Raw genomic sequence first — 72,089 nt, 5'->3', positions numbered from 1 at the left:
TCAAAATACTTTATTGAATAAGTAATAAATTTTTTTTGTATAGTAAAATGATGTAGTTAAATATGAGAAAATACGACATAAATACATAACTTTAAATAAGTTTAATTCATTCGCTTATCATATATGTTCAAATTTCAAGTTCATTGACATTCTGCACTCATTTCGACTCATTTCATGTGTCAAACAATAATTAACTTCCTGCAACTCAATCGCAGGTTAAGTTATAGTAATAGCAAAAAAAATCGAAAAGAAAAATTTCTATATATCTTTACGTTCAGAGGTGTCTGAACGTTTGGGCACACTTTAGAAAAAATGGATTTATGTGTGTGTGTGTGTGCGGATACAAATTTTCGTCGACGATTTTGGGAACACGTTTCAGCTGATTTCAATTATTCAAAAAAACATTCGATTGCTGTTGATAAAGAGACGTGCTGATTAGTTTTTGACATAGAAAGGTCTAGCCGCTTCAAAAATACGGGGCAAAAAGTGCCACAAACGGTAACTCATCTTTTAAGAGAACGAAGTGTCCGATTTTAATAATGATGAACCACTGATTAAATTTTCATGAGGACAGGTCTAGCGGTTTTGGAGATCTAGTGAAAAAAGTAAAAAAAATGTCATTGGTCGGTCAAAATTGATCATTAGACATATGCACATAAAATTGTCAGATATTTTACAGAGATTTCAACAATAATTATAAATTTTGTTTATGGGGCGTCCATTAATTACGTGAGCGGGTTTTTAAGGATTTTTAGACTCCCCTCCCCTTTGGTCATATTTGGTGATATTCAAAATTACCACCCCTCCTATCAAATATTACGCGTATTTTTTGTTACGTGAAAAATCTGTGAATTTTTAATTTTTTTTTTTTTCAAAATGTTTAAACTTTTTAATAAAAAATAGTAAAAAAAATAATTCACGTGATATATTTTTTTCAATAAAATTAATCTTTAAAAAAAAAAATCGTACTGGAAGTTTCAGCAATTTGCCTTAAAGCACGGTGCCATGCGTCCCACCAGTTTTATTTCTAATGTTACCACCCTTTTCCATCATTTTTATATTTATTCAGTTTAGATTCACCACTGTATATGCATTGACACACTCTAAAATGTGCGTGTGTAAATTTGGTGTCGATATATATTTTGATGAGTTATGTTGATTCGCGCACTAATACGTAAAAATACTAAAGCAGTAAAATATACTAAAGCAATTGTGAAAACCCTTTATTTAATCATACGTTTCGGTCTTCAACGAAACCGTCTTTCAGTGAAACAACTAAAAGATTTTATAACGAATGTAGAAAAAAAAATGATATTATGTAACGCAAAATTGCCAACAAATCAAATAGTTTTGAATGATTAAATTAATAATAGCTCGATTTAATACTGTATATTTTTTTAATATTGTATACACTATTATAGTAAATTACACTAATATAAGACAACTATTATTAATTAAATATACTATAGTATATTTTTGTGTAAATAATTTTTTGTAAGTATTTATCTGAAAGTCTAATAATTTTATATATTTTTTTTTACTTTAGTTATAAAATGTTTCAGTTGTTCCACTGAATAACGGTCTCGATGAAGAAAGAAGCATATGGTTAAATAACGTTTTATCACAATTGCTTTAGTTATTTATACTTGGTGTTACTGCCCGAATCAACATAACTCATCAATGTTCAAATATATATCTTATATATAAAATTGTTCTTATAACTTCTAACCATTCATACCCCATTCTTCTGTAATGGGGTATGAATGGTTAATCTTCCTAAACGATTTTCCGGATTTTCATAACTCTGCCTGAAGTTTGTTAAGGGAATTTTCTAGGATTTTGTGATTCATAGAACTATAGTTAGATTGTAGTAATAAATAGAAAAAGTTACAAAAAAACGTTTATCATTGATTGATATTGAAAATATTAGAGGCATTGTTTGACATTAAAAACATATAAAGACTGTTATTTGCCAAACATTTCCATTCACTTATAGTCTAAGACAATATTAAAATATAATAAATTCATGATTATAAATAAGAAAAATGTAATGTCTACATTATTGTTGCCGAAAATCAGCTGAGATGTGCCAAAAATTAAAATAATATAATAAGATAAAGTCAGAACATGCGCCTGACAGGTGATGCAGTCTGCGCATGCGTCTCACGGTTGTTCAGTGAAATGTCAGTGATTGCGCCTCAAACATAAGATTCAATTTGACAGATTAGTATTTTTTTAACTAAACGTTAAAGAAAAATTAAAAGCGTTGTTTGCTAATATCTTTAAAACTATACATTTTAACGAAAATAATGTTAACATTAAATAATCTTAATAAATCGATGTTTTATAGTGATCTAGGAACAATATTAATCTAGACATTAAAATGGGGTTTTATAGTGCTCAAAATAAGCTTTTATAATGAGTACGGCTGCGTGTAAAATGAGTGAGCTATCATGCAAATAAAAGACGCATACAATGTTTTTTTTTCATTAAAATCAAATAGTTTATGAGTGTCATTTCCACCAAAATTAAAAATAATCGTATTCCATCTAGAATTAACTTGGTTTGAGAGATCTTGATGGATTCTAGAAAATACCACGACCTTAGTACAAACGATTGTCAAAAAATTCATGATTTCACAAAAAAAAATCCATTAAAAAACAACCAAAATCTCATTATTATATCTCTGAAAGAATAAAAGATACGTAAAAAATTCAAGGTCTTTTTCTGATAAATTATTGCTTTTTATTATTTTTCTGTTACACTAAAATTTATAGAGTTATGATGGTTTAAAGAGTGCCGTTTCAAAATAAGAGAAGTAACGGTAAAATTTATGATAGAGAAAGTTCTAGCTTATTCAATTACCTTTCAAATAGTATATTACAAATTCTGATAAAATCAGAAGAAGTTATAATCCAATTAATGTAAGAGTTGGTGACGGAGTGCAAATTGCCTTCATTTCTGAAACTAAGATTCATTCCATTTACTGCACTAATTTTCTTGATCGAAGGTTGAATAGATCACATGTGAATAGGACATATTAATTCACTTCAAATATGAACTTAAGTAATAATTTATATTCAATTATTAGTGAGGAAAATGTAATTTATATTTTTTTTGTATATTGAAAATAATTTGATTTCTAATTTTAATTCTAGCTAATTATTAGAAATATTAGACAAGATTTTTCATTCTAACTTTCCTTCAGCGAAAATCATTAAGAAGTTTTTGTTTATTTACTTTTCATGTAAACTTATATAAAGATCATCGTCCAATTTATAAACTTTGTATTTTGTCTATAAAATGCGAATAATGAGAGCAACAGTATTTATAATATATATGTATATATATATATATATATATATATATATATATATATAAATATATATATATATATATATATATATATATATATATATTAATAATTACATCTGAACAATTTCATTATGACCATCCCATGAACTTCAATGTTATTCTTTTATATATAAAAATTTAATTTAATTGTAATTTTTTAATATTGAAAATACTAAAAGCCAGCTAAAATATGGTACAAAATTATAAAAATTATAGGCAATAATTATTGAAGCAATCATTTTGGGTAGAGAAATCCAAAGTGATATTGTACTTTTACCGCGCATGCTTTATATTAATTCTATCTAAATTTGTTATACTTTTCAAAAGATTTAAATTTTCAACGCATATATTTTGACAATGTGACAATAAATACATCACAAAGGCAGACGATAATTTTTTGTGTGATAAATTTGGAAAATCAATGTTTCAGTGGTGAATAAACAAAAAATCATTCATTTATACATCCACATCTACAGGTATGACTAAAAATATTGCATAACCCTTAAATGCATTAAAATAAATTGAGCTATTGGAAATAAATTTGTTCTATAAATCTCAGCGTATAATTTTTAATATACAATTTTATTGAACATATTTTAATATTTGTTAAAGGGATAATTAAAGTGTTAAAGGTGGAAATTGAGAATCATCATTTTATTTGAAGTAGTTCCACATTTAACATCTTTCATATATTGGTGTAAATAGTAATTCAAAAAACAATAATTGTTATTTTTAACTGAACGGTTAATATTAGTATAAGATATTAAAAAAAAGTAGACGTCGACAACGTCTGTCGGGGCATATATATATATATATATATATATATATATATATATATATCTTATATATAAAAATGAAGCTCTCTTTCAAATGTCTTAGTAAAACTCGATAACGGCTAAACCGATTTGACCAGTCTTAGTCTTGAAAATTCGTGCCAATCCAGAGAAAGTCCAAAAGGTGAGAAATTATTTCAAATCCGCGTAGAAACTTTACATTTTTAATTTGAAAATTTTTGGTAAACAGCACTTGATTCAAAATGGCTTCCCACACAATATTATTCAAATGACAGATGTATCGCCTACTCATATGTCAAATGGTTTTGCCAAGTTAAAACAGATTATGTGTTATTTTTTTAACACTTGATGGCAGTATGTTTTCAATAGCTCTTTTCATACTTACATAATTTAATTGAAACAAATACATATATATGCAAACTATATAAAATTATGATAGTATAATGATATTTCCAGTATAGGTGTAGACAATTTGTATCTTTATGTAAAAATCAATGTATGTATTTAAGTCAAATAAAGCAAATTTTCAAATTAAAATTAATTTTTTTGGTTATTCTTTTAATTTTAAAATTTAATTATTTATTTATTTTTAAATGCTAATAAGAATGCTTATTTTGATTTTATATGCAGTTTTTATTTAAATCTCAAGTGTTTGCTCATCTCCTTTTTGTATTCTTGAAAGAATTAAAAGCTTGAAATAATACTATTCTTATTGATTAAGGCTTGCTTATGAAAGAATAAATAAGTAATTTTGTTTCAAACGCTGTGCTGTGCAAGTAGTTATTGGTTTAATGTGAATAATGTGTTACCAAAACATTTTATGAATTATATTATTATTGCATATAGGTTATTCAAATTGAGATCCTAAATTTGGAATTCATCGAAGGGGACACCATAGACATTTCTGTCTAATCACTTATTGCAAGCTATAATAGACAGCGATATGAATAAGAAAATTTGATTATAACACAGATAGTAATTTTAGAAATCATATTCATAACAATCTCAATTACAAAATATTATTATTGCATTTAGGTTATTCAAATTGAGATCCTAAATTTGGAATTCATCGAAGGGGACACCATAGACATTTCTGTCTAGTCACTTATTGCAAGCTATAATAGACAGCGATATCAATAAGAATTGGATTATAACACAGATAGTAATTTCAGATATCATATTCATAAAGATCTTCGGAAACAAAGTTGTTTGAAAATTGCTTATAAAGCTCACATTATGTTATTTTACATCCACATAAAAACTGTTTTAATGAGATGTTAAAAGAAAGGAGCAAAAGATACCATGAAAAACTACCAGGTCACCCAAACATTTATTTAAAAGAGTTAAGCGAGGAATATACGACACGCAGATTGGAAAAAAAAATGGCCATACGACCTCAAATAAATGTCAAAAATAAAAAAATAAATGAGAGATATCTCATAGGAGATAATCTCTAATATGCATTAACACCAACATCACATTGTCTTAAAAATGTATTTAATTTTGATTGACAATAAAAGTATGCAAAAAAAAACATTATGTTATTTTACATCCACATAAAAACAGTTTAAATAGATATGAAAGTAATCATTTCGAATATATACAGTATAATCTATTTACAATACAAATTTTTCATTACAATACTATAATGAGTTTGGTAGTTATATGGTCCATGACATTTATATTTTTAGAGTTTGACAAATGTCACAGTTCACAAAAGAATGGAAAGTATCAGGAGTACGAACTTGCATTATATTACATGATTTCACCATCCAAATAGGCTTTCTAATGCATAGAAAGAAGTTTTTCCAGCATTCCAATTTGCAATGAAAAAATTAAAATAGTTAAACATGTCCCACATGATAATAATATAATTTTTACAGAATTTTTCTTATATTGTTTAGATACTAATGCTGTTATTCATCGGGTCTTTTCCCAATTACTTCCCGAGCATACTATATAGTGGTCATGGTGATAACAAAGATACCACTAATTTGGATACACAATTGTAGAAAAGTAAAATCAAAATAAACACATTGAAGTTTATCACAATATGTACTCATGTTGAAAATCTACATATGTTCAAGCAAATTCATAAAGAAGAAATGTCCATTTTATATAGCTATATAACAATCGGGGTAAAACGTTAAAATGGCTGTACGAATTGGGCCAGTCTTAGTTGCATAATTTTATATTCATTAGTATTTATAAAACATTTTTTAGATTATATAATTATTTTATTTAGATTATTTAAAATAAAAACCTAAATTTGGAATCGATCAAAGGGGACATTTTGTCGAATAACTTATTCCCAGATATAACAGACCACTACTTAAATAAGAAGATTCGGTTGATAATATAACTTTGGAACACACATCTGTAAAGATGTGAATGCACATAATTACAAGTTCTCTGGAATAAAATATTTTGAAAATTGATTAAAATACTCGCATTCAATTAAATGTATGGACAGTTTGGATACTAGAACAAGTATAGCAGAAAAATGAGTACAATTCTGAAGAAATTCCTGAGTGAGATTCAACAGTTTTCTTTATATAACCACTTTAAAAACTTACGTCTGTGTGGGGCAAAAATTACCAACTGAACATTGACCACGGCTAAAGATTAGAAAATACTTGGATTGAATTATACCATATTTCTATAGAAAGTGTATAAAACTTTCAGTTTGATTGTATTAACAAAATATGGTCAAACGAATATTGTTATTATGAATTATATAATTTATTATTATACAAGTAGACTCTGGAGTTTGTTGTGTTTATAATACCTCATTGTCTGTACCATTCAAACTGTACTTCCTTACACTCCTAAAATAAAGTATTCTTTTTTTTTATTCTTTACTTTACTTGCTTAGAAATACCCAACTTAGCAAAACAACGTTTGCCGGGTCAGCTAGTATATATATATATATATATATATATATATATATAAAATATATCTTATATATAAAATTCTTCTGTAACTATGTATGAATGATTAATCCTCCTAAACTATAATTCGGATTTTTATGAATCTTTCTGAAGTTTGTTCGGGAAATTTTCTAGAATTTTTAGATTCATAGAAATATAGTTAGATTGTAGAAATAAATGGAAAAAATTACAAAAAAAAAACGATTATAATTATTTGACACTGAAAATATTTAAGGCATATTTTGACATTAAAACAAATGAAGACTGTCATTTGCCAAACATTTCTATTCACTTATAGGCTAAGGCAATATTAAAATATAATAAATTCATGATTATAAATAAGGAAAATGTAATGTATGTCTACATTATTATTGCCGTAAAGTAGCTGAGATGTGCCTAAAATTGAAATAATATAAGATGCAAATAATATAACATGCGTGTGACAAGTGATGCAGTCTGCGCATGCGTCTGACGCGCACGGCGAATCGTGTTCTCAACGTGCGCGTGGTTTGCTTTTGCTTGCAATAATTTTGTCTGCGCCCTTTGCGAACTGATTCGCCGTACGAATTCAAGCAATGGAGACGAACCATAAGTGATTGAGCTCCAACATATTCAATTTGCAGTCGGTTTGCCTTACTATACTAAGTCACAATACAAAAATAAAAATGTTTAGAAGTTTTATTGTGTCAAAAATTCATAGGTTTGGCATTGGGTACGGAATATTTACTCAATGGAGCGCTTTGGGTCTGAACTTTTTTTACTGTTTTCCAATTCGTTTAGAATTAGGTTCATCTTACTCTTAAGTTCAGAAGTGAAAACAATTTAGACTCCTGCGCCACTTCCCGGGGGGATGACATTTTTTTTTAGTGGTGTAATTTTACTTTTTACAAAATAACGTTTGGTATCGATAAAAAAACTAATTATAAGAGAAAAATGTTTAATAATGTTTTTCAAAAAAGAAAATATTTTTCAAGTTACTAACTGAAAATTTGTTTCTTTTTTTGCGTTTTTCATCATTTTTTGCTCATATCTTCAAAAATATACATTTTAACGAAAATCATGTAATGAACAAAATTATATGAATTAGAATCTTAATAAATCGCTATTTTATAGTGTTTTAGGAACATTATTAAGCTAGATATAAAAATGGGTTTTTATAGTGCTCAAAATAAGCTTTAAAATGAGTACTAAACTATCATGAAAATAAAAGACGCATGCAATGCTTTTTTTCCACCAGAATTAAAAATAATCGTACTTCATCTAGAATTAACTTGGTTTAAGAGATCTTGATGGATTCTAGAAAATACCACAACTTTAGAACGATTTTTAAAAAACTCATGATTTTATGAAAAAAAAACATTAAAAAAAAAAACAACCAATTTCTCATTATAATATCTCTAAAAAAATACGTATAAAAGTATATATATATATATATATATATATATATATATATCATAAATAACAGACGCAGTTACATTTTTAACAAACAAAACGACCTCTCAGACCATAAAAACCGCTTAGACTTGGAGTCATATACTGGTGTCCTTTGCCTACCGTACGTAAAATATTTATATTTCTCGTGGAAAAAACTATTTCAACAGTGTGGCATTCTGTTGGTATGTAATTGTGATGCAACCCTTAGTTCAATTTTTACGCAAATTAAATCTAAGTTCAATTTTGACCGCCTCAGGAATTTGGTATATCAGATTAATTGCTTTAATTGCGAACTCTTTTATATTGGAGAAACTAGCCAAAACCTGAGTAAACGCCTTCATCAACACAAAAATAACTCAAAAAATACTAAGCAATTTAAAACGATGTTAACTGAGCATATTAAAAATTTAAATCATAATATCGATTTTTTCAACCCTAAAATTTTACATTTTGAAGAGAATACAATTAAAAGAAGATTCGCTGAGGGGTTGTTTTTGCAATTACAGAGTCATAAACAAACGCTTCGACAATACGGCCCTGAACAAAACGAACACGTGGTTTCTTAATAGCGTATCAAAATTTCTTAAAAAATAACAAAATCTCATCGCTTTTTAAATTTTCCAATAAATATCAACACATGCTAAAAACTGCTTTGAGAAAAATGTGACATTTCTATCCTAAACCCCGAAGAGTAAATACATAGTTTCGACAACTTGTTAAGTTATCATGGTTATTAGTGTGTTTTACCAATTGTGATGTTTGTGTTAAAAAATATATATCTTATCAATGTGCACATACTCATACCATGGATTAATAATGGTTTCATATGCTATATTAGGATACCAAATTGTAAGTGTTTTATTTTTATTATTATTATTATTACTGTTTTCCATGAAATTTCCTTTCATATAATTTATTTATTTTCAATTTTTATAGTTAATTTGATTAACACTGAATGATGGCTAAGATGCTAGCCGAAACGTATGGATTTTAAATAAATAAACTTAAAAACAAACTCTCATACTATTTTTATTGATGTTACGCCCAAATATTAAACTCAAATTAAACATATATATATCAACATCAAATTCAAGACTATTCAAATATATATATATATACTAGATGGCCCGACAGACGTTGTCCTGTACTCACCTCTACGTTTTTTAATATCCTATACTAATATTTATACCGTTCAGTTAAAAATAATCATTATTTTTTTTCGAGTTACTATTTACACCAATATATGAGAGATGTTAAATGTAGTACTGTTTCAAATAAAATGATTATTCTCAATTCCCCCAGTTAACACTTTAATTATCTATTTAACAAATATTAAAATATATTCAATAAAATTATATATTAAAAATTATACACTGCGATCTATAGAACAAATTTATTTCGAATAGCTCAATTTATTTTATTGAATTTAAGGGTTATACAATATTTTCAGACATATGTCTGGAAGGTATATAGGTATATCTACAGGTATATACCTGTAGATGTGGATGTTTAAATGAATGATTTTTTGTTTATTCACGGCTAAAACATTATTTTCCAAATTTATCACTATGTATTTGTTGTCATAGCATAGATACACGTGTTGAAAATTGAAATCTTTCAAAAAGTATAACAAATTCAGAAAGAATTAATATATAGCGTGCGGTCAAGTTACAATATCACCTTGGATTTTTCTACCCTTTCTGCTTCAATAATGTTGTCTACAATTTTTATAATTTCGTACCATATTTTAACTGGCTTTTAGTATTTTAATATCTAAATTGCATTTTTCACACTAATAATTCAATATACGTTATTACTTGCGTTCATATTTGAAGTGAATTAATTTGTCAAATTTTGTTCACATGTACTCTATCCAACCTACTATCAACAAAATTATTGCAGTAAATGAAGAGGAAAAAAGCGTATGCCCAGCTAATCTAAATCTTAAGTTCAGAAGTGAAAACAATTTGCAAATTCGTCACCACCCCCCGCATTAATTGGATTATAACTCTTTTAATTCTGATTTTATCATAACTTGTAATATACTATTTTAAAGGTGATTAAATGAGCTACAACTTTCTTTATCATAAATTTTACCGTAACTTCTCTTATTTTGAAACGGCGAAGGGTTAAAGGGCTCGAAAAACACTCCGGTTGGACAGCCGCGCACTCTTTAAACAATTAGAACTCTATCAATATTTGTGTAACAAAAAAATGATAAAAACCAATAATTAGTCTGAAAAATATCTTGAATTTTTATATATATATACTTTTATACGTATTCTTTCAGAGATATTATAATGAGAAATTGGTTGTTTTATTAAATGGATTTCTTTATAAAGTCATGAGTTTTTTTTTAAATCAATTGTACTAATGTTATGGTATTTTCTAGAATCCATCAAGATCTCTCAAACCAAGTTAATTCTAGATGGAAAACGATTATTTTTAATTTTGGTGGTAATGGCACTCATAAACTATTTGATTTAAATGAAAAAAAAAATTTATGCGTCTTTTAATTGCATGATAGCTCACTCAATTTACACGCAGAAGTACTTCTTTTGAAGCTTATTATGAGAACTATAAAAACCCATTTTCATAATTAACTTAATATTGTTCCTAGAACACTGTAAAATAGCGATTTATTAAATTTTTTATTGATATAATTTTGTTCATTACATGATTTTCGTTAAAATGTATATTTTTGAAGATATTAGCAAAAAACGATGAAAAACGCAAAAAAGAAACAAATTTTCAGTAGCCAGTAACTTGAAAAGTATTTGCTTTTTTGAAAAACATTATTAAACATTTTTCTCTTATAATTAGTTTTTTTATCGATACCCAACGTTATTTTGAAAAAAGTAAAATTACACCACTGAAAAGAAATGTCATCCACCCGAGAAGTGGTAAAGGAGTCTAAATCGTTTTCACTTCTGAAGAGTAAGATAAACCTAGTTCCAAAATTCCAAACGAAATGGAAAACAGTAAAAAAAAAGTTCAGACCGAAAGCGCTCCATTGAGTAAATAATCCGTACCCAATGACAAACATATGAATTTTTGACCCAATGAAACTTTTAAATAATTTTTTTTGTATTGTGACTTAGTATAGTAAGGCAAAACAACTGCAAATTGAATATTTTTGAGCGCAATCACTTATGGCTCGTTTCCTTTGCACGAATTCGTACGGCGAATCTGTTCGCAAAGTGCGCAAACAAAATTTTTGCAAGCAAAAGCAAACAACGCGCAGTTGAGAACATGATTCGCCGTGCGCGTCAGATGCATGCGCAGAATGTCAAACGCATGTTATATTATTTGCATCTTATATTAATTTAATTTTTGGCACATCTCAGCTGCTTTTCGGCAATAATAATGTAGACATTACATTTTCCTTATTTATAATTATGAATTTATTATATTTTAATATTGCAAGAGAATAGAAATGTTTGGCAAATGACAGTTGTCATTTGTTTTTAATGTCAAACCATGCCTTAAATATTTTAAATGTCAAACAATGATAATCGGTTTTTTGTATTTTTTTCCATTTATTTCTACAATCTAACTATATTTCTGTGAATCAAAACATTCTAGAAAATTTCCCGAACAAACTTCAGGAAGATTCATGAAAATCCGAATTATAGTTTAGGAGTATTAATGAAACTTACATTGTTACAGAAGAATTTTATATATAAGATATATATTTATATATATATATATATATATATATATATATATATATATATATATATATATATATATATATATATATATATAATATATATATATATATATATATAAAATATATATCTTATATATAAAATTCTTCTGTAACAATAAAAAACAAGAAATAAAAAAAATTTCTTTTTTAAAAACTTTTCTTGTTTTTCATTTTGTATTATTTTTGGATTCTTGTTCGAAGAATCCAAAAATAATACAAAATGAAAAACAAGAAAAGTTTTTAAAAAAGAAATTTTTTTTATTTCTTGTTTTTTATTTTGTATTATTTTTGGATTCTTGTTCGAAACTCTACAATATATATATATATATATATATATATATATGTATATATATATGAAAATTCGAGGTATTTTTCTGACTTATTATTGTTGTTTAATATTTATCCGTTACACAAATATTTATAGAGATATCATTAATTAAGAAGTGCGCGGCTGTCCAACCAGAGGTTTTTCGAGCTCTGTAACCCTTTGCCGTTTCACAATAAGAGAAGTTACGGTGAAATTTATGATAGAGAAAGTTGTAGCTCATTTAATCACCTTTAAAATAGTGTATTATCAGTTCTGATAAAATCAGAATTAAAAGAGTGATAATCCAATTAATGCGGTGGATGGTGACGGAGTGCAAATTGTTTTCACTTCTGAAATTAAGATAAAGATTAGTCTATCTCCAAAATATCAAGTAATTGAAGCACAGTAAAAAAATTCACAGAGCAATAATTTTGTTGATCGTAGGTCGAATAGAACACATGTGAACATGATTTTACAAATTAATTCACATCAAATGTGAACTTAAGTAACAATGTATATTGAATTATTAGTGAGAAAAATGTTATTTAGATATTTAAATACTAGAAGCCAGTTAAAATATGGTACGAAATTATAAAAATTATAGGCAACATTATTGAAGTAATTATTTTGGGTAGAAAAATCCAAGGTGATATTGTACTTTTACCGCGCATGGTATATTTTATTTTTTTCTGAATTTGTTATACTTTCTAAAAGATTTCAATTTTCAACACGTGTATCTATGCTATGAAAATAAACACATCACAAAGGCAGATGATGATTTTTGTGTGATAAATTTGGAAAATCAATGTTTTAGTCGTGAATAAACAAAAATCATACATTTATACATCCACATCTACAGGTATGACTAAAAATACTATATAACCTTTAAATGCAATAAAATAAATTGAGCTATTGGAAATAAATTTGGATAATAAGATTGATAATTAAAGTGTTAACTGTGGGAATTGAGAATAATCATCTTATTTGAAACAGTCCTACATTCAACATCACTCATATATTGGTGTAAATAGTAATTCAAAAACGAATAATGATTATTTTTAACTATTAGTATTAGGATATTAAAAAACGTAGATGTATATATATATATATATATATATATATATATATATATATATATTGTTGTGCATCCCTACTATAATTTAATAATTAATTTAGTATTACGTTGGACATCAATAAATTTTAGTATAATCTGTCGCAAGTATATTTGACTTCATTGAAATATTATATTTCGTTCTCAAGTAATTTACTTATACAAATGCATCTAGTTAATTCAGCATTATTTTACATGTGAACAATCCTTCTGGAAAGATCTTTGTAAATATGTTTAGTTTAAGTAAGCAATTTAATTTAATATAATTGATTAAAATATTTAAACAGGGCAGTCTGCTGCCGGCCGCCGAGCCGGCAACTTCTTCAGATGTAATCTCCAAACCTTTAAAACCCTTAAAAGTATATAAATCATATTCTCAATAATTCGCTAGTCTTCTGTAAACGTCAATGTAATTTAGAATATTTTATGTAAATTTAATGTAATAAACGTAAATGGCAAATCATGTGTAAAATGTGTTTAATTGTTAGATGCCTAACATACAACCGAGCGAACAATTTATTTTTCTAACATTTGGTGATAGCGGTGTTTTTCTACCATATTTTTGAATTATTGATACTTGCAAAAGCGGCGTTTCGAAAAAAAAACTGCCAAGAGTATAAAAAATGGCTGAAAAACAAAGATAGACGATTGTGAAATTCTAGCCTCAGAAGGAAAGCCTTACCCAATTGGACAGAAAATTGTCGTACGGTTCCAGGAACAGAAGTGGGTATCAAAGTTAAAAAAATTGAAGTGAAATATTAAAGATAAATTATTGAGGTTGAAATATAAAAAAAATGAATTATTGACGTGTGAATATTAAAGATAAGAATCAAGGAATGTAGAACTCAAGAATATTTAGTTCATTTTTGAGTAAATTTTTCAAGTATCCAATTATCAAAGAAATCAAGAATGAAAAAAATCAAGAATCGAATAAATCGAGAATCCAAGAATAGAAGAATTCAAGAATCAAAAATTAAAAATATTCAAGAGTTCCAAATATTCACGATCCAGAAATTTTGAAGATCAAGAATATTCCAGTATCTAGAAACTACAGCGTTCGAGAAGACGACTTCGAGAAGACTAGTTTAGTTAGGTTCAAAAATAAAAAAATAAAAGAAATAAGAAGAAATTGAAAAAAAAGTTTAAGAATCCACAAAAAAGTGTAACAAGTTCAAATATGTAAGTGTTTAAGTGTTAAATAAAAATAGTTGCAACAACAAAAAATGGAAAACTGAAAAAAAAATCTAATAAAAAGTAAAATGTGAAAAATTAAGAGTGGAAAAAATCTTGAAAGAGTTATTGTATTGGTATCTTTATGAAAATCAATTAAATGTTGTGATTTTATATATAAAAAAAATGTAAAAATCATAAAATTTTAAAAGTTCTAATTTTTTCAATAAAGTAAATAAAAATAATTTATTTATTAAATTTATTTGAAAAACTAATAGAACTTTTAATATTTTTTACAAGAAGCATTTAAAATTTCATGGACTGAAATTTATATTATAAATTAATGTTCTTGTCAATATTGTATTTTTTCAGTAGTTTTAATATTTTTTTTATAAATTAATTATACAAGATTGTTGAATTATTGAACAATGTACTATTAATTTAGTTGATAATTTATTTACATTGCATAAATTTACATAATATATATATATATATATATATATATATATATAATTTAATAATATACAAATAGTGGAAACTCACAATGCATGGTGTATAAACCACGTGTCCTTTGATCATAAATGCTGCTGATGTTATATCTTGAAAAGTAATTTTTACAGGTTTATCTTCGCGGCAATGAGGATCACAAAACTCTTCCAACGTTTGTTCTTTATTTGAATTTCCATTCATATTGATTCTAAATGGAGATTCAATCCTTGGCAAAAATGTTAATTGAAATGCACTTATATAACGAATGATGTATCATCTATACTGAATTTAACGTTCTCAGTGTTTCTCGCTAAGATTGTGAACTTTTTCATATTGGAAGCAGATAAGATTTGACATGTGTTTAAAAAATAATCAGTATCTCAAGTCAAAAGGTCGATGCCGAAAATTATTGTTTTTGTGAATTGTTATTCTATTGCGCATGCTGCATGTGAGCGTTTACGCTATCTATCCAAAGCATTATCATTTTTTCACACATAGTAATTTATTTGTAAAATTCCGTAGGGTAAGTTATAGTAATCGCAATATATATATATATATATATATATATATATATATATATACCTTACAATACCTTCTGAACAATTTGGTATACCTTAGACAAATTTGATAAATATTTGTATGTGTGAATACAAACTTTTGTCGACGATTTAAGACTGATCAAGACAACATTATATTCGTATCGACAAAGATATGTGCTGATTAGTTTTGATAAATTCGCAAGAACGGATCTAGCTCTTCCACAGATTTGAACAAAAAGTACAAAAAATTGGCGTTATTATTAGAAAACGAAGCATCCAATTTGAATGATTTGAGAAGCATTCCTAGTGATAATTAGACGTACTGGTTAACTTACCGATTTTTTTTTTACTGTGTTTCGAATTGCATGAAATTTTGGAATTAGGTTCATCTTAACCTCAAGTTCAAAAGTGAAAACAATTCGGGTTCCGCCACCACCCCCCCGGGGGTGTTTCGACTCATTAATAAATAAGTGGACATTGAGCCGTTTTATCGCTAGACAACGTTTTTGATATTAAAGGATATAATTAAAAAATATTTTTTAATACATTTACCTTGCAATAAAATCATTTGCAACCATGTGAAAAACCTAAAACTCTTCAAACAACCTCTAAATTGAAAAAAAAATCTTAAAAATAAATTTTGGTATGATATAATAAGAATTACGAATAAAGTATATAATATTTCATGTCTTATTATCAAATTTTTAACTCTTTTTAGACCCTTGAAAACAATCCCTGGATAAAACATTGTTTGAAAAAATTATTTTGAAATTGAAAGAAAATTAAGAAATTCAAAAAGATATGAATGTTATTTCAATGTTTCGAGAATAATTACCATATCCCTAATTTGTTCAACTCTTAAAACTACCCTTAAATAAAAACAGTTAATACAACACTAGTACCCAGTATAATTTTGTCTAAACTCGTATATTTGTTATTCTTGTTACTGCAATTATTAAACTTTTATTTGACTATATTATATATTAATTTATTTACCACGTGGACTTTTTAGCCATAAGATACTTTACTATAAGAATAAATCGCCTGCCAAAATTCTGTACCATAAAGATAGCTACATGTCATGACCAACATAATAATACAAAATTTTGTGGTTAACCCTAATATATATATATATATATATATATATATATATATATATATATATATATATATATATATATATATATATATATATATATATTAGGGAGGGCCAAATCATTATAGAAGTAAAATTAAGCGATATGGGCACATTTTTATATTTATATTGGTGTTATTTAAATGAATTTTGACTGCAAAACCATATATTGCAAATAACTTTTTAGCCAGCGAAATTTTCAATAAAATACTGTTTCTAATAAGTAAATGTATTAATTTAGGCATGTGAATAATTCAAATTGTGAGTTTTATTTTTATTAACATTTTGTGCGGGGGTTTTTAAATCGGGTTTAGTTTGTTGTTATTTATTTCCATCAGAGTGCGCTAGTATTTTTTTATTATAATTCTAGAAATTTCGAAAATAATATATTAATGTGACAATTCTGCATAAATATTCATTCAGTTCGTCCCTAGGGCGTCAAGTATCATATTCATACAGGAGTGAATCTTCCGACAATTATGGAAGTTATCAGGTATTATTTTTATTTGGCGGAAAAATCAAAAAAACAAAATAAAATGTTTTCATATAAAACATTTACTCCAAATGTGGTAACGAAATTGATTCAGACGTGGGAAAAAATTGATATTCCAATTATGGAGAAACGAAGTATCGCTAGAAAATTGAACCGATTGATTGATAAATATAAAAGTACAAATAAAAGCAAGTCTACCCAAGCATCATTTTAGGAGTTTGTAGAATCCACGAAAGAATTATTTTATATTGGAAAATGCAAATGCGATTTGCGAAGAATACTGTGTTCTTGTGGACTGATTCCAGAACATTTACAAGCGTTTATGTTGGATCAACATAATGAGAGGAAATCTACGATACCAGAATATATTTTAAAAATTGAAGATGAAGTATCAGCATCTACAATAACTAGCAATATTACTCCAGGTGAGACATACACTCCAGATGTTGGTTTTGATTTTAAAAGCAGTTCGGAAAGTTCACAAAATACTTCTCATATAAAAAGTGGTCCATATAGTCGAAGATATAAGGCTCCAAGCTATGCCTTAATGTGCGACAGATTTGCAATTTCTAATAGAGTTGGTTCTGGCGTGGTGACAGCAATCCTGCAGGACCTGGGCGTAACGGTTATTGGGGCAATCCTGTCATTATGGATAAAAAAAGCGTTCGTGAGAGGCAGAAAAATAGGCAAGCTTTACGCCGATAAAGGAATAGCTCACGATTCTTTGATAGGCATATGTTGCGATGGTGAACCAGCAAATACAGGCGTAATAATGGGATTTTACGTCGATTTGAAATTCAGTTAAACAGGCCACTGCATTGGTTTGTGTGTCTTCTCCACATTAACGAACTTCCACTTTGCCATTTATTTAACTATTTGGAAAAACCATTGACCACTGGACCACGAACAAAACTGAAATATTAAGCAGCAAATTGAAACATGCGAAAATATACCGGTGAGTTATAACATATTTACTATTTTTTAATACCCTATGATTAAATTCAATATAATTATTTTTTTCCTATATACTTCCAGCCGGTAAAAGACTTTGAAACAATCCCACTTGAGAATTTGGCTGATATAAGTCCTGGTGAATCGACAACTGACTCAAGTTATTTAATAAAAATAGCTAAAGCAGTTGCTTCTGGAGAAGTATCGACAGACTTAGCTAACATGAAACCAGGGCCAATAGCACATTCCCGTTGGCTCACGAAGGCTAGTAGGTTACTTCGGTTATATGTAACTACTAATAAGCCATCCAAAAATTTGAAAATTCTGGCAAACTACGTAATGAAAGTATATATTCCAATATACTTTAACATTAAATATTACAACTCTGTGGTGTATGGTAGCATATTATTTTATAAATTTATTAGCTGGACGCAATATTTAGACTCGAATTTAAGACAAATTGTGAACAATGTTGCTAAAGAAAACGCATACTATGCTCACTCGGAAAATATTTTATTAGCAATGTTGTTTGATAATAAAAAGGAAATACGAGATTCAGCTACCGTAAAAATGTTGTATTTAAACCATGTCATGTAAATAAATAATAGAATAAATATATGTCATTCCTAAAAACCCAAAAACAATATTTTTCTACAAAAGTAGTTTGACCTGTTTCGATGCAAGATTCTAGGTTAGGCTTACTCGTTAATGTCCCCTAAAAGTTTACTTGATGTAGTCTGAGGTACCCGTAAGTTACTGATTTCAAAAAGCCGGAATATGTTTTTAACCTGTTTCGATGCAAGATTCTAGGTTAGGCTCACTCGCTAATATCCCCTAAAAGTTTACTTGATGTAGTCTGAAGTACCCGTAAGTTACTGATTTCAAAAAGCCGGAAAATGCTTTTAACTTGTTTTGATGCAACATTCTAGGTTAGGCTTACTCACTAATGTCCCCTAAAAGTTTACTTTAGGTAGTCTGAGGTACCCGTAAGTTACTGATTTCAAAAAGCCGGAAAATGTTTTTAACCTGTTTCGATGAAAGATTCTAGGTTAGGCTTACTCGCTAATGTCTCCTAAAAGTTTACTTGACGTAGTCTGAGGTACCCGTAAGTTACTGATTTCAAAAAGCCGGAAAATGTTTTTAACCAGTTTCGATGCAAGATTCTAGGTTAGGCTTACTCGCTAATGTCCCCTAAAAGTTTACTTGATGTAGTCTCAGGTACCCGTAAGTTACTGATTTCAAAAAGCCGGAAAATGTTTTTAACCTGTTTTGATGCAAGATTCTAGGTTAGGCTTACTCGCTAATGTCCCCTAAAAGTTTACTTGATGTAGTCTGTGGTACCCGTAAGTTACTGATTTCAAAAGGCCGGAAAATGTTTTTAACCTGTTTCGATGCAAGATTCTAGGTTAGGCTTACTCGCTAATGTCCCCTAAAAGTTTACTTGATGTAGTTTGAAATTATATATAAATACTGAATATTTTGTTAAAAAAGAAATTAAAATACTGAATATTTTATTATAAAAGAATCGAAATATTTATAGGTTGGAAGTTACTAATTATTTAGAGTATATTACAAAAATTAAATAAAAATAGCAACTTGCACGTATTTTGCACATTGACAACTTACACGTATTTTGCACATTGACAACTTACACGTATTTTGCAAATTGACAACTTGCACGCATTCTGAAAATTGACAACTTGCACGTATTTTACACATTGACAACTTGCACGCATTTTGCATTATAGATAACTTATACGTACTGTGCTTATTAGAAACTTGTACGCATTTCCAAGAAATTTAGCAAAAAACATTCTCCCTATTTAGAATTTAATGAATTATATCATATATTTATATTAAAAAAATATGAAAAGTTTTTCTTAAAAACATATATTTTGTAAACTTACAAAATATTTATAACTATTCTCTTGACATTATGGTTATTGAAAGAAATAATGAGTATTTCTACTATTGGAATTTGTCGATAAGTTTTTATTTACGTGCTGACTCACGCACGTTGTACAAAATAGCTAGGTAGATACCGAAGAAGTGTCACATGTACAGCATGTACAAGTTTTCGACTGTCAAGCCTACTGATTGTGGCATGCTGCAATGCGACGGCTTAAGGCTTATGCTCTAATAACGTGGGGTGACGTCAAGCCAACATGACGAATCCCCAAGCCAAGGGCTGAGTCTCAACGGATCGCAGCGTGGTAACTGCTCTGCCGAGTACAACAGGCCGCCAGGTACCTAAGTCGTTTACAAACGATTCCGAGTCTCTACATCAAACTAGTGACCCATGATCGACCGCTATAGGCAAGACAGATATAACGGACGAATATCGCCACTGTCCAGCGCCTCATTCGGCTAAAAATGGCTCGTGCGATAAACGGCGTGTGTTGAATACCTAATAAATCACATTGTATTGAGCCTTTCGACTCACGAGACTCCTAGAGATATCGTTGCTTACTTTGTCTAGAAAGAATACGGCCTTAGAGGCGTTCAGGCATAATCCCACGGATGATAGCTTCGCACCACCGGCCGCTCGACCGAGTGCGTGAACCAAATGTCCGAACCTGCGGTTCCTCTCGTACTGAGCAGGATTACTATCGCAACGACGATTCATCAGTAGGGTGAAACTAACCTGTCTTACGACGGTGTAAACCCAGCTCACGTTCCCTATCTGTGGGTGAACAATCCAACGCTTGGCGAATTCTGCTTTGCAATGATAGGAAGAGCCGACATCGAAAGATCAAAAAGCAACGTCGCTATGAACGCTTGGCTGCCACAAGCCAGTTATCCCTGTGGTAACTTTTCTGACACCTCTTGCTGAAAACTCTTCAAGCCAAAAGGATCAATATGCCATGCTTTCGCAGTCCCTGTGCACACTGAACAACGGGATCAAGCCAGCATTTGCCCTTTTGCTCTACGCGAGGTTTCTGTCCTCGCTGAGCTGGCCTTAGGACACCTGCGTTATTATTTGACAGATGTACCGTCCCAGTCAAACTCCCCGCCTAGCAGTTTCCTCAAATCGGATCACGCTAGAGTATTGTTGGCGATCGGCGCAATGCCTCACACCACTCTTATGCGCTTGGCTCTAGAAAACCGTGACAGTCGGAACGCAAGTTTTCGATGCACGCTTTCCGCCCAATCGAGTAAGTAAAGAAACGATGAAAGTAGTGGTATTACCGACGATATTACTATCTCCCACTTATGCTACACCTTTCATGTCTCCTTACAATGCCAGACTAGAGTCAAGCTCAACAGGGTCTTCTTTTCCCGCTAATTTTTCCAAGCCCGTTCCCTTGGCAGTGGTTTTGCTAGAAAGTAGATAGGGACAGTGGGAATCTTGTTTGGCTATAAAACTGTCCCAAAGTGAGACACTTCCTGGTATGATATTGACCAGTCGCGATTAAGACGCTTGATTTCCTCGTGGCAAGAGTACAGTGTCAAGACATCGGCACCCTAACTGCCACGATTCAATTAAGCGTCTATAGTAACGCAGGATTAACAAGATTCACCTTTGCACTATCACCTTCAATAAATTTAAAGAAACCCGTAGCTCCAACACAAACGGGTACGCTTTGGAAGTTCACCGCCCAGCAGTTAAAATTAAATATCGCTTTAGAAAAAATCATATTCATTGTTACTTGCATGGTAACTATTGGTACCTTGCACTAGCCGTCTAAAAACCTATTGCTCATTTCTATTGATGTTCTTAATGCAACCAGTACTGATGTTAAGCCAGTGTGTTTGGGGTGTTTGGAAAGAAGGGATAAGTTTGATAGGGTTTGGGGGGTAGGGAACCACGGGATCCCACAACTATTGGGAGAACCCGACAGTGTGTTGCTCCGGTGATATTGAGTACCTCTGGGTAGAGGCACTCATATTTAAGGATTTTTTCCATATTCGCTTTTCCGAGAGATTTTCCCTGCTCAAGTCTGACTGTAACGTCGACGATATATGATTCCTCAGCATCCCATAAGATGAGGTCGGGCTTTAACCTTTTTCCATCGACTGTAAATGATGATTCAATCATGTAACGCCCAGCAGGGTGTTTATCGATAAATTCATTTCGAAATGAAGACACGATTTTGTTGTGTCTATGAATTCTCTGCGGCTTTACGAAGGTACACTGGCCTAGTACATGTCCAAGGGTCTCATTGGCAGAATGGCATCGTCGGCATGTTATGTCGCTCATTGGTGTTGCGCGAGCAAGTGCTGCTCGACAACCAAATGTGTTGCTGCGGAGTCGAAGAGCATCGATATAGCGAGAATTATCTTTGAGAAGATGGGGCTTCCAGAGCCTGGAGTTTCCAATAGTGTCCTTTCGGAATATTGTAGCTCGCATGCCCTGGGACGCGCAACTCGCCCATCTTCGGAACTCGTCCTCGACAGCTCTTTGCTTCGCTCTCTCAATGGCCTTTATATTGAGCGGGCTTCTAATAGTTGCGCGATGTGCCATTTCAGCAATTCTATTGCTTACATTGCTCTGCTCCCATAGTGCCTCTAATACTGGGTCTTCAGAATCTCGACATCTAGCCATTATTTTTGGGAAAGAGTAAAACTAAGAATAATAGGAATAATAATTAAGGAATAATAATTAATAGGAAATAATTAATAATAATAAATAGGTATAATAATTAAGAGAGTCATAGTTACTCCCGCCGTTTACCCGCGCTTGCTTGAAATTTTTCACGTTGACATTCAGAGCACTGGGCAGAAATCACATTGCGTCAACACCCGCTAGGGCCATCGCAATGCTTTGCTTCAATTAGACAGTCGGATTTTCCTAGTCCGTGCCAGTTCTGAGCTGATCGTTTAATGGCGGCCGAAGAGTACGACTGACCGACCGAAGCCGGCACAGAAACCTCGCAGCAAGAAAGATCTGCGGGGGCCTAGACACGGGACCGAGCTCGGATCTAAGTCAATTTCACCTCGCCCAAGCCCGGCACATCGGCCTACGCCCGCTTTCCAACCAAGCCCGGCAAGCCCGGATCCTCAGAGCCAATCCTTATCCCGAAGTTACGGATCCAATTTGCCGACTTACCTTACCTACATTTATCTATTGACTAGAGGCTCTTTACCTTGGAGACCTGCTGCGGATATGGGTACGAACCGGCGCGACACCTACCGTGGCCCTCTCCTTGGTGGGCAAAAAATTGGCCCACCCTAATATATATATATATATATATATATATATATATATATATATATATATATATATATATATACCCATGTAGAAATTAATATCGGTACAATATATTACCAATATCGGTTTTCTGTGGCCGTGATTACCTATATTGCAAAAATATCGGCGAACGTCGGTTCTGTGATGATGTCAACTAATCGACCAGGCCAACGTCAGCCGATATTGAGGCAATAATCTCTATAAATGGCCTTGTCCAATATTGGTCTCAAACTAAAATAGAAATATTGATGCAATATTTTTTATCATCGGCTGATAAATATTGTCCTCAAATAGAAGAATAAATATTGATGCAATATTTTTTTATCATCGACTGATAAATATTGTCCTCAAACTAAAATAGAAATATTGATGCAATATTTTTTTATCATAGGCTGATAAATATTGTCCTCAAACTAAAATAGAAATATTGATGCAATATTTGTTTATCATGGGCTGATAAATATTGTCCTCAAACTAAAATATAAATATTGATGCAATATTTTTTATCATCTGCTGATAAATATTGTCCTCAAACTAAAATATAAATATTGATGCAATATTTCTTATCATCGGCTGATAAATATTGTTCTCAAACTAAAATATAAATATTGATGCAATATTTTTTTATTATCGGCTAATAAATATTGTCCTTCTCTAGAAAAATAAATATGATGTAATATTTTTTATCATCAATATTGTAAGTAAATATTGTACTCAAATTTAAAATATTGATGAAACATTTTTTATAATTCACTATTAAATATTGTTATTATTATTTAATTAATTTCTCGAAAAAGAAGTTTGTTTTGTGAAAAAATCTGATTTGCTAATTAAATATTTTGTCGAAGTGGAATGAGATCAAAGATCTATATATTCACATATATCCTATGCTACAATCTAAACGGTAAAGGATACTTAAAAGGTTTATTCAGACGAAAAATGCAGAATAAAATTACGAATAAAATGATATATAATTCGACATGTGTATTCATATAATTTTTTCGAAATTTTCCAATTTTTTTAAAATTTTGGCACTGCAACTCGCCTATAGGCCAAACCGTTTAAAATACCAAGTTCTGATATGTGGAAGAAAAACTAAGAATTTTGAGACGATTCTAACGATGTATAATACTTCATACGGTTTCTTTATGAAAATCTCAAATGTTGAGAATAGTATAAAAATTCAGTTTTCCTTTCATTATAAAAAAGTTATAAATGTTACAGGGTAATTTGTTTTAAATACTGTCCGATATATATAAAACTAATTGAAAATTTTAATTTTATTTACTCATGCAATTATAAAATAAAAAAATAATAATAAAGGGACTGGGATTTGAACCCCAAAATCAAAATTAAAACGCTGTGATGTTAACCACTACACCACCAAGATATATAATGGTATTGTAGCAACTCACTATCTTGTATTGCAGGTATAGGATTCTAGAACTTTCTAGGCACTGCTATGCATGAGCATGACTCATGATGCCACAAGTAACGCCGTGCGTGTCAAAATCACGGCGTCCTTAAGGCAAAATTCTTAATTATAGTATGTTTTAAGATACTAGTTTTGCTGGAAATAATCGAATAATATTTTCAATTATGTGTAATGTGTAATAGTGTTATAGTGTACATTGTTTTCTAATGTGTGTAATGTGCATTGGTGCGAAATATATACCACAAACAAGTTTGGTTAACAATTGTTTAGTAAGCATTGTCTCTGAAAAATATACAATATTTCATTTCTTTGTTGTTACTTTGGATTAAAATACAAAGGTTTGAAAGTTCAACTTAATTTTACGTCATCTGATTTGATTTGGGATGGATAGATTAAGTAATAAGTTATGTATATCTAACATAACCTTAGTTTTAATAGACGAATTCTTTTTACTATTGGTGAGTATAATACTTAATTATGCGTTTATGCATTGTAACTAATAGCTATTTATTTTTAGAATAATTACTGCTAACTACATTATTATTAGTATCTCTAATAAATAATCGGAAACTAGCTATTCGAAATGTCAAAATTTGCAAGTTTTCAATAAAAATGGTAAGAAATGCAAGATAATTTTATTTTTCTCACTAAGGATTTTTATATTGATCAGGAGTTTAAACACATTGAGAAATCAGTTGTACATATTACGTGAAATATAATAAAATATAACATAACAAAATATAACATAACCTAATCTTTTTGAGTGAAGACATACCTGCACTTTCATATTTATAAAAGGTAAGACAATACTTGTTATAATATAATTATATGACTCTGCATTTAAAACATATTCTTATTTATTTTCAGGTAATATTGTTGTAAGCGCAGAAAATAGAGAAACTGGTTTGCTTAGTAGTAAAATGTTATCGAAAAGTTTTTCATCAAAAGTTTGTAACTAAATAAGTTGTAGAAAGGAAAGATATAAATTTTGACAGAATAGTCATAATGTTTGATTATAATAAATGCAATGTGGAATGTCAATAAATCTGTACATTTGCATAGCAAGATTCTAGACTATGATATGAAGTCATTATTTTTTAAGGTAAAAGTAGAGTCAAGTACATTTTACAATCTCATTTTAACGCTTTCATAAATTATTTATATTGATAATATATAATGATATATTATAAATTTATTAACAAGGAATACGAGGTTTCAGATGACAATACAAACTTGGACAAAAATATTTTGGGGTTATGATTGAAAAAGTTTTCCAGTCACTGTTCTAGACGATAAGATAAAAGTTATCACTTCTAAACGGAAGAGTAAAGTCAATCCTATTTTACAATCTCATTTCAATGCTTAGGAAAGTTAATTTGCCTTTTTTACTGTTATTCGATTATAATTTACTTGATATATATCAAGCAATTTAAACATAATACAACGAGCACAAAACAAATTCCTGCGGCAAATATTAAACGCTCCTCACTACACGGCAACATGGATTCTCCACAAAGACCACGGGTATATATCAATGTTTGCCTGTAATTATAAGAATAGAATTGACGCACATCCAAACCAACTAGCATGCAACTTATACCAGGAAGGCCAGCCGACCAGGCTCAAAAGGAAAATACCTCGAGATTTATTATAGTTTATTTTTATATATATATATTTTTTCTCTTTATTTATCTTTAGTTTTTTCTTTTTATATATTAACTATAGTAGATACACCACTGGGCGTATCTACTAATTTGTAAACAACCAATTGTAAACACTTGTCAGCATTCTCTGCTAAATATAATTATTTTTATAGATTGCAGAATGAAAATAAAATAAAAAAAAAAAAAAAATAATTTACTTGATATATATCAAATGTAAGGTAGGTTTCCCAATGACTGTTCTAGACGATGAAATAAATATTTCATAATGGATAATAAATATATTAACAACAAATAAAATATTTTCAGATGCTGTGAAATGTTTTATCGAGTGATGATGTTATAAATAGGAAAGTTTATATGCTTTTGTTCTTGTTATAAAAAAAAATTTACTTGATATGTATTAATAAATATCTATTAAAAAAATAATCAATATTTATGACACTTTTGTGTTTTATAAATAATCATATTTTTAATGCAGTTATATATTTGTATCATCGTTTATATTTAATAAATGAATTTCCACAAAAACATTCTTAATAAATTTACGTATATGTTCATTTCAGAAATAAATAAATAAATTTCAGGTGTTTTATTGTTAAATAAATGACCTTGATTCATGCGTTATATTATTTCAACTTCAAATCTTCAAATATTTGTGTAATATTTCAACATCAGTTATAAGTTTCAGAATAATTCAATAATTAATAATTCTAAATGTTCACCAGCTCTCTGTCTAATGGTATATTACCTACCAACATTCAACAATTTGTAGGCAACATTGGTTCCAAATGGCCAGATATATAGACCAATATAGACCAATGTTGGTTTACCTATATGGCCTCAATATAAAAAATGTTCAATTTTTATGACCAACCGATATTGGTTTCAAATTTGACCAATGTAGATTGTATATTGCTTGTAGATTCAGACCATATTAATTTCTACATGGGTATACATATATATATATATATATATATATATATATATATTATATATATATATCCTCCTCCTCACGATTCGATATTTCTCTAAAGAAAACATATAAAGTATTATACATCATTAGAAAGGTCTCAAAATTCTTAGTTCTTTTTCCATATATCACAAGTTCGATTTTTGCACGGTGTGGCCTACAGGCGAGTTGCTGTCGTGAAAATTCGGGAAAATCGGAAAATCTTGAGAAAATTATATGAACACACCTAACCATTTATATACCATTTTATTCGTAATTGTATTCTGCATCTTTCGTACGAACAAAGTTTTTTTGTATCTTTTACCGTTCAAGAGAAAATCGAGGAAAACTAGTGTGAACATTTATTGTAAAATTAGAAAATTTAAACAAATAATAAAAAAAAATAATTTAACTATATATAAATTCGTATTATTTTCATTGAGATCTATAAAAAACAATAAATACATATTTTTATACAAAACTTAAAAAAAAAACAAAAAACACCTAAAAACTCAATAATTAACTATAATTCATATTATCCATACATATAAAACTGTTTGAACATCTAACAAAAATTTTGAAAAAAAAATTTCTATCATAAGGGTTCACAGTTCGAAATTTTTCCAGACTTTTGTCTTGACGATTCACACCGTAACCCGGAGCGACGCCTCGCCGCAGGTCAAAATCAAGTCGCTTGGGACTCAGTCGAATACTTACGCTGTGGCCGCGACCCTTATATAGGGGGATAGGTCGTGTCGAGTGCGATGCGAGCAAGCTTAGGCTAAAGTACGCTATGTTGTTCAGGCGGGTACGGATATCATTCCCCGGTGTAGTTTTTACATCATATTTGATACTTTTAGTCTGTCAATGATATATTAGCGTAACTTTTAATAATGTTGTGAGCCATATCTAGACTTATATACCTCGTAATATTCGGATGCTGGTTTGCGGCTATAGATAAGTGGTGGAAGGATCGTTCGTTTTTAAACGTTCGATCAGAGGTAGTTGAAATTATTTGGGTCTGCGGACCGCGAATATGAAATCTATATATTTTAATAATATAGGATTTTACAAATTGACTACAATCAAATATATGCAAAGTGTGGCAGAACTAGCAAAGTTTCTCGCACCGAGAATCATTCGTTTTATGAACGTTTGACCGGTGCGAGTTGAAATTATTTGGGTATGCGGACCGCAAATATAAAATCTGTATATTTTAATAATATAGGATTTTACAAATTGACTACGGTCAAATATATGTGAAGTGTGGCAGAACTAACAAAGCTTCTCGCACCGAGGATATTCGTTTTATGAACGTTCGATCGGTGCGAGTTGAAATTATTTGGGTCTGCGGACCGCAAATATAAAATCTATATATTTTAATAATATAGGATTTTACAAATTGACTATGGTCAAATATATGTGAAGTGTGGCAGAACTAGCAAAGCTTCTCGCACCGAGGATCATTCGTTTTATGAACGTTCGATCGGTGCGAGTTGAAATTATTTGGGTCTGCGGACCGCAAATATGAAATCTTGTGATTACTTGACAAATTATTGCTGTAATCAAGTGCGCTCCTATAGTATAATATACTGTGGGCAAAAGCCTCTGGCAATGATCATTCGTTTCATTAACGTTTGACCGGAGCTAGTCGCAAAATATTGCGCAGTGTTCAAAGCAGCGTGACGCGGTTTACAACCGTTTAGCGCTCGTATGCATTGTGTGAGAGCACTGCCATGTATATCTGCTCGGTATCGCCAGACGCATGAGCGAATGACGAAGTTCGTTGTGAAAACGGCGTTCTTGTTGAATATTATACTTTAAACGCATAGCTCAATCAATTCTTTGGGCGCTAGATGGAAGTCTAGTGTTTTAAAGTCGATTGTAGTAAACGCTTGCGTTAGTATTCTATATACTCTGCACATTTTATTCAAATTGTGCGAATTTGAACATTCGCTTCATTTTTACACTTTACGGTGTACTAATTGTAACCATAATAATCATACTAGTTTCAGAATTGCCCGAGTTATCTTAAACGATTTCGAGGGAATCACGATCGAAACATGTATAAATATATATAAAATCACCCTGAACGGTGAATCACTTGGCTCGTGGGTCGATGAAGAACGCAGCTAATTGCGCGTCGACATGTGAACTGCCGGATACATGAACATTGACATTTCGAACGCACATTGCGGTCCTCGGATACTGTTCCCGGACTACCTCTGGCTAAGAGTCGTATAACATTTCGCGAGGAGTTTCGCGTATATGCGTGCTATTAAATAATTCACTCAACGTGTGAGCCAGTCCACTTTGCAACATCGGACATTTCCGTTCGTTGACGTTCTGTCGGATTACGGCGGGTTGTGTGTCCTAGAGATTTTATATTCTCGCGACCCTCAAGGTTGCAAGCACGGACAATTATTGGCCGTCGGACCTAGGCCGGCATCGATGCCGTCTCGAGCTGTTAGCTACCGTGTTCTCGGACGGACTCTATTACCGGTCAGCGATGCTATTGCTTTGGGTACTTTCAGGACCCGTCTTGAAACACGGACCAAGGAGTCTAGCATGTGCGCGAGTCATTGGAAAATACAAAACCATGTAACACAGCACTGCCATGTATATCTACTCGGTATCGCCAGATGCATGAGCGAATGACGAAGTTCGTTGTGAAAACGGCGTTCTTGTTGAATATTATACTTTAAACGCATAGCTCAATCAATTCTTTGGGCGCTAGATGGAAGTCTAGTGTTTTAAAGTCGATTGTAGTAAACGCTTGCGTTAGTATTCTATATACTCTGCACATTTTATTCAAATTGTGCGAATTTGAACATTCGCTTCATTTTTACACTTTACGGTGTACTAATTGTAACCATAATAATCATACTAGTTTCAGAATTGCCCGAGTTATCTTAAACGATTTCGAGGGAATCACGATCGAAACATGTATAAATATATATAAAATCACCCTGAACGGTGGATCACTTGGCTCGTGGGTCGATGAAGAACGCAGCTAATTGCGCGTCGACATGTGAACTGCCGGATACATGAACATTGACATTTCGAACGCACATTGCGGTCCTCGGATACTGTTCCCGGACTACCTCTGGCTAAGAGTCGTATAACATTTCGCGAGGAGTTTCGCGTATATGCGTGCTATTAAATAATTCACTCAACGTGTGAGCCAGTCCACTTTGCAACATCGGACATTTCCGTTCGTTGACGTTCTGTCGGATTACGGCGGGTTGTGTGTCCTAGAGATTTTATATTCTCGCGACCCTCAAGGTTGCAAGCACGGACAATTATTGGCCGTCGGACCTAGTCCGGCATCGATGCCGTCTCGAGCTGTTAGCTACCGTGTTCTCGGACGGACTCTATTACCGGTCAGCGATGCTATTGCTTTGGGTACTTTCAGGACCCGTCTTGAAACACGGACCAAGGAGTCTAGCATGTGCGCGAGTCATTGGAAAATACAAAACCTAAAGGCGCAATGAACGTAAAAGTTTGCTTAAGTAAACTGAGGGATGACAGACCGCATCTACGGATGCGTGCTTGCAATCCCGGGGCGTCTCACTTTCATTGCAAGAAGAGACGCACTCAGAGCGCACACGCTAGGACCCAAAAGATTGTGAACTATGCCCGGTCAGGTCGAAGTCAGGGGAAACTCTGATGGAGGACCGTAGCGATTCTGACGTGCAAATCGATCGTCGGAACTGGGTATAGGGGCAAAAGACTAATCGAACCATCTAGTAGCTGGTTCCCTCCAAAGTTTCCCTCAGGATAGCTGGCATTCGATGAGCTAGTCTCATCCGGTAAAGCAAATGATTAGAGGCCTTGGGGCCGAAACGACCTCAACCTATTCTCAAACTTTAAATGGGTGAGATCTCTGGCTTGCTTGACTAGTGAAGCCAGAGATTTGGATCAGAGTGCCTAGTGGGCCACTTTTGGTAAGCAGAACTGGCGCTGTGGGATGAACCAAACGCCGAGTTAAGGCGCCTAAACGACGCTAATGAGATACCATGAAAGGCGTTGGTTGCTTAAGACAGCAGGACGGTGGCCATGGAAGTTGGAATCCGCTAAGGAGTGTGTAACAACTCACCTGCCAGTCTTAGTCTTGAAAAATTCGTGCTAATCAGCAGGTTGTCGGAAAGGTAAGATAATATTTCAAAATCGCGTAGAAACTATACATTTTTAATTTGAAAATTTTTGTTGAAGCGTAATGTAAATAAAACAATGGACGGTGGCTAATACTTGAAATGTCAAACGTTTTTGACAGATGATGTTCGATTATGTTTAATAGGTTGTTTTACGTGAATATTATTTCATTATGATTAAATTGTAGCAAGTAGTTTTGTTTGTAGTTTTATTTACATACAAAAACGTTAGTAAACGGGCCGAAGGTGTTACTAGAAACTCAAAATATCAACTTTTTTGAAATGTTAATATAAAAATGCACTTTTTGGCATATTTTTCTCAAACACGAAGCTCTGAAATATCTCATTTGTATCATTATTTACTCATTGGTATTTATAAAACATTTTCTAGGATATATTATTTTTTATTTATGTTATTTCAATTCAGAACCTAAATTTGGTATCGATCAAAGGGACATTCTGTCGAATAACATTTTCCCAGTTATAATTTCCCAGAATTTAACGAAGAATAGATAGTAATATACGAAGGTCCGGGGTTAGAAAGGTCCACTACCGATGTGTCAAAAATCAGTAAAGTTAAGCATTGTTTAACAGCAATATTTGGAAGTAGAGGAAAAAAGATGTATAGCCAGCTACAACCTTGATTTGAAAACGATAATCTTTAAAATGGGGGAGATAAACGGTAATTTTTGAAAATCCATAATAATAGTATTTTTTTTCCCTTGGTAGTTTTAGCATTAGTTAAAAATGTAATTATTTTGTAAAATACTTCTAAAATTATATTAAGGCTTTAAACCTTTTGCCACCTGCCCGTTACAAGTTACTCCGCCTATACGGTAAAAAGGTCTAGATATCACATTTTTGAAAGACATCAAAAAAGCACATTTCTACAATGATGAAGTATAAGATAGTTTACTGAACGTAGTCAGATAATTGTTCGTTTGATATGTGTTATTTGTTGTGATATAATTGTTATGGTTTTTACAATATAGTATATATTTGCTCAAAGTCAAATTGGACCTTTGTGTCGCCCTGTTCTACATATATACTTTTTATTAAATTTACTTTAATTCATCGAATGTAACTTGAAACTTTTCAAAAAGCAGGTCAAAGAAGAAATACTTAATTCATTTTCTAACTCTCCTCGCAAAAATTTGAAAATTTTTTATAAGCTGAGTAGTATTGTTTACAATTATACACAAAATCCCGAATCCAAAAAGAATCTGAAAAACTTGAAACGTAATTAATAAGTCGAAAGACCAAAAAAGACTCGGATTGGATTATACGACGTTTTCTATAGAGAGTGTATAAATCTTCCAGTTTGATTGTATTGACAAAATAAAAACAAACTAATGGGGTTTATTGTTTTTATAATACCTAATTGTATACAGCATTCAAACAACACATCCTTATGCGCTTAAAGTATTAATATTTTTGATTCTCTAGAAATGGTTTAGAATATACCTTACTTAGCAAAACAACGTTTGCCGGGTCAGCTAGTAATATATAACTGTAAAAGATACGAAAAAACTTTGTTTGTACGAAAGATGCAGAATAAAATTACGAATAAAATGATGTATAACTCGATATATGTCATAATATATTTTTCATGAGATTTTTCAATTTTTCCTTTAAATTAAAAAATGTTTTAAATTTTTCGCTGACTTTAAATTCATTTGCGGATTATGCTTTTTTTTTAAATATTGTTTCAAATGATGTAGAGAGTTAAATTAGCGAGGTGCCTCACTATGCAAAAAATTGGCCCACCCTAATATATATATAAATATCTTATATATATCTTATATATAAAAATGGAGCTCTCTTTCAAATGTCCGAATAAAACTCGAAAACGGCTGAATCGATTTGGCCAGTCTTAGTCTTGAAAAATTCGTGCCAATCCAGAGAAAGTCCAAAAGGTGAGAAATTATTTCAAATCCGCGTAGAAACTTTACATTTTTAATTTGAAAATTTTTGTTGAAGCGTAATTTAAATAAAACAATTGACAGTGGCAATTTCGTGAAATGTCAAACGCTTTTGACAGATGACGTTCAATTACGTTTAATAGGATGTTTTACGCGAATATTATTTAATTATGATAAATTTGTAGTAAGTAGTTTTGTTTGTAGTTTTATTTATATACAAAAACGTTAGTAAACGGGCCGCAAGTGTTACTAGAGACTCAAAATATAAACTTTTTTGTTATGTTAATATGAAAATGCACTTTTTGGCATATTTTTCTCAAACACGGTGCTTTGAAAGATCTCATTTGTATAATTATATATACTCATTGGTATTTATAAAACATTTTCTAGGTTATATTATTTTTTTTTATGTTATTTAAATTCAGAACCTAAATTTGGTATCGATCAAATGGACATTTTGTCGAATAACATTTTTCCACTTATAATTTCCCAGAATTTATCGCAGAATAGATAGTAATATATGAAGGTCCGGGATTAAAAAGGTCCACCACCGATGTGCCAAAAATCAGTAAAGTTAAGCATTGTTTAACAACAATATTTGAAAGTAGAGGAAAAAAGATGTATAGCCAGCTACAACCTTGATTTGAAAACGATAATCTTTGAAATGGGGGAGATAAACGGTAATCTTTGAAAATCCATAATAAAAGTATTTTCTTCCGTTGGTAGTTTTAGCATTTTGCCACCTGCCCGTTACAAGTTACCCCGCATATAGGATAAAAAGGTCTAGATAACAAATTTTTGGAAGACATCAAAAAAGCACATTTCTACAATGATGAAGTAGAAGTCAGTTTACTGAACGTAGTCAGATAATTGTTCGTTTGATATGTGTTATTTGTTGTGATATAATTGTTATGGTTTTTACAATATAGTATATATTTGCTCAAAGTCAAATTGGACCTTTGTGTCGCCCTGTTCTACATATATACTTTTTATTAAATTTACTTTAATTCATCGAATGTAACTTGAAACTTTTCAAAAAGCAGGTCAAAGAAGAAATACTTAATTCATTTTCTAACTCTCCTCGCAAAAATTTGAAAATTTTTTATAAGCTGAGTAGTATTGTTTACAATTATACACAAAATCCCGAATCCAAAAAGAATCTGAAAAACTAAAAACGTATTTAATAAGTCGAAAGACCAAAAAAGACTCGGATTGGTATATACGACGTTTTCTATAGTGAGTGTATAAATCTTCCAGTTTGATTGTATTGACAAAATAAAAACAAACTAATGGGGTTTATTGTTTTTATAATACCTAATTGTATACAGAATTCAAACAACACATCCTTATGCGCTTAAAGTATTAATATTTTTGATTCTCTAGAAATGGTTTAGAATATACCTTACTTAGCAAAACAACGTTTGCCGGGTCAGCTAGTAATATATAAAAATGGAGCTCTCGTTCAAATGATTCGGTAAAACTCGAAAACGGCTAAACTGATTTGGCCAGTCTTAGTCTTGAAAATTTCGTGCTAATTCAGAGAAGGTCGGAAAGGTGAGATAATATTTCAAAATCGCTTAGAAACTTTACGTTTTTAATTTAAAATTTTTTGGTAAACAGCACTTGATTTAAACTGGCTTCCCAAACAATATTATTCATGATGCCAAATGAATCGCCTACTCATATGTCAAATGGTTTTCACAAGTAAAAACAGATTATGTGTTGTTATTCTTTTAATTTAAAAATTTAATTATTTATATATTTTTAAATGTTAATAAGAATGTTTATTTGGTTTCATATGAGGTTTTTATTTAATTCTCAAGTGTTTGCTCACTGCCTTTTGTATTCTTCTATCAGGAGCTTGAAATAATACTATTATTATTGATCACGGCTTACATACGAATAAATAAATAAATAATTTCGTTTCAAACGCTGTGCTGTGCAAGTACTTATTGGTTTAATGTGAATAATGATTTACCAAAACATTTTATGAATTATATTATTATTGCATTTAGGTTATTCAAATTGAGATCCTAAATTTGGAATTCATCGAAGGGGACACCATAGACATTTTTGTTTAATCACTTATCGTAAGTTATAATAGACAGCGATATGATTAAGAAAATTGGATTACAACACAAATTGTAATTTTGGAAATCTTATTCATAAAAATCTCAATTATGTGTACATTGTACAGTGTATTATGTTCATACAAATACAAGATCTTCGAAAACAAAGTTGTTTGAAAATTGCTTATAAAGCTCACATTATCTTATGTGACATCCACTATAATGACTTTTGTAGTTATATGGTCTATGACATATTTTTAGGGTTTGACAAATGTCACAGTTCACAGAAGAATGGAAAGTATCAACAGTACAAGCTTGCATTTTATTACTTGGTTTCATCATCCAAATAGGCTTTCTAATGCATAGAAAGAAGTGTTTACAGCATTCCAATTTGAAATGAAAAAATTATAATAGTTAAACATATCCCACATGATAATAATAGAATTTTCCTCATGTTGTTTAGATACTAATGCTGTTATTCATCGTGTCGTTTCTCAATTACTTCCCGAGCATACTATATAGTGGTCATGTTGATAACAAAGATACCACTAATTTGGATAGACAGTTGTAAAACAAAATCATAATAAACACATTGAAATTTATCACAATATGCACTCATGTTGAAAATGTACATATGTTCAAGCAAATTCATAAAGAAGAAATGTCCATTTTATATAGCTATATAACAATGCGGTTAAAACGTTAAAATGGCTGCACGAATTGGGCCAGTCTTAGTTGCATAATTTCGTATTCATTAGTGTTTATAAAACATTTTCTATATTACATAATTATTTCATTTAGATTATATTTAATTGTTTTATAAAATGTAATGTTAATTTTGAGTGAGATTCAACAGTTTTCCTCATATAAACCACTGTAAAAACTTAAATCTGTGTGGGGCAAAAATTAAAATGGCTGCACGAATTGGGCCAGTCTTAGTTGCATAATTTCGTATTCATTAGTGTTTATAAAACATTTTCTATATTACATAATTATTTCATTTAGATTATATTTAATTGTTTTATAAAATGTAATGTTAATTTTGAGTGAGATTCAACAGTTTTCCTCATATAACCACTGTAAAAACTTAAATCTGTGTGGGGCAAAAATGACCAACTGCACATTGACCACGGCTAAAGACTAAAAAAGACTTGGATTGAATTATACCATATTTTTAGAGAAAGTGTATAAAACTTCTAGTTTGATTGTATTAACAAAACATGGACAAACGAATTTTGTTATTATGAATTATATAATTTATTATTATACAAGTAGTCTTTCGAGTTTATTGTATTTATAATACCTCATTATCTGCACCATTCAAACTACACATCCTTACACTCCTAAAATAAAGTATTCTTTTTCTTATTCTTTAGGAATTGTTTACAAATACCTTACTTAGCAAAACAACGTTTGCCGGGTCAGCTAGTCTTATATATATAAATGAAACTCTCGATAAAATGATCCGCTAAAACTCGAAAACGGCTAAATCGATTTTTAGTCTTAGTCTTGAAAAATTCGTGCTAATCAGTAGGTTGTCAGAAAGGTGAGATATTATTTCAAAATAGCGTAGAAACTTTATATTTTTTATTGGTTAGTATTGGATATATTTTTTATTTATTAGTATTTCCAGTATTGGAATTTGTCGATAAGTTTTGATTTACGTGCTGACTCACGCACGTTGTACAAAATAGCTAGGTAGATACCGAAGAAGTGTCACATGTACAGCATGTACAAGTTTTCGACTGTCAAGCCTACTGATTGTTGCATTCTGCAATGCGACGGCTTAAGGCTTATGCTCTAATAGCGTGGGGTGACGTCAAGCCAAGCGTTCATAGCGACGTTGCTTTTTGATCTTTCGATGTCGGCTCTTCCTATCATTGCGAAGCAGAATTCGCCAAGCATTGGATTGTTCACCCACAAATAGGGAACGTGAGCTGGGTTTAGACCATCGTGAGACAGGTTAGTTTTACCCTACTGATGAATCGTCGTTGCGATAGTAATCCTGCTCAGTACGAGAGGAACCGCAGGTTCGGACATTTGGTTCACGCACTCGGTCGAGCGGCCGGTGGTGCAAAGCTACCATCCGTGGGATTATGCCTGAACGCCTCTAAGGCCGTATCCTTTCTAGACAAAGTAAGCAACGACATCTCTATGAGTCTCGTAAGTCGAAAGGCTCAATACAATGTGATTTATTAGGAATTCGGCACACGCCGTTTATCGCACGAGCCATTTTAGCCGAATGGGGCGCTGGACAGTGGCGATATTCGTCCGTTATATCTGTCTTGCCTATAGCGGTCGATTATGGGTCACTAGTTCGATGTGAGACGGAATCGTTTGTAAACGACTTAGAGTCGAAAACTTGTACATGCTGTACATGTGACACTTCTTCGGTATTACCTAGCTATTTTGTACAACGTGCGTGAGTCAGCACGTAAATCAAGCGTTCATAGCGACAAGCCAGTTATCCCTGTGGTAACTTTTCTGACACCTCTTGCTGAAAACTCTTCAAGCCAAAAGGATCAATAGGCCATGCCTTCGCAGTCCCTGTGCACACTGAACAACGGGATCAAGCCAGCATTTGCCCTTTTGCTCTACGCGAGGTTTCTGTCCTCGCTGAGCTGGCCTTAGGACACCTGCGTTATTATTTAACAGATGTACCGTCCCAGTAAAACTCCCCGCCTTGCAGTTTCCTCGAATCGGATCACGCTAGAGTATTGTTGGCGATCGGCGCAATGCCTCACACCACTCTTATGCGCTTGGCTCTAGAAAACCGTGACAGTCGGAACGCAAGTTTTCGATGCACGCTTTCCGCCCAATCGAGTAAGTAAAGAAACGATGAAAGTAGTGGTATTTCACCGACGATATTACTATCTCCCACTTATGCTACACCTTTCATGTCTCCTTAAAACGCCAGACTAGAGTCAAGCTCAACAGGGTCTTTTTTCCCCGCTAATTTTTCCAAGCCCGTTCCCTTGGCAGTGGTTTCGCTAGAAAGCAGATAGGGACAGTGGGAATCTCGTTAATCCATTCATGCGCGTCACTAGTTAGATGACGAGGTATTTGGCTATAAAACTGTCCCAAAGTGGGACACTTTCTGGTATGATATTGACTAGTCGCGATTAAGACGCTTGATTTCCTCGTGACAAGAGTACAGTGTCAAGACATCGGCACCCTAACTGCCACGATTCAATCAAGCGTCTATAGTGACGCAGGATTGACAAGATTTACCTTTGCACTATCACCTTCAATAAATTTAAAGAAACCCGTAGCTCCAACATATACGGGTACGCTTTGGAAGTTCACCGCCCGGCAGTTAAAATTAAATATCGCTTTAGGAAAAATCATATTCATTGTTACTTACATGGTGACTATTGGTACCTTGCACTGGCCGTCTAAAAACCTATTGCTTATTTCTATTGATGTTCTTAATGCAACCAGTACTGATGTTAAGCCAGTGTGTTTGGGGTGTTTGGAAAGAAGGGATAAGTTTGATAGGGTTTTGGGAGGTAGGGAACCACGCGATCTCACAACTATTGGAAGAACCCGACAGTGTGAGAGGCACTCATATTTAAGGATTTTTTCCATATTCGCTTTTCCGAGAGATTTTCCCTGCTCAAGTCTGACTGTAACGTCGACGATATATGATTCCTCAGCATCCCATAAGATGAGGTCGGGCTTTAACCTTTTTCCATCGACTGTAAATGATGATTCAATCATGTAACGCCCAGCAGGGTGTTTATCGATAAATTCATTTCGACAAAAGACACGATTTCGTTGTGTCTATGAATTCTCTGCGGCTTTACGAAGGTACACTGGCCTTGTACATGTCCAAGGGTCTCATTGGCAGAATGGCATCGTCGGCATGTTATGTCGCTCATTGGTGTTGCGCGAGCAAGTGCTGCTCGACAACCAAATGTGTTGCTGCGGAGTCGAAGAGCATCGATATAGCTAGAATTATCTTTGAGAAGGTGGGGCTTCCAGAGCCAGGAGTTTCCAATAGTGTCCTTTCGGAATATTGTAGCTCCCATGCCCTGGAACGCGCAACGCGCCCTTCTTTGGAACTCGTCCTCGACAGCTCTTCGCTTCGCGCTCTCAATGGCCTTTATATTGAGCGGGCCTCTTATACTTGCGCGATGTGCCATTTCAGCAACTCTATTGCTTATATTGCTCTGCTCCCATAGTGCCTCTAATACTGGGTCTTCAGAATCTCGACATCTAGCCATTGAATTTAGGAAAGAGTAAAACTAAGAATAATAGGAATAATAATTAAGGAATAATAATTAATAGGAAATAATTAATAATAATAAATAGGTATAATAATTAAGAGAGTCATAGTTTACCCGCGCTTGCTTGAATTTCTTCACGTTGAAATTCAGAGCACTGGGCAGAAATCACATTGCGTCAACACCCGCTAGGGCCATCGCAATGCTTTGCTTCAATTAGACTGTCGGATTTCCCTAGTCCGTTCCAGTTCTGAGCTGATCGTTTAATGGCGGCCGAAGAGTACGACTGACCGACCGAAGCCGGCACAGAAACCTCGCAGCAAGAAAGATCTGCGGGGGCCTAGACACGGGACCGAGCTCGGCTCTAAGTCAATTTTGCCTCGCCCAGGCCCGGCACATCGGCCTACGCCCGCTTTCCAACCAAGCCCGGCACGCCCGGATCCTCAGAGCCAATCCTTATCCCGAAGTTACGAATCCAATTTACCGACTTCCCTTACCTACATTTATCTATCGACTAGAGGCTCTTCACCTTAGAGACCTGCTGTGGATATGGATACGAACCGGCGCGACACCTACCGTGGCCCTCTCCTGGATTTTAAAGGTCCGAGGGAAAATAACGGACACCGCATCAACAGCTGTGCTCTTTGCGTTCCAAACCCTATCTCCCTTCTAGAGGATTCCAGGAAGTTCGAACGCTCATACAGAAGAGAAAACTCTCCCCGTATTTCCCGACGGCGTCTCCAGGTCATTTTGGGTTACCCCGACAAACTCTCTTGCGAGGGCCAGACTTGTAAACGGTTCCGCTGCCGGGTTCCGGAATAGGAACCGGATTCCCTTTCGCCCGATGGGTGTAAAATTTCATTCAAAATAAAATACAACAACATCAACATAGGATTTCTCCTGGGGCTTAGGATCGACTGACTCGTGTGCAACGGCTGTTCACACGAAACCCTTCTCCACGTCAGTCCTCCAGGGCCTCGCTGGAGTATTTGCTACTACCATCAAGATCTGCACCGATGGCGGCTCTAGTCAGGCTTACGCCCAAACCCTTCTGCGCACACCACCGCGACCCTCCTACTCACCAGGGCGTCAAAACAAACTATTATGAACGTTTCTCATGCCCTGGCGGCCGAGTATAGGCACGACGCTTCAGCGCCATCCATTTTCAGGGCTGGTTGCTTTGGCAGGTGAGTTGTTACACACTCCTTAGCGGATTCCAACTTTCATGGCCACCGTCCTGCTGTCTTAAGCAACCAACGCCTTTCATGGTATCCCATTAGCGTCGTTTAGGCGCCTTAACTCGGCGTTTGGTTCGTCCCACAGCGCCAGTTCTGCTTACCAAAAGTGGCCCACTAGGCACTCTGATTCGAATCTCTGGCTTCACTATTCAAGCAAGCCAGAGATCTCACCCATTTAAAGTTTGAGAATAGGTTGCGGTCGTTTCGGCCCCAAGACCTCTAATCATTTGCTTTACCGGATGAGACTCGCTCATCGAATGCCAGCTATCCTAAGGGAAACTTTGGAGGTAACCAGCTACTAGATGGTTCTATTAGTCTTTTGCCCCTATACCCAGTTCCGACGATCGATTTGCACGTCAGAATCGCTACGGTCCTCCATCAGGGTTTACCCTGGCTTCGACCTGACCGGGCATAGTTCACCATCTTTCGGGTCCTAGCGTGTACGCTCTGAGTGCATCTCTTCTTGCAATGAGAGTGAGACGCCTCGGGATTGCAAGCACGCATCCGTAGATGCGGTCTGTCATCCCTCAGTTTACTTAAGCAAACCTTTACGTTCATTGCGCCTTTAGGTTTTGTATTTCCCAATGACTCGCGCACATGCTAGACTCCTTGGTCCGTGTTTCAAGACGGGTCCTGAAAGTACCCAAAGCAATAGCATTGCTGACCAGTAATAGCGTCCGTCCAAGAACACGGTAGCTAACAGCTCGAGACGGCATCGATGCCGGGCTAGGTCCGGCGGCCAATAACCGTCCGTGCTTGCAACCTTGAGGGTCGCGAGAATATAAAATCTCTAGGACACACAACCCGCCGTAATCCCACAGAACGTCAACAAACGGAAATGTCCGATGTTGCAAAGTGGACTGGCTCACACGTTGAGTGAATTATTTAAGAGCACGCATATACGCGAAACTTTATCATTCGCCGGCAAGCCGTTTAAAGCAAGCGGCAGTCTGGTAATGTTATACGACCCTCAGCCAGAGGTGGTCCGGGAACAGTATCCGAGGACCGCAATGTGCGTTCGAAATGTCAATGTTCATGTATCCGGCAGTTCACATGTCGACGCGCAATTAGCTGCGTTCCCACGAGCCAAGTGATCCACCGTTCAGGGTGATTTTATATATATAAATATATAAATATATATACATGTTTTGATCGTGATTCCCTCGAAATCGTTTAAGATAACTCGGGCGATTCTGAAACTAGTATGATTATTATGGTTACAATTAGTACACCGTAAAGCTTTCGCTTTTCGCTTCGAGATACAAAATCTCGTTTCAAAATTGAAATCTGCTTTCGCTGATTTTTCATTTTCTTAAAACAACGCAATGAAGCGAATGTTCAAATTCGCACAATTTGAATAAAATGTGCAGAATATATAGAATACTAACGCAAGCGTTAACTACAATCGACTTTAAAACACTAGACTTTCATCTTCTTGCTATGCGTTTAAAGTATAATATTCAAAAAGAACGCCGTTTTCACAACGAACTTCGTCATTCGCTCAGGCATCTGGCGATGCCGAGCAGATATACATGGCCGTGCTCTCACACAATGCATAAGAGCGCTAAACGGTTGTAAACCGCGTCACGCTGCTTTGCACACTGCGCAATATTTTGCGACTAACTCCGGTCAAACGTTAATGAAACGAATGATCATTGCCAGAGGCTTTTGCCCACAGTATATTATACTATAGGAGCGCACTTGATTACAGCAATAATTTGTCGAGTAATCACAAGATTTCATATTTGCGGTCCGCAGACCCAAATAATTTCAACTCGCACCGATCGAACGTTCATAAAACGAATGATCCTCGGTGCGAGAAGCTTTGCTAGTTCTGCCACACTTCACATATATTTGACCGTAGTCAATTTGTAAAATCCAATAATTTTAAAATATATAGATTTTATATTTGCGGTCCGCAAACCCAAATAATTTCAACTCGCACCGATCGAACGTTCATAAAACGAATATCCTCGGTGCGAGAAGCTTTGCTAGTTCTGCCACACTTCACATATATTTGACCGTAGCCAATTTGTAAAATCCTATATTATTAAAATATATAGATTTTATATTTGCGCTCCGTAGACCCAAATAATTTCAACTCGCACCGATTGAACGTTCATAAAACGAATATCCTCGGTGCGAGAAGCTTTGCTAGTTCTGCCACACTTCACATATATTTGACCGTAGTCAATTTGTAAAATCCTATATTATTAAAATATATAGATTTTATATTTGTGGTCCGCAGACCCGCACAACTTTTCAACTCGCACATTTTTTTTTCGAAAATTTTGTTAGATGTTCAAACAGTTTTATATGTATGGATAATATGAATTATAGTTAATTATTGAGTTTTTAGGTGTTTTTTTAAAGTTTTGTATAAAAATATGTATTTATTGATTTTTATAGATTTCAATAAATATAATACGAATTTATATATAGTTAAATTATTTTTTTTAATTATTTGTTTAAATTTTCTAATTTTACAATAAATGTTCACACCAGTTTTCCTCGATTTTCTCTTAAACGGTAAAAGATACAGAAAAACTTTGTTCGTACGAAATATGCGAATAAAATTACGAATAAAATGGTATATAAATGGTTAGGTGTGTTCATATAATTTTCTCGAGATTTTCCGATTTTCCCGAATTTTTACGACGGCAACTCGCCTGTAGGCCACACCGTGCAAAATTCGAAGTTGTGATGTATGGAAAAAGAACTAAGAATTTTGAGACCTTTCTAATGATGTATAATACTTTATATGTTTTCTTTAGAGAAATATCGAATCGTGAGGAGCGTTGCTCTAACCTAACCGCACTTTGCATTTTGACAAAATAACAACTACACAGATTGCTCTATAACATCTAAACCGTAAAAGATACGAAAAAACTTTGTTCGTACAAAAGATGCAGAATAAAATTACGAATAAAATTATGTATAACTCGATATATGTCATAATATATTTTTTATGAGATTTTTCAATTTTTCCTTTAAATTAAAAAATGTTTTAAATTTTTCGCTGACTTTAAATTCATTTGCGGGTTATGCTTTTTTTAACTTCCCGAAGGAGAAGTTTATGTTTTCATAAAAAAATCCGATTCTCTAATTTTATGTTTTCTCGACGTTTCAAGCCATTCTGAATCGAATGAGACCAAATTTGGAAAAAGTATGTGTGTGTGTGTGTGTGTGTGTGTGTGTGTGTGTGTATGTGTGTGTGAACAGATTTTTTGCCGTAAATCGACGTTTTCTCGAAAACGGCTGGGCCGATTCCAAAAATTTAAAAGCCATTCGATGCATCTCGACGAGGACTATCGTTTGTCAGTTTTGTGGGACGATCGGCCGAGACGTTTCTTTATAAATAGCAGAAAAGTGAAAAATTTTTCGTGCACGTTTTAGCCCGCAATTGTGAACCGATTAAGAAAATTCAAAAACCGTTCGAAAGATATTGATTGGGAATCGTGCTGATTAGTTTTTGGTAGAGATCGGCCGGGCCGTTTTCTTGTAATAAAGTTTTTAAAAAAAAAATTTCGACGATTTTCATGATTATTTTTTTGACGGTAGATACCATAGTCTTCTAGATCATACTAAAATATTACGGCCCTACGACAACTGGTTCAGCTTTAAAAATTCGTCAAAGTTTGCAAAAATCAGTATGGTCTTTTTGGCATTTGTCAAAATTAGACTTTTGATCGACGTTTTCTCAAAAACGCCTGAACCGATTTTAGAAATTTAAAAGCCATTTGATGTATTTCTGTGAGGACTATCGTTTGTCAATTTTGTGCAACGATCTGCCAAGCCGTTTCTTTGTAATTTGAAAAAAACTTTTCGTCCACATTTAAGCTCATCCTACCGAACGATTTTAAAAAATCAAAAACTGTTCGAAAGATATTAGTTGGGAATGATACTGATTAATTTTAGGTGAAAATCTACCGAGCCGTTTTCTTGTAATTAACTGTTGAAAAAAAGTGTTAAATTTTCGTCGACATTTAAGCTCACCCTACCGAACCGATTTAAAAATATCAAAAACTGTTCGAAAGATATTAGTTGGGAATGATACTGATTAATTTTAGGTGAAAATCTATCGAGCCGTTTCCTTGTAATTAACTGTTGAAAAAAAGTGTTAAATTTTCGTCGACATTTAAGCTCATCCTACCGAACCGATTTAAAAATATCAAAAACTGTTCGAAAGATATTAGTTGGGAATGATACTGATTAATTTTAGGTGAAAATCTACCGAGCCGTTTTCTTGTAATTAACTGTTGAAAAAAAGTGTTAAATTTTCGTCGACATTTAAGCTCACCCTACCGAACCGATTTAAAAATATCAAAAACTGTTCGAAAGATATTAGTTGGGAATGATACTGATTAATTTTAGGTGAAAATCTACCGAGCCGTTTTCTTGTAATTAACTGTTGAAAAAAAAATTTAAGCCGATTTTCATGGAAATTTTTTTGGCGATATACATCATGGTCTTATAGAACTTACTGTAATATTACGGCCTAACGACAAGTAGTTTAATTTTAAAAATTCGTCAAAGTTTGCTAAAATTATTATCGTTTTTTTTAAAGTAGGATTAATGAAGTATATTATTTACACATTTTTTTTGATTAAGTCGATTATTTACACATTTCGGGAAGTTCATGTAACTTGCCTCAAGGCTAAATACCAAACCAACTAGTTACAATATTGTTTCAAGTGATGTAAAGAGTTCCTCACTATGCAAAAAATTGGCCCACCCTAATGTATATATATATATATATATATATATATACATATCTTGATAGTTTTTTCGACGTTGAAACATATTTCAAAGTAACTAGCAGCCCATTCGTCGAAATAAAAAAGGTATAAAGTGTAAATACTTTTATTTATACGTTTCGACACAAGATGCGTGTCATCATTCAGCAACTACAACAATTTGAAAATTTTATTACTAATATAAACAACAATATAGATTAATTGTAGCATAGAGAAACATTATACACACCACAGGACAAAAACACTCAACAAAAATTTATTTTAAAAAATTAAACTTAATAACATATTAGAGAAAAACATTTTTTTAGAAAAAATTATGAATAACTAAAAGATTTGAAACTAATTTGACTAAAAGTTATAAAATACATAATTGTGAGACGAGAAACACGCCCATACCGAGCATCCAGACTCGACTGAGGCGTATTGATAGGAATGGGAGGGGACGCATCAAGGACAAAATTCTCGAAGCACGAAAAACGCCTCGAACAAACAGTGCTTGAACTGGAATTGATCAAAAGGAAAAAGAAAACCATGTAAACGTTAGAACAAGAAAAAACAATATTGTAAAAAATAATAAAAAGAGATAAGCAAATTAATTTTATGTTTTTTTAATAAAATCAATGACAATCTGATAACTATCATGTAAAAGGTGGGATGAATTGCGTTTATTAACACAAGAGGAGGAATTTAATGAAATAAAAAAGGATTCAGCAAATTTTCTAAGGTCACTATTTTTTTCGATATAAAGGATAACCGGATGGGAAGTGTTAAAAGTGTGATTGAAATTGAGCATATGATCTGAAAACATCGTTTTGAATTGGTTTGGATTTTTTGAATTATAAATATGTTGATTAACTCTCTTATAAATATACTGGGAACTTTCTCCAATATAACACAAGTTGCAATCATTGCAATCCAACCTGTAAACAGAATCGGTGACCCTATCAGACGGGGTTCTAGACTTAAGAACCGAAAAAAGGCAATTAAACGTATTATCAAAACTAAAAACTAATCGGAATCCTTCTGAAGAAAATAACTTTTTTAAAAAATACGAAAAATTGCTTAAAAAAGGTAAACAGATAGTTCCTTTGTATTGGGCGGAAGAGGAAGCTATTGAATTTGAACAAGAAGGTGAAAATGAATTATTAGAATTAGTTTGCAAATAAATTAATCTATTATTAATGATGTTGTTGACCAAGTGCGAAGGGTAACTATTGTCTTTGAGAACGGAACGAATAAGAGTCAAATTTTTTTCCCAAAACATACTGTTACTTAGTAAAATAGCCCTGTCTATAAGAGAGATAATGACAGAAATTTTAATGGAACGCGAATGAAAGGACAAATAATTTAAATATCTTCCTGACCACGTTGGTTTCTGATACCAATCAGTCAGGACAGAATTGTTTACTTTATTTTTAGTGATTCTTAAGTCTAAAAAACTAATAGAGTCATCCGACTCATACTCACAGGTGAACTGCAAATGTTTGTTAAAGGAATTAAAAGAGTCTAATGTGTCTACAATCTGAGAATCGTCAAGGCACAACAGAACGTCATCAACATATCTATAATAAAGGTGAGGTGGAACCGAAAGATTAGATAAAACAAAATTTTCTAAAATTTGTAGTGTTAAATCAGCCACAGGGGGGCTAATACTAGACCCCATGGGTAAACCAAAAATCTGCGAATAAAATTGATCATCAAAACCAAAGTAGGTGTTAACAAAAATGAAATTTAAAATCGTCTTAAACCAAACCAAGTCAATCGAAGTGTGTGGTTGGATATCATTCCAGCGGGCAGAAACAGCTTCTAAAGCCAAATCCCAAGGAATGTTCGTATAAAGGGAGATGACATCAAAACTAACAAAGGAAGAATTGGAAGGAATTGTAAAATTCTTTAAATTTTTTGCTAAATCAAAAGAATTGGAAACATTAAATTTAGATAAAACAGTAACCTTAGAGAGAATGGAGCTGATATATACATATATATATATATATATATATATATATATATATATACATATATATATATATATATATATATATATATATATATATATATATATATATATATATATATATATATATATTATATTCTTAAATCTTGTATATAAAAATGGAGCTCTCTTTCAGATGTCCAAGTAAAACTCGAAAACGGCTAAACCGATTTGGCCAGTCTTAGTCTTGAAAAATTCGTGCTAATCAGCAGGTTGTCGGAAAGGTAAGATAATATTTCAAAATCGCGTAGAAACTATACATTTTTAATTTGAAAATTTTTGTTGAAGCGTAATGTAAATAAAACAATGGACGGTGGCTAATACTTGAAATGTCAAACGTTTTTGACAGATGATGTTCGATTATGTTTAATAGGTTGTTTTACGTGAATATTATTTAATTATGATTAAATTGTAGCAAGTAGTTTTGTTTGTAGTTTTATTTACATACAAAAACGTTAGTAAACGGGCCGCAAGTGTTACTAAAAACTCAAAATATCAACTTTTTTGAAATGTTAATATCAAAATGCACTTTTTGGCATATTTTTCTCAAACACGAAGCTCTGAATGATCTCATTTGTATTATTATTTACTAATTGGTATTTATAAAACATTTTCTAGGTTATATTATTTTTTATTTATGTTATTTCAATTCCTAAATTTGGTATCGATCAAAGGGATATTCTGTCGAATAACATTTTCCTAGTTATAATTTCCCAGAATTTATCGAAGAATAGATAGTAATATACGAAGGTCCGGGGTTAGAAAGGTCCACCACCGATGTGTCAAAAATCAGTAAAGTTAAGCATTGTTTAACAACAATATTTGGAAGTAGAGGAAAAAAGATGTATAGCCAGCTACAACCTTGATTTGAAAACGATAATCTTTAAAATGGGGGAGATTAACGGTAATTTTTGAAAATCCATAATAAAAGTATTTTCTTCCGTTGGTAGTTTTAGCATTAGTTAAAAATGTAATTATTTTATAAAATACCTTTAAAATTATAATAAGGCTTTAAACCTTTTGCCACCTGCCCGTTACAAGTTACTCCGCCTATAAGGTAAAAAGGTCTAGATAACACATTTTTGAAAGACATCAAAAAAGCACATTTCTACAATGATGAAGTAGAAGATAGTTTACTGAACGTAGTCAGATAATTGTTCGTTTGAAATGTGTTATTTGTTGTGATATAATTGTTATGATTTTCACAATATAGTATATATTTGCTCAAAGTCAAATTGGACCTTTGTGTCGCCCTGTTCTACATATATACTTTTTATTAAATTTACTTTAATTCATCGAATGTAACTTGAAACTTTTCAAAAAGCAGGTCAAAGAAGAAATACTTAATTCATTTTCTAACTCTCCTCGCAAAAATTTGGAAATTTGATTATAAGCTGAGTAGTATTGTTTACAATTATACACAAAATCCCGAATCCAAAAAGAATCTGAAAAACTTGATACGTAATTAATAAGTCGAAAGACCAAAAAAGACTCGGATTGGATTATACGATGTTTTCTATAGAGAGTGTATAAATCTTACAGTTTGATTGTATTGACAAAATAAAAACAAACTAATGGGGTTTATTGTTTTTATAATACCTAATAGTATACAGCATTCAAACAACACATCCTTATGCGCTTAAAGTATTAATATTTTTGATTCTCTAGAAATAGTTTAGAATATACCTTACTTAGCAAAACAACGTTTGCCGGGTCAGCTAGTAATATATAAAAATGGAGCTCTCGTTCAAATGATTCGAAAACGGCTAAACTGATTTGGCCAGTCTTAGTCTTGAAAATTTCTTGCCAATCCAGAGAAGGTCGGAAAGGTGAGATAATATTTCAAAATTGCTTAGAAACTTTACATTTTTAATTTAAAATTTTTTGGTAAACAGCACTTGATTTAAACTGGCTTTCCAAACAATATTATTCATGATGACAAATGAATCGCCTACTCATATGTCAAATGGTTTTCACAAGTTAAAACAGATTATGTGTTGTTATTCTTTTAATTTAAAAATTTAATTATTTATATATTTTTAAATATTAATAAGAATGTTTATTTGGTTTTATATGAGGTTTTTATTTAATTCTCAAGTGTTTGCTCACTGCCTTTTGTATTATTCTATCAGGAGCTTGAAATAATACTATTATTATTGATCACGGCTTACTTATGAATAAATAAATAAATAATTTCGTTTCAAACGCTGTGCTGTGCAAGTACTTATTGGTTTAATGTGAATAATGTTTTACCAAAACATTTTATGAATTATATTATTATTGCATTCAGGTTCTTAAAATTGAGATCCTAAATTTGGAATTCATCGAAGGGGAAACCATAGACATTTTTGTTTAATCACTTCTCGCAAGTTATAATAGACAGCGATATGATTAAGAAAATTGGATTACAACACAAATTGTAATTTTGGAAATCTTATTTATAAAAATCTCAATTATGTGTACATACAAATACAAGATCTTCGAAAACAAAGTGTGCAATTGCACCATTCAGTGTGCAATTTTCAAACAATTGTTTGAAAATTGCTTATAAAGCTCACATTATCTTATGTGACATCCACTATAATGACTTTTGTAGTTATATGGTCTATGACATATTTTTAGGGTTTGACAAATGTCACAGTTCACAGAAGAATGGAAAGTATCAACAGTACAAGCTTGCATTTTATCACATGGTTTCATCATCCAAATAGGCTTTCTAATGCATAGAAAGAAGTGTTTACAGCATTCCAATTTGAAATGAAAAAATTATAATAGTTAAACATATCCCACATGATAATAATAGAATTTTCCTCATGTTGTTTAGATACTAATGCTGTTATTCATCGTGTCGTTTCTCAATTACTTCCCGAGCATACTATATAGTGGTCATGGTGAGAACAAAGACACCACTAATTTGGATAGACAGTTGTAAAAAAAAATCATAATAAACACATTGAAATTTATAGCAATATGCACTCATGTTGAAAATGTACATATGTTCAAGCAAATTCATAAAGAAGAAATGTCCATTTTTTATAGCTATATAACAATGCGGGGTAAAACGTTAAAATGGCTGCACGAATTGGGCCAGTCTTAGTTGCATAATTTTGTATTCATTAGTGTTTATAAAACATTTTCTATATTACATAATTATTTTATTTAGATTATATTTAATTGTTTTATAAAATGTAATGTTAATTTTGAGTAAGATTCAACAGTTTTCCTCATATAACCACTGTAAAAACTTACATCTGTGTGGGGCAAAGATGACCAACTGCACATTGACCACGGCTAAAGACTAAAAAAGACTTGGATTGAATTATACCATATTTTTAGAGAAAGTGTATAAAACTTCCAATTTGATTGTATTAACAAAACATGGACAAACGAATTTTGTTATTATGAATTATATAATTTATTATTATACAAGTAGTCTTTGGAGTTTATTGTATTTATAATACCTCATTATCTGCACCATTCAAACTACACATCCTTACACTCCTAAAATTAAGTATTCTTTTTCTTATTCTTTAGAAATTGTTTACAAATACCTTACTTAGCAAAACAACGTTTGCCGGGTCAGCTAGTCTTATATATATAAATGAAGCTCTCGATAAAATGATCCGCTAAAACTCGAAAACGGCTAAATCGATTTTTAGTCTTAGTCTTGAAAAATTCGTGCTAATCAGTAGGTTGTCAGAAAGGTGAGATAATATTTCAAAATAGCGTAGAAACTTTATATTTTTTATTTGAAAATTTTTGTAGGAGCGTAATTCAAATAAAACAATGGACGGTGGCTAATCCGTCAAATGTCAAACGTTTTTAACAGATGATGTTCAATTACGTTTAATAGGATGTTTTACATAAATATTATTTAATTATGATTAAATTGTAGTAATAGTTCTATTTATACCCAAAAACGTTATTAAACCGATTGCAAGTGTTACTAGAAACTCAAAATATCAACTTTTTTGAAATGTTAAATGTTTTGAAAATGCACTTTTTGGCGTTGTAGCACTCTTTTTTTGCAAATGATATTTTTCTCAAACACGGTGCTCTGATCTCATTCGTATAATTATATACTCATTGGTATTTAAAAAACATTCTGTAAGTTATATTATATTTTATTTATGTTATTTAAATTCAGAACCTCAATTTGGGATCGATCAAAAGGACATTGGTGTGGCCTTGATTCGATCAGTAGACCAAACGGATGGCTGGTAATCGTGGACTGTATATGGAAACTAAAAACGTTCTTCTTCTATGATAATAACAAACTAAAAAATGTCCTCACTTTGGTCAATAAAAGGAAACTCAACAAAACTTCTAAACTCGACTGACTCGGAAGGAAACTCGAAACTGAACCAAAGAAAGAAAGCAAGTTGTAAGCGTACTGATAACGCACTGGAATCGAATTGAATACGGAACTAGATAGCACCCGAACTGAAAATGCACTGGAAGCGAAGTGAACTGGAAATCAACTCGAATAGAATAGACCACGTGTCGGAAGTCATAAGTCAAAGTTTTGGAAAGAAAGAGACAGGTAGTCTGGATTAGAAAGGAACAAATCGGTTGACATATTGTAACCCCGAGATGGCGACTATATTATTATTATCGACGCATGTAATAGTCAGTGGCGTCACCATTTCTTCCCCGGGCGAAAAAGGGTACCCTTTTAATACTAGAAAATATAAATGGAAATATCAAAACCATTAGTCAAACTATGCAAGGAATAAAACACATGAGAGATGGTGAAGAAATAACATGTTGATTCTTAATTGAATCTAGGAAGTAAGTTAAGTTTTGATGGAATATCCAATGCTTCTATGTTCACCCATCATAATCAATATTAAGGATAAGTAATCTTGACAGGAAAGCAGTAACCTTGTTATTTGTTTGAACTATATTATAGTTGCTCAGTATCTTGCTGTAATAATGCTGCCAAATTTCATTCTCTGCTATAGCAAATGATTTTTAATATTCTCTATTAATGGATATCACTTCCATGAGACTTGCATATAGCACCACTGGAAATTATTTTTGGTTTGCATCATACATGCTTGTTTTTCGGAACACATGAAAATTTGTCTTGGTGGAATTATCAATTGTCATATCTAAGATGCCTTTATGTCGAATAGGAATTAAAATTTCATTGACCTTGTTTCGTGGATTTGTTGATGATGGTGGTAGTTAATTTTGAGTAACCAGCATGATTTAAAACAACCAGTTCGTATTTGAAATGTGTCCAATATGGGGCCGTATTCATTTCCAAATTAAAGGCATTTTTACAATAACTGCAATATTATGATGATTCATAGCGTTCGATCTTCTTGAATGTACAGATTTTGAATATTATCAAAAGTTGTGAGAACAACTGAGCAAATAACATTTTGCTCTTGAGTGTGATTGAGTTGTCATGCGATTCCTCTGAATAGAAGCAAGTTACTGATAAAGTTACTACATATAATGGTAAAAGGTAAAAGGAAGGAATTAATTAAAGGTAACAAATAAAGCATTAGACTCTTTTTTTATATCGTTTGCAAATATGAAAAAAAAAATTTCTTCACCATAAATTACTGTGTAGGTAGGGGGCAGAGCTTTACTACAGGGCGTTTTAATAACGTAGTCCTAGTTCTTACTAAAGCTGTGCGCACCTCTCCGTCTTTTCCAGGAAAAACGTCTTCAATAACCCCCATGGACCATTGAAGAAGAGGCAAATTTTCATTTTTGATTAGAACTAACATACCCTTTTTAGCCGGGAGAGAAGGGGTGTTCCACTTTTGACGTGATTGTAAATCACTTAAATATTCAGAATGCCATTTCTTCCAGTAAGATTGTATTATTTTATCAATTAATTGTTTTCGCGTCGGTAAATCTATTTGTAATATGTTTTTTGATGGAAGGATATTTAAGGGAGTTAAAGTGAGGAAATGAGCTGGCGTAAGAGGTTGGGGATCACTTGGATCGGAACTCATCCAACATAATGGTCGAGAATTGAGAAGCGCCTCAATTTGGATTAACACGGTATTTAATTCCTCGTAAGTAAGAATTTGTTCATCTATTACTCGATATAAATGCGCTTTTATAGATTTTATGTTGGACTCCCACAAACCCCCGAAGTGGGGTGCGGCTGGCGGATTAAAAGACCAATTGATATTATGCTTGTGAAGTTCGGAGTTTAATGATGCACTAAATGTTTCTGAGTTAATAAGCTGAAATATATCTTTCAGTTCTGATTTGGCACCAACGAAATTTACAGACAAGAAACTGGACCTCTTCGTGAAATAAAGCGCTTGAAACAATTTAAAAACGTCGAAGTGGTTAAATCGGAGGCAAGCTCAATATGTATTGCCTCTGTGGAAAAACAAATAAATAAACAAATATATGCTTTTGAACTTTTTACGCCTCTAAATTTTCCCATGGTTACGCGAAAGGGACCAGCATAGTCAGTACCGGTGTGCTGAAAAGGTTTTGCCTCCATAACACGAGGAGAAGGTAAATCAGCCATAATAGGAGTAAAGGATTTAGGATTACTCCTAAAGCACTTATTGCATTTATGAATACGTTGGCGTACAATACTGCGAATGGATAAAATCCAGTATCTTTGACGAAGAATGGAAGTGAGTAAATGTGGACCAGCATGTAAATGTTTCTCATGATAATAATCAATTATTAAATTTATCACGTGATCCTTTTTGGGTAAAAGCAAGGGAAATTTATGATCAAAATTCAGGTTAGCATGTGTTAAACGTCCACCAACTCTTAAGAACCCATCATGTAAAAATAGTCGTAAAGTCCGATACCTTTTAGGAAACTTGTACATTTTCAAACAATCAATTTCTTCGAATAAATAGATTTGTTGGATAAGTTTGATTATAGTTAATTCGGCTCTGTTGAAATCTGAAAAATATATTTCACTTCTAGATGGAATAATTTTGCAGAAACGTAAAATAAATACAAATATTCTGCATAGTCTGGCCCATGAAGATATAGTGGAAGTAAATTCGTATAGATCATTTTTACAGGAGTTTGCCACTAAGCAAGATGAAACTTTTTCTTCTGGAACATTTTGCATGGAATCTAACGTAGAACGTATGGGCCAATGACTTCTGTGAGAGTAAAGCCATGAGGGACCTGTGTACCAATTACTATTATTAAGCAATGTATTTGGTAATGAACCACGAGAAACACAATCGGCAATATTTGCCTCGGAAGAAATATGATACCATTTGGCAGAAGGAAGTAAATCATGAACTTTCGTTACTCTATTTGCGACAAAAGTTTTCCATCTATGAGCTGGTCCTGTTAACCAATGAAGCACAATCATCGAGTCCGTAAAACCATATATTTCTTCGATACATAAAGAATGATGATTGGAAGATATGACAAAGGATAATAATTTTGCCAATAAATGCGCCGCACACAACTCTAACCTAGCTAAAGTTTGAACTTCAATTGGAGTAATTTTTGATTTTGAAATAAGAAGGTAATATTTATTATCATGGCAAGGCTTGATATAAATCACAGCCCCATAAGCCTTTTCTGAACTATCCGCAAAACCGTAAAGAGAACAACGAATATAATTTTTGGTACCTACAAATCGAGGAATGGAAAGATTAATTAATTCTGGAAGTTGATTATAAATACTAAGCTATGTTGCAACTTATGAGGAAGGTAATGGCTTATCCCAATCCAATTTTAATAACCATAGTTCTTTCATGATCATTTTGAATTTGATGGTAATAGGCGTAATAAAACCTAAGGGATCCCAAATACGAGCAATGGTGGATAATAAATGACGTTTTGTCCAATTTTGATGGAGAAGGTTGATATTAAATTTAAAACAATCTTGAATTGGATCCCATCTCAATCCCAATACTTTAACGGAAGTATCAAATTCAGAGATTGTTTGTGAAAAATTAATTTGTGTTTTATGGTGTGATTCAAATTGTTTATACATTAGACTATCATTCGAAGCCCACTTCGCTAGTTCAAAACACGCGAAACGGAACAAACTCGACAATTGAACGTAAAGTTGTTTTGCGATTTCGACGGTGTCTGCACTAGTAACCACGTCGTCGATATAAATATCATTTTGAATTATATCAGTGGCTAAGGGGTAATTTTTGCTCTCATCTTTAGCTAGTTGTTTAATAGTGCGTAACGCATGAAAAGGAGATGACGTAATACCAAATGTGACAGTGTTTAATTCATAAATGCCGAGGGGATCTTCCGGAGAAAATCTCCAAAGTATCCTTTGAAATCGTCTATCTTGATCACGAATTAATATATTTCTGTACATCTGTTTAATGTCGGCCGTTAACGCAATTTCGCCAAAACGAAAGTTAAGAAGAATTGTGATAATGTTAGACTGTAGCTTTGGCCCGGAAAATAGGTTGGCATTCAGGGAAGGAAATTCAGCATTCTTTGCTGATGCATCAAATACAATTCGTAACGGTGTGGATGAGCTGTCTTTAATCACGGCAAAATGTGGAATATAATACCCTTCATTGGCTGCGGAATCATTTACATGGCCTAAAAATGACATGTGTTTTTGTTGTAAATAATCTTGAATTACTTCTGAATATTGTTTATGGAATTCGAAAGATTTCCGAAATTTTTGTTCTAAAATACAATAACGCTTATGCGCGAGTTCATATGATTTCTGAAAATTTACATTAACGTTGTCATGAAATGGTAATGCGACCACGTAACGTCCATCGAAATTCCGTACTGTGGTGGACGTATAGAACTGTTCGCAATAATCGTTTTCCGACACAATCATGTCAGGTACATCTTCTAACTCAAAAAATGTTTTCATTTATTTAGATAAGGAATCATGTTCAATCGTGCATAGATTTGTCGAACTTGAATTAGGCGATGCAACGTTTGGAAGAGATCCCATTATTACATAACCTAATTTTGTATCCAATGCGATAGGTGAATCGACGGTTTTTATGTGATTTGACATAATAATAGCATTAAATACATCACAACCCAAGATTCCATTAACAGTTTGAGGAATGAAAAATTTATTATCCGCCAGTTGTAAAGATAAAAATTTATTAATGGAATCGAATGGAATTTTAATGGTCGGTTGTGGTTTGACAATTTCATGTATTACATAGGCACATACAGACATTTGAAAGGAACAATCATTCGACATAATAATAAAATTTGCCATGCCCGTAATTTTTTGCGAAGAGTTACCTATAGAAATGACTTGAGCCTCGATCGGTGTTATCTCTAGTTGAGCGGATTTACAGAATGACTCAGTCACATAGTTGCGATCGCTTGCGGTATCAATAATGACACGTAACGGACTAGTTTTAATACCTGTTGCCAAAACATAAACAGTTGCGGTCGGCATAAGATTTATATAATGTGATAAATCTAATTCATTTACAACGCATAAAGTATTACTTGGATTGGAATCGGAAATTTTTTGCTTCGAATTTTTGGAATGAATATCTGTTGGAACTTGTTTTGTATTGTCAACACAATTATTTGAATGTAACAAAGTATGATGTTTGGTATTACAATACAGACATGTTTTCTTAGAATGACACGGACTGTTACGTTTATGACCCAGGCAATTCGAACAAAGATTCAATCTCCTAATTGCTGACCATCTGTCGTTGATATTTAATTCTAGAAATTGCGAGCATTTAAAAATATTATGACCTTCGTTGCATAAGTAACATTGAAGCGATTTGACATTGCTGGTTATCAACGAATGAGAAATGTGGGTTTTCGAAACCTTCTCGCGCAGATCATAAATATAACTTTGACCTTTTTGCACTTTATTTATGAATTGTAATAATTCTTTATAGGAAGGATATTCGCCCTGAAAATAATTTTCAAATTTTTCCTGTAAATTGGTATCTAATTTGGATAGAGCGATCGATGTTAGTAAAAAATCATACAGGTCTGGAATATTTAATTGATTTAATGCTTGTACTGTAGTGTCAAATTTCTCGATAAAGTTATGCAACTGTGATGAGTTTACAGTTTTAAAAGACATTAACTGTTTGAAATAGTGAATGCCCAGATAACGTTTATTTTTGTATTTGTTTATCAATGCTTCCCATAAAATTAAATAATTATTGGCGGTAGATAAGATAGTATTAAAAATTTTCATTACTGGGCCTTCTAAGGCGCCCATTAAATAATGAAATTTGGATATAATGTCAATCTCGGGATTCTCATGTATAAGGGTTTTGAATGTTTCATAAAATAGCGGCCATTTTTTGAAATCACCCGCAAATTTGGGTATTTCAATTGTTGGGAGACGGGATTTGGAAATAAATTTATATGGGGAATCTTCACTTTTTGTCAAAGAGGAAGTATTGTTTACATCAGAAATAGTTTTTTCAATGTATTTTATCTCCGCGTATAATTGTTCCACGGATAGAAGGGCAGCATAATCCGGTACGAAACTGGGATTTTCCAACGAGTTTAATTTATTAATATCGTCGGTAAGTTTTATAAATTGTTCTCGAACGTTATCTAACATTATCAGGTTTGTACAGAATTGTTTCTTGCTTACGTCTTCTGTATAATGGAAAAATACATTTCTCGTTTGGAAATTAATCGTGCGACTTCAGCACTGGCAGATGCATTCTTGGGCGGCATTTTTAGGATTATAAGAAACTTGGAAATATAATCTTACCTCGATATCCGTTAATGCAAATATATCATGCAAACTCTCAATCTTAATTGAGATCCGGCTCGGAAGGCCAAAATGTGGTGTGGCCTTGATTCGATCAGTAGACCACACGGATGGCTGGTATTCGTGGACTGTATATGGAACTAGATAGAACCCGAACTGAAAATGCACTGGAAGCGAAGTGAACTGGAAATTAACTCGAATAGAATAGACCACGTGTCGGAAGTCATAGGTCAAAGTTTTGGAAGGAAAGAGACAGGTAGTCTGGATTAGAAAGGAACAAATCGGTTGACATATTGTAACCCCGAGATGGCGACTATATTATTATTATCGACGCATGTAATAGTCAGTGGCGTCACCAGACATTTTGTCGAATAACATTCTCCCAGTTATCATTTCCCAGAATTTATCAAGGAATAGATAGCAATAAATGAAGGTCCGGCGTTAAAAAGGTCCAACACCGAGGTGTCAAAAACCATCAGTAAAGTTAAGCATAGTTTAACAATAAATTTAATCCGGAACTTCATTCGAAAGTAGAGAGAAAAATAAACTAGCTATAACCTTGATTCTCATAACTTTGCTATTGGGAGATAAACGGTAATCTTTGAAAATCCATAATAAAAGTATTTTGTTCCGTTGCTAGCTTTTTAGCATTAGTTAAAAATGTAATTATTTTGTAAAATACCTTTAAAATCAAAATAAGAGATTAAACCTGTTAGCCACCTAGCCGTTCCAAGTTACTTTGCCTATAGGGTAAAAAGGACTAGATAAAATTTTTTTGAAAGACTGCAAAAAGCACATTTCTACAATGATGAAGTAGCTGGTAGTTTTACTGTACATAGTCAGATAATTGTTCATTTGAAATGTGTTATTTGTTATGATATATTTGGTTTGATTTTTATAATATAATTAATATTTGCTCAAAGTCAAATTGGACTTTTGTGCCTCGACCTGCTCTACATATATACTTTTTATTAAATTTACTTTAATTCATCGAATGTTACTTGAAAGTTTTCAAAATGCAGGTCTTCTTTGACCTTATACCAAATACTTAATTCATTTTCTACCTCTCCTCGCAGAAATTTTAAAAAATTGTATAAGCTCAGTAGTATTATTTACAATTGTACACAAAATCCAGAATCCAAAAAGAATCTGAAACTAGTTGGTGTTGGTATTTCGCCTTGAGGCAAGTTACATGAACTTCCTGATATGTGTAAATAATGGATTTAATCAATAAAAACTAGTGGGGCGCATGGCATCGTGCCTTAAGGCAAATTGCTGGAACTTTCCGTACTAAAAATTATTATTCTTTTAAAAACGATTAACATTTTCGAAAAAAAATTACTTCGAAAAAATTAGATTTTTGAGATACTATAAATTTGACAAAAAAATACTTTTTTTATTTTGACATATTTTGGAAATTCTGAATTTTTTTTTCAAAGCAATCGTACTGCTTTAACTGCATAGATTATCACTCCACAATACCTATTGTGGAAACATTTAACATCATCTACGAAGTTCAAAATAATTCTACTCAACTAGTGCTAAGCCAGATGACTAGAAAAAAAAATAATGATGATGCCTAATCATCATCGTCGGATTCAACACCTATTCCATCAACAAGTAAAACGTCTTCAACAGCAACAATGGATGCTGGCGGTGCATGCGAAGTGATTGATTATACGAATGAAAATCCGTGGCAAGAGGTAACTTCCGCGAAAAGACCTAGCCTTTGTAACGCATTAAGTAATTTAAGCGTTCCCATAAAATTGGCCAACAAGTTCAGCGTTCTAGCAAACAACGCTTCAAAACCATCAAATGAGACAACAGATAATAAAAAATCAACTCCTCCGCATTTGCTTGTTCACGGGGTTCGAGATTACAATCTTATGATAGCGGACATTAATTCAATTATGAAAAAAAAACTAGTGGGGTGTATGGCATCGTGCCTTAAGGCAAATTGCTGGATCTTCCCGTACCCGTTACGTCCCGTACCGTAACAAAATGTTCGAGGAATATTAAATGTTTTCAAATAGACTATTATAAATGCATACTGTAACATTGTCTAATATTTATAAGAATTATATTAACTGAATTGAAATTTATATAAAGTTGAAATTATTTGTTTGAAGTATATTAGATCTATGGTCAGAATTAAAAATTAATAAAGAAAATCTGAATTATTTTCGATATACAAAAAAAAAATTTTGAAAAAAAAAAGTTGAGACATTTTTTTTTCAGAATCAATTATTTTGTTAATACAAGCAGAAAGTTTTTTGAATCATTTAAATCGGACGCTTAGTTCTCTCAAAAACTGCCATTTTTTACATATTTAGCTCCGTATCTTCGAAATGACTGGGCCTGCCTTTGCCAAAAAGTAATAAACACTTCTCCCAGTAATTACTAATTGAATGTTTTTTGGATCATTCAAATCGGATACTCCGTTCTCTCAAAAAGTCGAATTCTATTTTGTCCACTCTTTGCATCGTATCTCCGAAACGACTGGACCTGCCTTTACCAAAAATTAATCAGCTTTTCTCCATATCAATAGGAATTGAATGTTTTTTGAACCATTCAAATCGGTTGATCCATGCGTCCGAAAACGTCACTGGAAATTTGAATATACATACATACATACACACACACATACACACACACAGTGAAGCTGTTCTTATCACGAGTAGAAAAACAATAGAGACCATCATGCTAAAGATAGGAAATCTAGAGATCACGGCAAAACCTTACATCTGTTACCTTGGCGTATTGCTTGATGCTCGATTGAATTTCAATCAACAGATGGAACACGTTAGTGCTAAGGCGTCAATAGTTAGGACGAGACTTGCTCGACCGATGCGTAATGTTAGAGGCCCTAAACAAACCAGAAGGATATTACTATCGTCAGTGGTTACCTCGGTGCTGACATATGGTATCTCCATATGGGCTGATGCTCTCAAATCTCAAAAATCGAGGAGAATGGCAGGACCTATACATCGTCTGAGTGCTTTAAGAATTGCTTGCGCATTTCGCACAATATCGGAGGAAGTTGATATTAGAAGAACGGCAAAACAGCATTGACCGATGGCAGCAACTGTGGGATGTCGCAGTGAAGGGCAGATGGACGCATCGCCTCATTCCTAACATCAAAGTCTGGCTATGTCGCAAGCATGGCGAAGTAAATTATTATACTATGCAAATGCTCTCCGGGCACGGCTGTTTTCGAGCCTATCTATATCGCTTCCAGCACGATAGCTCGCCGGATTGCCTATATTGTTTGGGCGAAATCGAAGATGCTGAGCATGTGTTCTTCGTATGCCCGCGATTTGGTGCTCTACGGGATGATGTGAAAGACACATTGAGATGCAGAATTACCCCAGGTAATGTTGTTGAAGTGATGCTGACAAGTGAAGCTGCTTGGAATGCCATAGACAGATTTACGAGAGACGTATTAATTGACCTGCGTTCTATAGAAAGTGAAACGGCGAATGGGACTTCGCCCATTTAATGTTTATGAATTATAACATTAATTATAACAAGTTAAGAATGATAACATTTTAGATCCTCTCCCCACGAAGTAATACCTAACGGCGGTTTCCGTGGGGACCAGAGGCAAGGGCAAAGCGGAGGTTTTAGTTGGTATTATACCAGGGCGGTATCGAGTCCCACATACCCAGACAGAAGACCAGTCTGGGATGCATAAAGGCATTTCCTTGGCTATACAAAAAAAACACACACACGCACACACATCCATTTTTTCTGAGGTATGCCAAAATGTTCAGAAACCTTCAAAACGTCGAGAAATGTAAAAATTTTCAATTTCGATTTTCGGCCCATTACAATAACTTACCCTACGGGAAGTTAATACATTTTAAACTAGCTGTAAATGGAATTCTGTCTTAAGGGAATTAAGGCATCGTGCCTTAAGGCAAATTGCTGGAACTTCCCGTACCAAAAATTATTATTATTTTTAAAAACGAATAACATTCTTAAAATAATTTACTTTGAAAAAATAAGATTTTTGAGAAACTATAAATTGGACAAAAAATTACTTTTTTTTGAAAAAAATTTTTTTTTAAAAAAAATAATTTTTTTTTAATTTTAAAAAAAAAAAAAAAAAAATTTCTTCATTTTGACATATTGTGGAAGATCTGAACTTTTTTTTCAAAGCAATCGTACTGCTTTAACTGCATAGGGACAAAATATAAAGCGCGTAAGCGCCGCGTCGCTGTCTAACGCATAAGCATTGGTACGGAATCCATACGAATGTTAACAAATTGTATACTCATTGTTAAAATCTCTATAAAATATTTGATAATTTGATGTGCATATGTCTAATGATCATTTTTGACCGCCAAATGGCTCATTTTTTTACTTTTTCCTTCATATCTCCGAAACCGCAAGACCTACCTTTATCGATTCTTTATCTTGTCAATACAAGTGAAATGTTTTTTGAATTATTCCAATCGGACGCTCCGTTCTCTTAAGAACTGAGTTACCGTTTTCGGCACTTTTTGCCACGTATCTTCGGAACGGCTAGACCTGCCTTTGCCAAAAACTAATCAGCACGTCTCCTTATCAATAGGAATCGAATGTTTTTTGAATTATTCAAATCGGTTGATCCGTGTTCCCGAAATCGTCGACGAAAATTTGTATCCGCACATACATACACACACGTACATACATACATACATACATACATACATACATACATACATACATACATACATACATACATACATACATACATACATACATACACACACACACACACACACATACATCCATTTTTTCTAAGGTATGCCAAAATGTTCAGAAACCTCTGAAACGTAAAGATATATAAAAAATTTCATTTTTGATTTTTTTGCGATTACTATAACTTGCCCTACGGGAAGTTAATTAAAAGTGAATCTGTGTTTTGTTCAAGAAAATAGTATTTCTGGTAGTTAAAGTCTAGGAAACCATGGGAGCACCGCATCAGGTTTGCACAACATTTTGCGACCCTGACAATTCTGCTTAGTATTAGTTGAAGTCACAACAATATATATATATATATATATATATATATATATATATACTAGTAAACCCAACAAACTCCGTTTTGCCACCAGATGGTTTCGTGAGAAAGATGAAGAAATATTTTGTTTGTTTTATATTTGAAAAGGAAAAATTTGATTTTATTGCACAACAGTAATGGATTTATTTCGATTACAAATGAAGTGTTTTTTAGTTGAACTTCTCTAAGTAAATGAAAGTGAATCCGCAAATTATCTGTTTCATTGAAGTGCTCTTTCGTAAACCACATTTTTTGTTTTTTGTTCTGACGTTAACACAAACAAAGCGGGTGGTTTTCCAACTCGTGAACAGGCAACGTATAACTGCTCATGTGAAAAACAATGATTTTCTGAATAATCTATTTGAAATTTATCCCGCAAACACTAAGCGATTGGCCTTGCGACTTGTTATTGCGAACGCAAGGCGAACTGAAAATTGCAATCGTTTGAAGTCACACGGAGGACCAGTCGGAATCATTGGTATGTCACCAAATCGCCAGCAATGTTTGATTGAGTGGTGAAATTAAGTGCGTGTACATCATTATTTTTTGCGGCAAGAATTGCTCGTTGACTTAACTAAGCATAATTCTTATAATTCTCACTAATGTCATTACTCGAATTTTCAATTACGGTGCGTGAAGCACCACTAATTTTCTTAGCTTGCGGAGCCCGAGACCTTTCCAACGAATGCAAAATTGTCAAAGTCGATTCGTGCATTCTGGAGTTATTTCGTCAGAAAGGAAAACCCGACATATTTATATATATACTATGACCCAACAGACGTTGTCCTGTACCCACATCTACATTTTTTTTAATATTCTATACTAATATTTATACCGTAAAAAAAATATGAGTGATGTTGAATGTAGAACTGCTTCAAATAAAATGATTATTTTGTTAATATATATATATATATATATATATATATATATATATATATAATAATAAAATAATATATAATAATAACATTGTATATTAAAAATTATACACTGCGATTTATAGAACAAATTTATTTCCAATAGCTCAATTTATTTTAATGCATTTAAGTGTTATCCAATGTTTTTAGCCATACCTGTAAATGTAGATGTATAATTGAATGATTTTTTGTTCACGTGTTATAGATACACGTGCTGAGAATTGAAATCATCTAAAACGTATAACAAATTCAGAAAAAATTAATATATAACATGCGCAGTAAAGGTACAATATCACCTTGGATTTTTCTACCCAAACTATTTGCTTCAATAATGTTGCCTATAATTTTTATAATTTCGTACCATATTTTAACTAGCTTTTAGTATTTTAATATATAAATTACATTTTTCTCACTAATAATTCAATATACATTGTTGCATTGTGATTCAACCTACGATCAATTTGCTTGATATTTTGGGAATATGCTCATCTTAATCTTAAGTTCAGAAGTGAAAACAATTTGCACTCCATCAGCACCCTCCCCCCCGCATTAATTGGATTATAACTCTTTTAATTTTGATTTTATCAGAACTTGTGATATACTATTTTAAAGGTGATTAAATGAGCTACAAATTTCTCTATCATAAATTTCATCGTAACTTCTCTTATTGTGAAACGGCGAAGGGTTAAAGGGCTCGAAAGACCTCTGGTTGGACAGCCACGCACTCCTTAAACAACCATACCTCTGTCAATATTTGTGTAACAGAAAAATATTAAAAAGCAATAATTACTCAGAAAAATACCTTGAATTTTCATATTTATACTTTTATACATATTCTTTCAGAGATATTATAATGAGAAATTGGTTCTTTTCTTAAACCGATTTTTTTTTTCATGAAATCATGAGTTTTTTTAAAATCGTTTGTACCAAAGTTGTGGTATTTTCTAGAATCCATCAAGTTAATTCTAAATGAAAAACGATTATTTTTAATTTTGGTGACAATTGCACTCACAAAACTGTTTGATTTAAATGAAAAAAAAAATTGTATGCGTCTTTTATATGCATGATATAAATTTAAAGCTTATTTTGAGCACTATAAAAACCCATATTCATATTTAGCTTAATATTGTTAAAATTTATATTTTTAACAATATTAAGACTTTAACCATTTTAAGATATTAGCAAAAGACGTTGAAAAACGCAAAAAAGAAACAAATTTTTAGTAGCCAGTAACTTGATAAGTAATTGCATTTTTTAAAAATATTAATAAACATTTTTCTCTTTTAAATAGTTCTTATATGAATATCCAACGTTATTTTGAAAGAGATACAATTGCACCACTGAAAAAGGATGTCATCCCCCCCCCCGGAAAGTGGTAAAGGAGTCTAAATTAATTTCACTTTTAAACTTGATAGTAAGATGAACCTAACTCTTAAATTTCATGCAAATTGGAGCACATTAAAAATATTCCGACCCAAAACGCTCCATTGATTTGAGTAAATATTCCGTATCCAATGCCAAACATTTGAATTTTTGACACAATAAAACTTCTAATTTTTTGAATAAGTAAATTATTTTTGTATTGTGATTTAGTAAAGTAAAGAAAAGCACGACTGCATTGAAAAGTTAAAAAATAATAATCTGTCAAATTGAATTGTAGGCTAAGTTTGATGTGCGATCAGTGACAGACGCATGCGCAGACTGCATGGTTAGACGCATATTGACTGTAAATCTTATATTGTTCTAATTTTTGTCACATCTTAGATGCTTTTCAGCAATAATAATGTAGACATTACATTTTCCTTATTTATAATCATGAATTTATTATATATTAATATTGCCTTAGCCTATAAGTGAATAGAAATGTTTGACAAATGACAGTCTTCATTTGTTTTTAATTTAATGTTTAATGTCAAACCATGCCTTAAATATTCTCAAGGTCAAACAATGATAAGCGGTTTTCCTTAATTTTTTCATTTATTTCTATAATCTAAAAATTCATGTGTCACTGTTTGGGATGCATGTGTAAATAGCTCAACACAACAACTATGGTAAATTCTTTCAATGCCTACAACCAACACCTACAATTCACTGCTGAATTAGAAAATAATAAAACTATCAGTTTCTTAGATGTCCAACACTTTCGCGAAAACAATAATATAATAACTGATTGGTATCACAAACCAACATACTCATGCCGTTATCTTAATTACCATTCTTACCACCCCCTCTCTATCAAAATAGGCACAATCATAAACTTAATAGACCACGCATTATTATTATCATACAGTAAATTTTTAAGGAAGAATCTCTCTCTCATTCTACAAATCCTAACCGAAAACTCCTACTCATAACACCTCATCCAATCCATAACAAAAAATAGAATCCTATATCTCCAAAACCGTCACAATAATTCAATTGATAATCCAAACCTTGAAAACTACATCGGAACTATAAGTTTACCTTTCATTAAAGAATTATATTACCCGTAGAGAAAACTTTTCAGTAAAAATAATAGTAGAGTAGTTTGTACCTCCGAAAACACTTTTTCAACTCTTTTTACAAAATTGAAATCGAAATTTAACCCAAGAATCCTAAGTAATCTAGTTTATAAGCTTAATTGCCTAGATTGTAACTGCGTCTACATAGGTGAAACGAGTCAAAACTTGCACAAAAGAACATCACAACACAAAACCAATTCTAAAAATAAAAACCAGAATAAAACACAACTAACGGATCACATTAATCAGCTCAAACATAACATTGATTTTTATAATCCCACGATCCTACATTTCGAAAATATTTTAAAGACGATTTAGCGAAGGATGCTCAATATCTTTACACAAGGAGATGGCCATAAATTTAAGAAATGACAACAATTCGCTTTGCAATGACTATAAAAGAATCCTCGACCATTTTCAAAACACCACCATATCTGAATGAAGCGTGTATTTTTATTAATTTATTATTTTACAAAAAACATATGTTTGCCGGTCAACACAATTCATTCAGTATTTAGACGTTAGTCATTTTGTACATACTGGAATGTAACCAAAAATTGTCAAAAAAATAATTAGTTTAAATGTTCCAATTATTAATAGCTTGGTTTATCACAGTGTAATAGTGTAGTGTATTTTTGTATAATTAATTTCTGTAAGTACTTATATATAAGTTCTATAACTTTATATTATTTTCCTCCTACATCATATAAAATCTTTTAGTTTTTCCACTGAATGACGGTCTCGATGAAGACCGAAACATATGGATAAATAAAGTATTTCAAAACTATTTTAGTTTATTTACTTGGTGTTACTGCCTGGTTCTAAATAACTCATCAAAATATATATCAACACCAAACTCACATATTTCAATATATATATATATATATATATATATATATATATATATATATATATATATATATATATATATATACTGATGTAAGACCATATTTATGTAAGTTACCTTCATTGTCTATATATGTGTATGTGTCTGTATTGCATATGTTTGTATATGTATATATATATATATATATATATATATATATATATATATATATGTGTGTATGTATGTATATATGTATATGTGTATGTGTATGCATATATTTATATGTGTATATATACATATGTACATGTCCGTATGTATATGTTTATATATACGTATTATTCGTATGTATATATGTATATGTGTACGTGTTTGTACATGTATATCATATATACCTGTTTGTTTGTGTGTATATTTATGTATATATTACGCTTTTGTATGTTTGTATATATTTCTTTTTACTTTTCATTTCTCTTGTTTATCTATCTGTTAAGTATAATTGTTATTGTTATAATTATATTACTTATATCTATAGTTCTTTTTCCAATTTCTGTCATTTTTTCCTAGTTTATATTAATTTTTCAATATTCATTCTGTAGATCCACTGATGATGACATAAAATACTATGTCGAAACGTTTGGAAAAATTAAAGATTAACTTCTAAATCTTTGCCTTTTATTTGATGTATGCCCTTGAAGAACTTACTCATATTTCTCAACATCAAAACTAAATTCTTTAACATATGAAATCCTGGGCTGGAAACAGGACTTATACTACTACTCTTCTATGATATAGAACAGGACTTCACTACGCTTGCTTTCAAGACACATTCTTTTTGTAACATTTTATGTTCTCTTATTTTACTTAATTTTGGTTTTTATTCTTACATGCATGTATTCTTTGTATATATGTATGTTTGTACTTTTATGTGTTACATAATTAAGCTTTTACTTTTATTTCATTTTCAAGTTTTTTTGTGTATTTGTGTGTGTGTGTGTTTTAAGGTTATGTATGTATATATATGCATATAATTGTGTATATATATATGGTTTTGTATATGTTTATATACGTTTGTGTATATATATATATATATATATATATATATATATATATATATATATATATTACATTTTAATATAACCTCTGTATTTCTGTACCCCTCTGATATTTTTACACTATACTTGCCATTTCTCTTTTAACGTTTTTTTGGTTTATGTTTTTCTGTACGCGCTGACATATTTACACTATACTTGTCTTTTTTCCTTTAACGTCTCGTTGAGTTCGCTTTTGTTTTTTTGTTTCCCTTATCCTCTCCTTTCTCTCACATTATGAAACCCACAGAGACAATACCCAATAATCCTAAACACGGTCTTAACACCTCTAATGACCTTCGCCATAATCCATCTTTTTACTCTTTTATTAAAAAATGCTATGGATCGTACATCCTATCTGAATTTAAACAAATCGCGAAATTAAATTTGAAATTATCCACCAACATTAACAAACAAATTTTCCTGATAAGATGCAGAAAAGAAGGTATCATACCAAATTTTTACCGTCTCAATACTACAAAATTCAACCATTTGAGCACTTCACTCAATAACAAGTTCTCTCGTTTAAGCTTACATCTCCTCTCATTAGAAATTAAAAATTGTATCCGCAACACCAATAACTTGAAACTTGCCATTAATAAAACATACTCTTGATTGGCTTATACTGTTGAAGCGGAGATTCTTGAAAGTTTCACGGAATTTGAATCTATTCGTAATAAACATGTCTATAACAAATAAAAAAACTCTTACACTAACAAATTCAACAAACTTTTACAATCCAGAATTAATTCGTCCAAAATAACCTTAAGCGACTCACTCATCAACAAATGGCTAAAAAATCTTTCGGACGTTAGGCTTCCTGAGAGACTTCTTTACATCTTTGCTCTAGGTCCAAATTTTGCAATCCCGAATAACTCTCACAACCTAAATTTTATTAAAGTGCTTAGCAGTTTAGAATCAGGCCTCTACAACATAAAAGACCCTGAAATAAAAACAAATACCCGTTCAATTTTCTGCAAAAACTTTCTCTCCTTCATTAAATCTTTTAATTAAAAAAAATCGACTGTTTAGATATTCTTTGAGATATTAAAGCCTGTAAAATTTTCTTAAAAGAAAACCCCGACATTCTAATAACTAGAGCCGACAAAGGGAACATAACAGTGATTTTAAATAAATCATCTTATTTAGAAAAAGTTTCCGCGCTAGTTACTGACACAAAAACTTACTCCCCAGTTATCTCAGATCCTACAGAACGTATGAACTTCAACTCTTTCAATGAACATCTCTCATTCACTTTCGAAAAAGAACAGAATAATTCCATCAGCTTTCTTGACGTCAAAATTATAAAAACCTTAGATAACCGTATCATCACAAATTGGTACCAAAAACCTACTTGGTCGGGCAGGTATTTAAATTTTCAATCCTATCACCCATCTAGCATGAAAATAGGTACTATAATTAATTTAGTTGACCACGCCATACTTCTCTCGGACAAACAATTTTGGTCTGCTAATTTATCGTTAATCCACACAACACTTATTAATAACTCTTATCCTCCTAATCTCATAAACTCTGTCACGTACAATAGACTCAAATTTCTCAATAATAACAATAATACCTCTTCTTCTTCCACCAAAATCTCCAAAGACAATAACTTTATTGGTAATGTTTGTCTCCCGTTTATTAAAGAACTCTTTCCCATTTGGAAAAAACTGTTCCACAAGGTCGACTTAAGATTAATTTGTAACATAGACTTAACCCTTAGCTCCCTTTTTACCAACCTCAAATCACCCACTAGTTTGGAACGCACATCAAATATTGTTTATAAATTAAAATGCAATGATTGTGATTCCATTTACATAGGTGAAACTGGACAAAATTTAATAAAACGACTAAAACAACATGATAATAACTCTAAAAACCCACGACAAAATCAAACCATGATAACAGAACATATAAAAAATTTTAAACATTCTTTTGACTTTTATAACGCTAGTATACTTTATCACGAACGGAACATTATTCAGAGAAGATTTGCTAAATCTTGTCTAATCAGCATTTCCAACTTTTGTGTTAATAAACGCCATGATGCCTCCTTACTCTGTGAAAATTATCAGGTGATACTTAATAATATTTCCAAATTTGTTTCCTCTTAACCTACGTAATTCCGAACCTGTAAACCTACCCTTACGCAGTCCGATCACGAACTTTGATTCTTAGCTTCTCACCCATACTTCGAAACACTGATTGTAAAAAACCCGCCAACTATTCCCTCAAACGGTCTCTTCAAATAATTTTTAAACACATTTTATTACAGCCTCGGGCTCGATCACATAAACTACGTTCTCTGTGCAAAATATATTATATATTTCACAAATTTTTTGCTATGCTCTGTTCAACAAAATAATATAAAAAAACAAGTTAATGTATATATGATAGTGCAAAATTATGTTCCTTAGCCATAAGCTACTGATGTAAGACCATATTTATGTAAGTTACCTTCATTGTCTATAGATGTGTATGTGTCTGTATTGCATATGTATGTATATGTATATATATATATATATATATATATATATATATTGAATTATATTTTCTGAACTGTCAATTTTTGTTTTTCAAAAATCATAAATCTTTTTTTCTCAAATTTTCCATAAATTTTGACATTTGTCATTTTAGTGTTTTGTTTTTTTTTTGCCATTTTCTGTCAAAATTTTTTGAAAATATTTATTTTACAATATTGTTTTGTATCTATAATTTGTTAGGCAATATTTTCTATAACATAACTTGGAATAATTAATTTATTTGCGTCTTATTGAAGTAACTCGTTAAACATTCTTTTTTTGTGAAATGTCAAAATTTTGGTTATGATTATTTTTAAATTCAAGTGCCGCTTTTTTATTGTGATCTCTAATCTATAATTAATGAAGTTTGGTTTCCGAAATAATTTGGTAAGCTAATCAATTAAATCTAAATCATAAATCTAATTATATAATTATTTTCATAAATATTGACAGATGACATTTAATTTTTTTTCATGTCAACATTTATTTAAATTTTTAA

The 72,089-nt window shown here is 32.1% G+C and overlaps 1 protein-coding gene and 2 non-coding genes across 3 annotated transcripts; 2 read left to right on the top strand and 1 right to left on the bottom strand.

Annotated features, from left to right (window-relative positions):
• The first annotated feature begins 29,742 nt into the window (after positions 1-29,742).
• LOC113371712 lies at positions 29,743-29,897 on the top strand. Its single transcript, XR_003366657.1, has one exon. It is a non-coding gene; the product is annotated as a 5.8S ribosomal RNA (ribosomal RNA).
• Positions 29,898-30,623: 726 nt separating this feature from the next.
• On the top strand, positions 30,624-30,778 carry LOC113371742. Its single transcript, XR_003366678.1, has one exon. It is a non-coding gene; the product is annotated as a 5.8S ribosomal RNA (ribosomal RNA).
• A 22,812-nt stretch (positions 30,779-53,590) lies between these two features.
• LOC113371444 lies at positions 53,591-57,387 on the bottom strand. The gene is made up of 5 exons (XM_026612071.1): positions 57,228-57,387; positions 56,034-56,552; positions 55,041-55,610; positions 54,421-54,917; positions 53,591-54,229 (listed from the first exon to the last, which is right to left on the bottom strand). Exons 1-5 carry the CDS (start codon positions 57,385-57,387, stop codon positions 53,591-53,593), a joined length of 2,385 nt encoding a protein of 794 aa, XP_026467856.1.
• Between the last annotated feature and the right edge of the window lie 14,702 nt (positions 57,388-72,089).

Source organism: Ctenocephalides felis, unplaced genomic scaffold (assembly GCF_003426905.1).
Source record: "Ctenocephalides felis isolate EL2017-DRISC unplaced genomic scaffold, ASM342690v1 CF-g0.4_SCAFFOLD_01492, whole genome shotgun sequence".
Lineage (NCBI taxonomy): Eukaryota > Metazoa > Arthropoda > Insecta > Siphonaptera > Pulicidae > Ctenocephalides > Ctenocephalides felis.
This window is presented reverse-complemented; position numbering and strand designations above follow the sequence as displayed.

Bases quoted from the DNA above. Each gene is read 5' to 3' on its own strand.
- LOC113371444 (XM_026612071.1), bottom strand. From the start codon at position 57,387: ATGCCGACCGCAACTGTTTATGTTTTGGCAACAGGTATTAAAACTAGT. The intron at 55,611-56,033 runs GTTTGTTCCGTT...CTCGATTTGTAG, and splicing joins ACTTTACGTTCAATTGTCGA to GTACCAAAAATTATATTCGT. The intron at 54,230-54,420 runs GTAAAAAGTTCA...GATATATTTCAG, and splicing joins CCATGGGAAAATTTAGAGGC to CTTATTAACTCAGAAACATT.